We start from the raw sequence: 60948 nt of genomic DNA on the forward strand, positions 1-60948 counted from the left end.
AGACCTCCAAATGTCAGAGAGGTATTAAAGATACCCCAGAAGTAAACTGGAACTCTCTCCTTGGTGTAAGCTAGACTGTAAGAAGATATAGTGAAAGTAATGTGGTCATTCAGAAATATGATATCATGTAGTGCTCTATCACCAAAAATCATTGTCATGCTGCTATAGTTAATAAGTAATAATGCAGGGAGTAAACATCTACAGCAAACCTTGTGAGGAAGTTACTCGAATGGTTGACACTTGGAAGATGCAGTATTAACCTAACACCTCAACATTGAGATAAGCTACAGACAGTCCACATTTTTAGGGCCTGCTATACAACAGTACAATGCTAAACAGAGAGGGATGTGAATAAAAGATAAAACTTAAAGCGATCATGTCCTAGAAATGCTTATATTCTAGTAGAGAAGACAGGTGTGTAAATAAATAGTTATAACACATTAACCATGGTAAACGTAACTGGATTCGATTTAAACTCGAAAGCCCATGGACTCAAACTCCAAATCCCTGACATTTTATGTAAGAGCTTGAGGGTAGATGGCTATTTCCAGGCCCATAACTTTCATCAGCTTCTCAAAGGAGTCCAGTGGGACACATTCTATCATTTAGGACACACTGGATTAGATAATGGTTCGATTGTTGCTACCTCAAGACTTTTCCAGATTGCCTGGACACTTATTTTTAGTCGGTAATTCTGAAATCCAAACTCTTACCTTCTCTTTCCTCCTCGTGGTTTTATACCTTTCTCACATAGGTATACAAAAGCTCTCTTAAATTCTCTGATCACCAGACTTCCCTCAAGATCTCTACTACAATGTAAGTTCTTTGAAGCTAGAGATATGTCATATAACTTCCTGCCTTCCATTATCAATAAACATCTGTTAAATGAAGAACACACCTCCTAGAACTCCTGCAGGGAGTTTCTCCTGCTGTCTAGGACTGATTTTGAAACGTGTTTTCTATTGCTCAGACGCTGAATACTGAATGGGTATTTAATCTGAAACGTGTGCCAAATAAAATATTGGGGGGAAGAAAAGCACCAAGTTCTTCCTGCCATGTGTTCTATGCGTATATTCATCAATGTCTGCAGGGACGGGCATTTTCTGTCTGTGCCTGCTTCGGTCAATGTTGAATATTTTAAATGGTTTGGGGACCGAGTTTACTGACATTCTGCATAAAGCAGCATTGCGATGTGCTTCACACACGGGGCCTCGGGGCCTCTCCCAGGCATGAGAGTGCTGCTGTTAATACGTATGCTTTCCTCACTGTTTCTTCTTTTATCCCATTCCTCCAACATAGCGATTTTGTTTCTCTCTGGAACTTAAATTCAGTGAAAAATAGAGACCTCTAAAATATTAGTACTTTCATCAGAATTTAAAAAAAAATTTTCTTTAGCCATATTGTGAAGCGAGGGAGCTGAAGTCTCCTCTGTTCAAAGCTCTTAAAGGTTTGACCTTTAAATTTCTTCTAAAATAGTTTTTGCATGAAAACCCAAGAAAGGGAGGATTGTGGTTTGTACCTTGGCATGGAATTTTATACGAGCGGGACGGAAACAGAGAGGTGGTGTTGAAGCCGTCTGCAGGGTTGCTGGCACTGATTGGGGCAGGAGTGGCCCAGTGTCCAAACAAGCACATAATTCATATGACTAATTCTAGCTTTTGCCCAATCCTCTGCCCCACCCCCATAAAACGATCAACATATACGGAAATCTTAGCAAAGCCATCATTTCATTCCCTCGAAATGACGGATTCTCCTCATACCCATGCCTGAACTTTTCCACAAAAGAAGGGGACCTTCGGGGCAAGAGGTTGCAAAGGGCAACAAATCAAAGTGAGCACCCCTGCAAAACCTTCTGTGAAGGGACAGAACTAAACATCTTTCTTTCCAAGACATTTTCTGGGGGTGTGCTTCTGAGCCATAGAAGCACTGGTGTATGGCTCTGAAAATATTTTATTTATGTATATAATTATATAGGCATATGCATATATACACAGATACACAAAAACTCTAAACTTTACCTTTTTTTCTAAATACTTTTTAACCTAAACTTTAATTTTTAAGGACTAAGTATTGTCTAAATACACTCCTTAGTTCCATGTGTCCTATTCCAGTACTTGAAACTCCCTTTTCATTCCTCTGTAGCTCTGAACCTTTTTAATTACACCTCATTATAATTAGGAGTTTGAACAGACTAGCCGTGACATGACACAATCACTTGCAGAGATGAACACATGTGTGTATTAATATGTGTAATAGAAAACACCTGCCGCTTGTAATGTACAGTTCACCTGATACAAAATAGCAGATTTTGGGGAGAATGCAGCATCAATAGAGTAAGCGCCAGAGGCAAGGCGGGACCCACACAATGATTGCAACGACAGCCCTTGGAAGAGAAGGAGAGTTGTTTTCTTTCTTTCTTTCTTTCTTTCTTTCTTTCTTTTTTTAGGAGAGTTGTTTTCACGCTCAATCCTCACACCTTTTCTCTTAGAGCTTCTTCCAGAAGGGAACAAAACAGACGTGTGTGCGTGTGTGTGTGTTCCTGAGTTGAGGTAGAAAGTTCTAGAAGTAGATGTTAGGTGTCTGAGATGCCAACGAAGCAGCTGAATAAAGCAGGGTCCATAAGGACAGGGTTAAACCAGAAGTCCTGGAATGTTTCGCTCCAAGTTCAAAAGTCTACTCTTCTCTGATTAGGGGCAATTGAACGAGCATAAAAACCTGCTTCTCCCCAGATCTAAAGAGCTAAAGGAAAAAGTGGAGTGTTTACTGAAAGGTGGTGGGAGGATGAACAGGCAGGGAGGCGCCATCCAAGCGCAGTGCCTCAGAAGCTGTGGACGGAGGGGGAGGCTCCGGGGTGCTTTGAGCCTCTCCACTCAGTGGATGGGACAGCGAGGCCATCCGTCCCCTGAGCACACCTGGAGCTCCCCTCCACCTGGTGAAGACACCCCGTGCGCCTGGATGGACTGTGCACTCACACAAACACCCCTGGGGTGGGCTGCGGTGCAGACAAGAGCAGGAGAAAGACATGGAATCTGAGTCTTTGAAGTAAAATCTCCTTTCCCTGACTCCTCCATCCACGCGGATAATGGTGTGGAAGAACCGAGAAACAGTCAGAATGTCTGGGTCTGTTCTCTGCTCTACCGTTTACTTGCATATGACCTTATGTAAGTGACTAAACTGGTCCCAGCCCAAGTCTTTTTTTTTTAATTCTTTTCCATTTTGGTTTATTACAGGATATTGAATAGTTTCCTGTGCTGTACAGTAGGACCTTGTTGTTTATCCATTCTATATATAATAGTTTGCATCTGCTAATCCCAAACTCCCAATTCAACCCTCCCTCACCCTTACTTCCCCTTGGCAACCACGTCTCCTCTCTATGTCTGTAAGTCTGTTTCTGTTTCATAGATACGTTCATTTGTGTCATATTTTAGATTCCACATATAAGTGATATCATAGGGTATTTGTCTTTTCTCTTTCCTCAGAAAGAAGATGCGGTACATATATACAATGGAATATGGCAACACTTCGTTTAGTATATAATCTCCAGGTCCGTCCATGTTGCTGCAAGTGGCATTATTTTATTGTTTTTTACGGCCGAGTAAAATTCCATTGTATATATGTGCCACATCTTCTTTACGCATTCATCTGTTGATGGGCACTTGGGTTGCTTCCATGTCTTGGCTATTGTAACTTGTGCTGCTAGGAACATTGGGGTGCATGAATCTTTTCAAATTATAGTTTTGTCTGGATATATGCCCAGGAGTGGGACTGCTGGATCCTATGTGAGCCCAAGTCTTTTTAAACTGCAAAATGGACATAAGTGTAGTGTTTACCAAAACAAAGTGGTGAGGGAACAGCTCCTGTACTTGTGTGCCTGTGAGGGAGGGGCAAAGGGGTGGCCTTTCACGGACTGCACTAGTGCACAGGGGACAGAGAACAGCAAATAGTACCTCAGTCTGTCAAATATCTCATCTGCCGGCCAGAGTCCAGCTGAGCCACACTGAGTGGACATCTGGGCCTCCGCCCGCACAGGGCCCTCTGTCCCACAGCCCTGCCTCCCTCCTGCAGCTAGGACTGACCGCTTCCTGCCTCTGCCGCTTGTGCACTGGAGCCCAGCCCCTCTCACCTCCTCCAAGACAGTGCTCCGAACAGTCCGCTGGCTCTTGCTTCACTGAGCTGTTATTCTCTACTGGATCATTCCCAGCACACAACCGTGCTGCCGTAATTTCTCCCACTTAAAAACATTTTAAAACTTTCCTGGTCCGACATCGTCCTCCAGCTACCACCCTATTTCTCTTCCTTTTGAGAGGAAAACTCCTCTAAAGAGAACCCTAGAGCCTGCCTCCTGTCCACCTCCTCCCATTCCTTCTGGAATCCATTCCAAACAGCTCTCAGCCTCATTACTTCATCAAAATAGTTCCTGTCGAAGTCACCAATGACTTCCACGTTGCTGTCCCCAAGGTCAGCTCCCAGCCCTCCTCTAGCCCACTCTGTCAGCCATACCTGACACGCTGGATTCCTCCCTCTTTCTGAAAACCCTTGATTCACTCAGTTTCTGGGACTTCATTCTGCCCAGAATCCTAGAACAGTATTCCAACCCACTTGGAATAAAAGCCAGAAGCCTTAGAATGGCTTTAAAGGCCGTTTTTGAGTCCTGGAAATGTTTTTCTTCTAGATAACCACAGAACTTCTTCCCTCAATTCCATCAGTTCAAACGTTAGCTTATCAGCCTGGGGGTCTCTCCCTGGCACCCTAGGTAAAATAACGGCCTCCCTAATGCCCTCATTCCCTTGCCAGAAGATTAATATTACAATTGCCCTTGTAAGATATATTGTATAAATTATACAATTACAGGTTTACTTATTTTATATAAACTGGTTTTGCCCACTGCCCTATCCCCAGCACCTACAACACTGTCTGCCCATAGTAGGGATCTGGGTATTTATAAAATGATTGAGTGAAGGAATTCTAAGCCCTGGAAACTAGACAGAGGCTGTGCACACAGGCAGCCTTCAGTATTTAGTGAGAGAGGGAAAGTTGTCAGAATAGAAGTGGACAGAACTAGGGATGTTCTGTCCACCCTACTTATATTGGGCTGGATGGAGCTCTCCCTGTCCAAGGGTGAGACAGGACAAAAGCAACCTGATGCCTTTGAAAAGATTCTCCCGTACCAGGGAAAATCTTGATGTCCTGGTTGGTGTCCTAAATAGAGGTGTATGAAAACACGATCTCCATGAAATCAGAGGACGGACGTTCAAGAATGAATAGGCTATGATGAAAGGAGAAAAGAGAATGAAGCCACTGGAATATGAAGAAAACATGCAAGGAAATTCAAAATGCCGTATCAGAATGAAAGTCTTCCTTTGAATCAATAATGATTCTAATTGGTCCTGCAGAAAATCACCTGTAGTGAGGATGGATAGCTTGAGTAGCTCTTCTGAAATGCAGCACATAGGTGGGGAAAAAATGCATAAACAAGAATAAAAGACATTTTCCAATATATTAACAATGTTAGGATCGTCAATGATTTTTTTCTCACTTCTATATACTTTTTCCTATTCCTAAATTTTCCATAACTTATGTGTAGAATTATAATAATATCCAAAAAAGGGAAAGGGAAAAAATAAATACATATATCTTAAATTATTTTTTCACAGTCTTTGGGTTTTTTGAGAGAGCAGGAAATTATTCCCTAGCTGACTGTGCCCATGCAGCCTAGTAATGCAATTCTTTCCCCCTGGCACTCAACTACCTAATTCAGAAGAGACCATGAAATTCATTCTAGTAGTAATTACTGTAGGATTTGGCTTTTTTAATATGACTAATCTCAGGAAAGTTCCAATACTTTGGGTAAGATTAGGAGCACTGAGAAATCATGAAACTGGGAACACTTTATTTCATAATCCTCTGCCTGTCACGGGGATGGGTACACAACCATTTTGTTTAAATGCCTGTTAGGATGGAGAGTGCCAATTCCACTTAAACGTACACATTCTGAGTAAGGGGTGAAAAAATGTTCTGGGGCTGCTGGGCCTAAGTGAATGTTAGAGCTTTGATGGAAACTCTGCCTTGCTGTCCTACAGCCCTAATGTGGTGGTCTTGGTTGCTTCGGGCATAATTCCAAGACTGCAGTTAGGCCTTTAAAACGTCCATTGGTTCTGCCACTATGTAGTGCTATTTCTTTCCCTCCTCCCCCAAACTTGCAAGCTCATTTCTTCTTAAATGCGCCATGAGATGATGCATGAACACATTTTATTTCCTCAATGGAAATGAGGATGCTGTACAGCTGTTAGACTTGAAATCACCAGGTGGTGCTTGGAAGCAGGAAGTAAGATGCTGTTGCCAGGGTAACCACACATTCTTCCAGTGATGGCAAGAGCTGCCATGTTTTCTGTGCTCTTAGGAATATATGTTATAAAAGGATTGGCTTAGTGCATAGGAATATTTACTATTTTAAAAGAACACGCATTTCTTCATAAACCAGCAGAATATTTTTTCATATGCCTGAAAAAAAGATTTTATCTTTGCAGGGCATTAGGTCTCATCTTTCTTTGCCAATAGAATTGTAAGGATCCAGTAATAACTCGTATTTTATGTTACCCATAACGTACTTGTGCATCTCATTTTACACATTAGATGGATTCATTTTAAGTATGAAATTAGAGTTTAGTATTCATACCACTGTGAATTCTATAAGAAAATATATTTACAGAATGTATTCAATTCATCAGTTATGAAAATCATTATTTCCATTCACAGTAGAATCTCAGAGATATAGAGGCTAATCCTCTGAGCTCCTCAAACTTGCACTGGAGTTGACAGACCTGTAGGGCAGTTTGGGACCACCCTGGCAAGGAAGAAGCAGTCCCATAACACACAGAACAAACGAAAAAGAAGCCAATAACACAAATTTCCCTCCTTCCTTCCTTCCTCCCTCCCTCCCTTCCTTCCCTCCTTTGAGTTCTGTGTACTGAGCTCCTACTTCATACTAGGACTGTGGCAGGTGCTGTGAGACTTTCTCTAGGGATTAAACCCAGCAATGGAGGTACAGGTAGTATGTTAGGTTCATCTTCAACTGTACTAGATTTTGTCAAATTGTTTTCTAAAGTAAACAGTGAAATTCTCCCACGAGCAATGCATAGGAATTCTCTTTGTTCTATGTCCTCACAAACACTTGGTCTCTGGTGGATGTGAAATCCTACCTTCTGACAGTTTTCATATTGCATTTTGCCCTGATCACTATGCTCTCGTGATTACTGGCTGTGTGAGATTTCTTTTCTGTGCACTGCCTGGTCGTATCATTTCCCGATTTTTCTATTGGGTTGTCTTCTTATCGATCTATAGAGATTATTTATATATTCTGGGCATTAATTTTTTTTTTTTTTTTTTTGGGGTACGCGGGCCTCTCACTGTTGTGGCCTCTCCCGTTGTGGAGCACAGGCTCCGGACGCGCAGGCTCAGCGGCCATGGCTCACGGGCCCAGCCGCTCCGCGGCATGTGGGATCTTCCCGGACCAGGGCACGAACCCGTGTCCCCTGCATCGGCAGGCGGACTCTCAACCACTGCGCCACCAGGGAAGCCCATGATTGTTTTTATATGTTTAAATCTCTTTCGTACTTGCACACTTGTCTTTCACTTGTTTGTGTCTTTTCATCACAGAAGTATCTAATTTTAACATCGTCAAGTTTATTTATCCATATTTTTCTTTGTATATTGTTTAAGAAATCCCTACCTATCCCAAGTTCATAAAATATTTTCTTTTACATGTTTAAATATATGATTCTCATATTTAAGCCTTTAATCTCTAATTGATTTTCGTGTATAGTATGATATAGGAATCTAATGTTACTTTTTTTCCTGTTATAATAAAATCCATTACTAAGCCATCAAACTTTTCCCCAGAATGACCTCTCATATATACCAAGTTTTCATATATGTGTAGATCAGGTTCTAAACTTTCCATTCTGTGTCATCAGCATGTATATCTAAGCCTTTGCTATTACTATTCCGCCTTGATTACTACAGCTTCATGATAAGTTTTCATATCTATTAAAGTAAAATTCTGCACTTCTTTGAAAGTAAAATTCTATTCTTCTTCAAAATTATCTGAACTATTTTCTGGCTCTTTGCTCTCGTATGTATAATTTAGAATAATTTGTTGAACTGCTACTGTCGTCATGAGTATTTTATGCTATGGATTGCACAGCTGATTTTTACATACAAAGGTTAAATAGATATATACAATCTGATGAGTGGGAGCTCCACTACCAAGTAAGTTATATATACAAATTAGAAAAGTGCCATATCCCCAAATCATATCAAAAAATGATTACTGTGTAACTTTGGTTGATTATGGATATTGACAGACATTGGGTCTTTCGTCGGTAAGAGCCTTGGCCATCTCACTCCGCTTTGTATGATGCTACCATCAGCAATCAGTGGCCAATAATTCTTTCTCCTCCTGATTAGTGTCAGTAGCTGGTAGAAGTTTCTACAGTTCATGATGACACAGGAGGAGGTCCCAGCACTGGCTCACTGGCCGGTGTGCGAGGTGAGACTGGAATATGTCCCACCTCATCCACGCTGCTCCCTGGCACCTCCAAGCTGCTTGCCCCTCAGAGTCCTCAACATTAATCACACTTCTGGGATAGGATTTAAATTAGTCTGTACATCTTTGGAAACTTCAGGCTTGTCACTGGCTCCATAGCAAATGTAGGAATCTTGCACAGCTAGGAGAATGTTATGTGTATCTTCACATTCCTATCACATGTTGAATGCCTAGTGGCACTCAGAAATACCTTTATTAAATTGCAATAACCTAGAGCCACAATAGCTCTGTCTTCATCAAGTGCTGGCCATGAACTCTGAGCACATTTTATGCATCAAGCGTAGTGCTAGATACTTTGTACATATTGTTTCAGATTATCCTTACAGCAATCTTGCAAAGTAGGTAATATAATCCCAAATTTGCAGGTAAGGAGGCTGACGATCAGAGAAGTTATTGCCTAAGGAAAGTGTAATAACTAGCAGTGAAGATTCAAACTCAGATCTTTTCAGATTCCAAAGTCCTTGCTCCTTCCTACACCACTTCAGATCATGTCAAAACCATCAAGTTTAAAACAATAAACATAATGTGACTATTTACATTTAAGGATCCTTATTTACAAATTGTCATTTGCCCATATGATAAACAATTCAATCACTTACTTAAAATGCATTAAATGCCTATAACATGCTAGGCACTGGCAGTCCTTAAAAGCAGCTGAGAATTAACCTGAGTGTCAACACACCCTGAAAATAGTTAGAAAAAGTGAAAATGTCAAATTAGCTGGGGCATATAATATGCAAAACAAAACAGAAATTCAAGGTTCTCTGACTGATTACTTGGAAAGGCTACAGATATACTAACTACTATAAATTTTGCCCCAGAGTTGTTTATTGTCCTTTTGTCTAGTCTGAGTTGAAAACCCCAAGAATTTTAAATCATTCCAAAAGATTCTCGAAATAAATTGGGACAAATTCACAGGCCAGATACCAAGGTAGCTATTTCCCACCACATGAACTATGCAACACATAATTAAGCAAGCAAAAGATGTTTTTAAATTGTAGTACTGGTTAATGGAAAATATGGGGACAACTCTCTTTTTTTAATCAATAAAAGGTAAAGAGCCTGGTTCTCTCCCTATATCCTTTGGGTAGCATAGTACCGTTTGTAAAAATGGAGGAAATCATAATAGCCATCTCGAAAGCTCAGGTTGATTAAATGTGGTAATGCACTGAAAAGTACTTTTGAAACTCTACTGTGTTGAGTACATGTTACTTATTATTAGATAGAAGTTTGATAATAGAAACAATTGCCTCTAGAGTTATGTTTATACTACAAGTGAGAGAAAAAGCAGAGTTCTACCTCATTTCAGAATGGAAAAAAACATAGGGCAAGAGACGGGAATGGAAATGAAACGTTTCTAAATGAAAAAGGGATAAGAATAGAACCAATAGAAGTTATTTCAAGTTTGCCTAAGAATGAGAGTAAACATATTTGGAACAATGGAACTGTGAACTGCCTTTTTACAGGTGGCACTCTCTTTGACAGGAGAGTAAAGATATTACCTGATTCCAAAGTTCAGAACCACTGAAACTCTCAATAGAAGAATCTGTGGAGGTAACGTCAAAGAGTCAAGACTTTCCGCTATGTTTGGTTGAAGTCCAAACTTTAATGTGATTTTAATCTCTTGTATGTCCAATGAGGAATTTAACTGAGGATAATACTGAAAAGAAATACTGGCTGAGAAACAAGAGAGGCCAAAACCCACAAATCCTGTGAGGCCACTCCTGACATGATTTTATGTCAATAGACTGACTGGTTTTTAGCCAGGGCCTTTTCCAAGTACTCAGTCTTTCAGCTTGTAAATCATTGGAAATAGAATAAAATGCATCATCTTAAACTATAAGTGCATGTAGATAAAAAAAGACCAATGACATTGCAGAAATGATTTCTGGCTAAAAGGGTCTAATATTCTGGTGCCTTTCTCCTCATTTTTAGATGTGTATAAGGCTTGGCAGGACCTTAACCCTAAGTTAAGTGCCCTAATAAAACCTCTGATAGAAAACAGTCTTGGACTGACTGTCAGCAAGATGCTTGTGGATTATCTTAAGTAGTAATTAGCAGCTGCCCAATGGATTCAATGACAAAAACCACTCAACCATCTCTTCCCCAACTCCGACTATTTAAGTAGACTAAGACTGAACAAAATGAACAGCACTTCTCCTGAGCTGAAGCATAGGAGGCGATACCCAAACACCTGCTTTCAAGGCTACCACATTCAGTGTGCAGTTTGGGTTCCACACCGAATCCTGGGTGGAGGAAGGGCGGGGGCTGAAATCCAGCCTGTATTACACTTTTCAAGCCCTGCACCCTGGAATGGGACTGCATCAGCCAGGAAGAAGATGAGCCTTCTTCAAATCAAAAGCCCGTGAGTCTGAAGGGCTGCAAGGCTAGCTGTCACAAAACTGTCATAAAGACTAGTGGACCCTACCTGGCTGACTCAGTATTGAGTCCCTAAATGACTTCGGGAAAACCATGACTTTTCCATTTCCTTCAGAGTAAGCCTTTCACATTATCAAACTACAACTGCTTGACAATCCACACACTGACTACAGCCCATCTCCCACTGAAGGGTACCACCGAGGGTCTTTATCTCCAATGGGAAAAATATAAACAAATCAGTATGTAGCAAGGCCCCCGCCTGGGGCTTTAAGCAATGACATTCATACTCTCCTATACTTTCCTCACCATCTTGTTCTCCAACTTTAGCCCCAGTTGGATAGAAGCACCTAGAAGCTGTTTCACAAGAGGGGATAAATCCCAAGGATCATTTTTCTTTTAACTTGAACTAGTGATATATTGCTTAAACTGCCATTTGATATTAGCATCTCTGACACGGCAAAGACAAAATTCAAGATTTTTTATTTGTTTAAACTAACACTACCATAATGCTTCATAGGCACTAGGCATGGTTCTAAGTGCTTTCTTTATGAGTACAAACTCATTAAATCCTCACCAGTTATTATTCACACTTTACATTTGTGAAAACTGAAGTTCACAGCTGGTAAAAAGCAGAACCAGAAATCAAGGTAGGCCATCTGGGCCCAGAGTCCATGCTCCCTAGATTGCCTTACTGTAGTTGCCACTGTATTTGCAACAAAACAGTCACCTCTGAAGAATATATTTTCCAATCCTTCCACGCTGTGAATAATGCCCTAGGTTAAAGTCTTTGGCAAATAAATGCTGTGGTCCTTGAAGCCAGATATAATACCTAAATTTTTAAAAAATATTTAAAATATCTTATCAAAAGAGTATATTAGGATGCAATGTTCTCAACTTAAGTAAGCAAAGACCAGCTAAGAAGATTTGCTTCATATTCAACAGAAAACATAATTTCTGCAGAACATCTGAAATATTTTAAAGCAAGATGAAATGCTTGCCCTCAGATCCCCTCTTTCCAGGACCAAGGGATGCAAAAATCCCATATTCTTAATAATCATCTGACTTGTCACAGAAGGCATTCAGCACCTTTGCTCTTCAATTCTTTGTAAATTTAGGTTACAAAGTTTATGAAGAGAAAAATTTCAAATTGTGTTAAAAAACATAAGGGGCTGGGGAAGGGGTGTCTCTAACCAGGACTTCTCATGAAATTTCAGAATCATAAGCAGCTTGAAGAAGGAAACTAGAATACTACTTCTCAGATACATGTTCTCTTAACTTTTCTAAATGAAATTTCCAGGACAAAGGAACTTAGTAATCATAAACCAGTACTCAAAATGAACTTTGGGCTTCCCTGGTGGTCCAGTGGTTAAGACTCTGTGCTTCCACTGCAGGGGATGTGGGTCCCATCCCTGGTCAGGGAACTAAGATCCTGAATGCCGCACGGCATAGCCAAAAAAAAAAAAAAATGAACTTCTAATTGTGATCAAAGATATATGTATGCATGAATACATGCATGTATATGTAAATAGATATGTTTTATCCCGTTATAATCAGCTAACTTGAAGCATAATGCAAATTAAATCCAATTTAGAATCAACTTTACAAAGTAACTAGAAATTACTAATTAATTAACTAACTTCTGGTTTTCCAAAATTGAGAAAGTGGATTTTAGCCTGATGGGTTAAAAACGTAAGTGCTAGGTACTTGCTGAGAGCACATCTGGAATCACTTTATCTGGAACTGTTGTATAATGAGGTGATAACATAGCCAACTATGGCTCGCCCCCCACCGAGACAAGTGTGTGTGTCCTGGACTTAACCCCTTTTCAGTAGCGAGTTCAAATTCCAGAACAGCTTGTCCAGGGATCATGTTGGCAGGAATGTGCTTGTCTTGGAAACCTATGGACCAAAATATGCTCATCCTCAAGAAAAGCAGGTCCTGCAGATAACAGGGGCTGGTCAGTCAGTGTTCTCAGATGTCTCAGAACTTCTGGTTCTCACAGATTCTTACCCTCTTCCCAATACCAAGCCCATGTTCTCTTCAGCACTACTTGTAAAACAAAAGGCAATAAGCAAGAAGTGATAAAGAGTCCTAACAAAATATCAACCAGACCAAGATATTTGGGGAGAGGCAATTTTGGGAGGAGAAGGGCAATTTTTCACAATGGCAATGCTGAAGGCTGTGAATGGACCATAGATCTAGATCTACGTACCATAGAATGTACCATAGGTTGTCAATTCACAAGTTTTCTGGTAGAAAGAGATTTATCTAACGGCTGAATAATACGATTTATTAATTCCCATGACATGACACTCTGAAGTGCATGAGGTCACGGGAGACCTGGGTTCTGCCACCAGTCTTGCTGCTAACCAGCAGTTCAACCAGCGGTAAGTCATCTTCCTGCCTGGCCTCAGCTGTTTCCCTCCATAAAATAAGACTAGGCAGATAATCTCTAAAATCCCTCCCAATTTAGAAGCTCTCCTAGATTCAAAGTTTTTTAATGAACCTCAAATACATTTGTGCATGTCTGTGTGTGTAAATATATGTGTATATAAATGTGTGTGTGTGTATGTATACGTATGTGTGTACACACACACACACACGGGGAGAGAGAGAGAAAGAACCCAAACAACCTATTGAGAATTCGAGTAGGCATGAAAATCCAAAGGATCCTCTATACAGTCCAGGAACACTTGTTTGATTGTCATCTCCTCCTCGTGCAGGCCATATGGGTGTTCACCCAGACAGGCCTTGAGTTCTCACCATTTATACCTTTCAGCCTCTCTCATTTCCTTCTCTCTTCTTAACTACCCTGACTCCAGAAGATGTATAGTATAGGGCAGAAATTTGCAAAACTGTGAAACGATGCCATGCTTCTCCCTAAATTTTTTTATTCTAAGAAATATAGCTATTTTCACTTTAAAAAATTTATGTTAGCATTTTATGGGTTCATTTTTTTAATGAATTAAATGTTTTAATTTCTAATATGGTAAATATCAACAGAATAAGCCACCTGAAGAAAACTCTTCGTGGTCCTCAATAATTTTTGAAAGTGTGTGCATTTGGGCAGGGGGGAGCAGTTCTAAGACCAGAAAGTTTGAGAACGCCTTGTGTAGTGGTTAAGATCACAAACTCCAGAGCCAGGCTGTCTGAGGTCAAGTCCCACTTCTACCACTTAGGATTTGTGTGACATTGAGAACAGTTGCTCAACATCTCTGTGCCTCAATTTCCTCATCTATCAAATGGGGGTAATAATAATAGTGCTTACCTTATTACCTTGTCATGAGGCTTAAATGAGTTGATACGTGCTGTACGTTATCCATCATTCTCTTCGGTGTCTTTCCCTTCCTCTTCTCCACTCCGCAGTTCATTCTCTTTTATTCTCATTCTCATTCATTCTCTCTCTCTCTCTCTCTCTCTCTCTCTCTCTCTCTCTCTCGCTCTCGCTCTCGCTCTCGCTCTCGCTCTCTCGCTCTCTCGCTCTCTCGCTCTCCGGCCCTCGCTCTCCCCCCACCACCATTTTTACTTGTTTGGTTTTGCTTGGTTTGGTTTGATTTGCTCTGCTCTAACTACTGCTGCTTCTGCCCTAGGCCAGCAAGTAGCTGTGACTGGCGCTGCTTCTCCAAGAGTTAAAGGCTTAGCTGCCGAGACCTTCCCCAAGGACCACAACGACCGCTTTCCTACCCCTGTGCTGTGGCAGCCAGTTATACTTTGAATTTGCCCTTCACAGACGCTCCATCAGCAAAAGACAACTGGAAAATCAAAGTAAGCAACGCTAAGTTTTTAAAAACACGCTATGTCAGATGAAGTAGAATGTAAAGTAGAAACTTTAGCCTCAGGAATAATCAATGAAACAGAAGGAAGTAGAGAGAAAATGCAGGCAATTACATTCATTCCTTAAAGGAAAAGGTGATATTTATGCAAACTCTTGCCAAATTCGAACTGATTTCTTTCACAGCCTTCCGTCTCCTTTCTTAAATCTTTCTTCCACTTCCCAAAACGCCACCCCCCAACTCCTAGAACCTTCAAGCCATCAACTGGCCTCAACATTCTGATGAACTGATCAGATTCCGATCAGAGGCCGATCATGAGCACGTTCTGAGGGCCCTTTAACCTTGGGGTGGGGGTCAGGGTTGAGTTTTATTAAGTATACAATCACAGTCCCTTGTTTCTGTATTAATATTCTAATCTATAAAGTATTTTCACATAAATATTCCTTTAATTCTTGACAATCAGCATGGGATTATTCCTATTTTATAGTTCTGGAAACTGAGGCTCAGAAAAGTGAGGCCACAAAACTTTGAACTCACAGAACCGAAACTGGATTACAAATGAAATTGGAGAACTGTGAAAGACTCGGGGAGGGGGAGAGAGACTTGGCCAGGAGGGGCGGGGCCTGATGGAGAAAGGTGGAGCTAGGCTATTTTTGTTAGGGGGTTACCACTTAAGCAAATCTGCTTTACTGTGGAATTAACCTCTATTAATTCCCCAGGGTTTTTCACAGCGTCTTTATTGCCTCCACAACTCAAGCTATCCATTCTCTAAAAATTCCAAGATTTATTTATTTATTTGTTTGTTTATTTATTTATTTGACAAATTTTTTGTACAATGGCTACCTTGGCGATACTGTTCTAAGGAGGAGTTTAAGGAAGGTACACCCGTATGTTTTATATTTGTGCTGCTTCAGAATAGAGTGTTTGTAAATTGAGAACTGTCCGTATGGCATGTGTGATGTCATTAAATATATATTCGGTCAGTCCAAAAGTATCTGGCATTTGTCCTTTACCAACATTACTGAGTATTTTAGTTTCTCAGTCATGCGAGCTTAAACTGCACAGCCGAATCTAATGAATGTCAAACTTGTGCAGTGACTCAAGTCGATTAAAGTATTTTTAAGCAGAAAAAAATTAAGAGTCACAAAGGATCAATTGGGGTGAATAGTCATGTTAGGGGAATACAAAGAGGAATCCTTTTGAACCATCCGTTCTTCTGAATATGTTTAAATGTGCGTTAAATACAACTGTTAAGAAAAAAATGTTTATGTGAAATAACACACATCTGAAATGGGAATGTGTTGTTCTTTGTATGTAAAAGAACTGCTATGCAATCTGAAATATTTTTTAGTAATAGAAATATATGTAAGTTAATAAAACTATGCCCTTTTACCTATTTTTGGTAACTATCAGCTCTGTCCAATAGTACTTTCTGCAGTAATGAAAATCTCTGCCCAATAGAGGAGCCACTCGTCACATGTGGCTGTTGAGCCCCTGAAATGTACCTAATGCTACTGAGTAACTAAATTTTTAATTTAATTTTAATCAATTTAAATTTAAATAGCCTCTTGTGGCTACTGGCTGTCTTAGAGAGTTATCAGGTTCCCCTCAGCTGTAAAAAAAAATCCTATGATTCTATCATTCTAAAGACCCCAAATTGTGAGGTCAGGATTAAGACTGGGGTTATTTATTAATTGGGTGCAGAAATAAAGTAAGCTAACCTGACAAAATTTTTCAGAGGTTGTTTTTGCTCTTATTTAATAAACATCAAAAAGTATTATGTGCAAAATAACAAGTTGGACAATGGGATATATACCCATGCTCAAAATATATATCCCTGACCGGGTAGTTTATATCTAGTGGTAAAGAAAGAAAGAAAGAAAGAAAGATAGATAGATAGATAGATAGATAGATAGATAGGAAGAAAGAGAAAGAAAACAAGGAAATATAAGAAAGGAGGAAAGTGGGAGGAGTTTGGACAGAGACTATGTCCCAGTGGGTACACTGGTCTCACAGTTTCTGTTAAATCCCAACTCAGTACATCTAACAAGACAAGGCTGACCAGTAAACTCATCCTTTTAACTAGTATTGCTTACTAAGCTCCTATTTTAGGACAAACAACTGTGCTGAGCTCTGGTGACACACTGCTGAGAAAGACAGGATGCCCTTCCGGAAACTTAAGAATCTTCTAGGAAGTAGAGTCAGGTGAGCAAGCAATGAGAATACAATGTACCACTGCAGGCATAGATTCTAGGTGCCCCAGGAGCACAGAGAAGAGGCTTCTAACCCAGTCTTGGAGGCTCAGGGAAGGCTTCAAGAGCAGAAAAGAAAGTTCCAGGAAGAAAAAAAAGAAAAAACCTGGAGTATCTTCCCTATTGAATCCACCTAATATTTATATTTCTTTGTGGAAATTTCCTTTTCATTGGGCATTATGTCATCGACCATTTCAAGGGTGTTCACTTCTTGAGTACATTTCAATCGATATATATTATTCAAACTGATGATTGAACAGCTTCATCATTTTCCTGGAGGGCTTACCATGTCCTAGGCGCTAAAGGTATATGTGGAGACATTTCTCCTAAGGAAAATAAGTTCCCAGGTCAAATATTTCAATAATCTTCCATGCAAGAAAAATGTAATACTGCCCTGGGATGCATGGTTTCTTCTTAAGAGTTTCTTTTTTAAATTATGTGATTTTCTATCCAAACTAAATTTAGACATTTCTCCGAAATAAACTTTAGGAAGGCTAAATAAGTAAAAGGAAAAAAATCCCCAACGAAATGTAAATTTAATATTTCAATGCAATTATGCTTGTTAGTAGGGAATTTCTATAGCATTGTGACCACAACGTGGGATTTACCTCGGACAGTTTGGGTTCAAATTACAGTTCTTCCACTTACAAGCTGGAGGGGACTTGTTATCTAACTCGACTGTGCCTCAACTTCTTATCTCTAAGGAATGAAGTTAAGCTGGTTAATGGGACAATAACAGCTCCTACTTCACACAGTGGATGAATTAAATAATCGCATATTTATAAACAACTGAAAATAGTGCCCGCCCCAAGTACTACAAGGACATCAGCTATTCTTATTAATTACAATAATTCTAATTGCAGAAACCTACGAGAAAACAATACACACAGTTCTGGTGGGAAAGTTAAAACTGGTGTGGAAAAAAAGGGACATCCGGCAAGTCCCCAGTCTGTACTTTTGCCTCAAGGTGGGAGTGAGAGAAAAAAGCCCCCAGAACAGACTGTGAGGAAACCTGAAAAGAGCAAATCCATAACGCTGTCTTCCCAGGCAAAGCAGTCGGTAAACAAAGATCTTAACTTCCTAATTCGGGCTAGTATATATATTTTTTTAATTTGCTTCCAAGACTTTGATGGAGCGACTTGAGGAAAAGGAAACGGTCACAATTACTAGAAAGAACTTTAAAAAACACTGGAGATGAAGCAGTTGGAATACTTCTGGAACAAATGTTTCCTTGTAAGAGCAGAGATAGGGGCGGGGTGTCTGTGTAATGTCTACTCAACGCAATAGAAGGATCAGAGGAAATCTTCGCCGATTTCGATTTCCAAAAGTCTTAACGGGGAACCATCTGGAACCTGCTGCACAACAAATCCCACGTTCACCGAATCCTCGAGGATTTCCTCGTGGGTCCGGGAGTTTCATCTGACAAATACCAGTGTCTCTGGGACTCCCCGGGTACAAGGGATGGGTCAAGGCCTCTCACCCTTTCGTCCCTCCCTCCGGTGCACGCTTTCACAGCCACAGTACCCCACGGCAAGAGCCACGTACACAGGCACCGACAGCTGCCAACAGGGCGTGATCGCTTCCCAGACTGCAATCTCCCCAGCAGGGCATTCCCACGCGGCCAGGGGAGTCCGTGAAAACTCCGCAGGGCCTCGAGGCCCCCTGCGGCTTTCCTCAAAGGACCCCGAGAAGAGCCCTGATGTTTAGAGCAGTGTAGGTTTTGCAGGTCGCAGGCGCGGGCTGGGCGCGCCCGGTGCAAGCCCGGCTGGCGTGCACTTGGCAGCCTCCCAGCTGACGGAGCTGGACCAAGGGGGCATTGCGGGGGCCGAGATAAAGGCTCGCGTCTCCGCACCACTAGTCTCCTCTCTCCTGGACTCCCCGGCCTCCCCCATCACTTCACTCTTCTCCTCACCCCCGCCTTCCCCTCCCCGGTTCCCCTCCTCTCCCCTCCGCTACCCTACCCGGGGTCCGGGAGGCGGCGCCTGCTGAGTCACCGTCACGTGGCCCCGGGTGCGCAGGGGCGGGCTGCGCCTCGGCGGCACTGGCGCTCGGAGCCCTAGTGGAAAATTTTCGGAAACCTACTGGGGCTGCGCGCCCGAGGCCCCGCCTCTCTCCCCTCTGCCCCACCCCCACCCCCACCCCCTTCCCGGTCCCCGGCCTTCCGGCCGCAGCCCGGCGCGCCGCTGTGGAGGTTCCTTTCTCCCCGGGAGCGGCGCTGCGCACGCCCCGCCCGCCGCCGCCCCCTAGGCTGGCGCCGCCCGCGCCGCTGGCCCTCCGGCCGGCAGCCCTCACTTCCTTAGCGACCCTTCTTGGAGCTCCGAGCCGCCGTGCGGTCTTGCCCACGACCTTGTGTGTACCCGGCTGGCATCCTGAGAGGCGAGGAGCGGCGTCCTGGCGCCTTCGCCTTCGCCTCTGGGGCGCCGCAGCCCCCTCGGCCCCGCCACCTCCGATCCGCGTGACACGGGTCCCCCCCATACCTCTTGGGGGGGGGGTGGAAGACAAAGGAAGGAGATGGTTCCAGTGGGCGTCTTGCCTTCTACTCATTTAACGCCCTGCATTGCCTCGTCGTTCGAACACATCGTGTACTCGGCCCTATTGTAAATAGTTTACTTACCCCCGCTTACCACCAGGAAAATAAACAAGTTGTTTTCCCTACCCCATAACATTCCCCACTTCGTTTTTCCAGCCACGAATAAAATGTATTCCTGAGACAGCAACTTTGGGGAGTTCGTTGGCCTCACCCACCCAGGGGTGACAAATGGTTACACAATGACGATATTTCACTCAAAAGGGGTGTGTTAATGTGCGTGGATCACTTCAAGAAAGCAAACATTTCACAGTTTCCTCGACTGGTGGACTCTTGGACTGTCCTTTCGGATGGGTGTCGCTGAATGGGGAGGGGGGTTGAGAAGTGGCGTCGGCACCAGGTGTCTCACGATGAGGTTAGTTAGAGGTGGACGCAGGCGTCTTAATCGGACACCAGGTACCAAAGATTTCGTCCAAAACAGTGGGAGTTTTACCTGAATAAAGATCCCGGAACCAAGCCCAGATATTAAAATGCTTTCCAGCTAAGAACCAGAATTGCAGGTATGTTAATTTTAATAAATCCTTATTTCAGTATCTTAGCTCTGGGCAAAGAAAGATACGGAAACTGACTGAAGGCCAGGAATATAAGTCCATGGTGGCTTAAGAATGTTTTGAGTAGAACACATCATTCAGTCGCTGTCATTTTTCTCTGGACAAGAAAACAGACTGTTAACAATTAAGCATAAAAATAAAAGTATTTTTAAATCGCTCTATTTTGGAAAATTATGAGTCTGAAATTTTAAAGTCGCTTACTGCTCATTAGCAGGTGTCAGTTTACCCAGTGAAGGAACCATGGTCAATTTAAAACAATCCATCATCTTTCTGACACTGTTTTCATTCATATTCATTAGTATATACCACACCTACCAAAATGGACCATTCCAAGGTCATAGGAAAATGCCATTGGGTAAAAACCAGAAAAAGGTCTTTAATCAAGTCATTTCTTCCCCCTTTATTTGGTGAGGAGATGAGATAAACAGAGTACTGATACTCTAGGAAGTTCTACAGTCCTGACATAAATATGTTTATACTAAAATGTCTGTAAAGCTATCTAAATATTGCTAAATTTTTTTAAGGTTGAGTTTCTGTGCACACCATAATTTTCTTTTTCAATGAGTGGTGAGGTATGCACTCACAAAACGTTAATGCTTGTGAACGTATGGATTCGTAATAAAAAGTGGTTTTTTTGCGTGACTGTGTTACCATGCCAGTAGGATCAGAGACATCCACAGCAGTACTTCCCGGAAATATCATCTCTCTTAATAAAATTGACTCACAGAATTGGTACTTCTTTCTTTTTCAGTGGATGTGGCCCTGTCTGCACATGAGCCCTGAAACCACTGCAGCCAACGCGTGACCATGACAGGCAATAGCTCCAGCATGCTGAAGATGGCAGAATGAAAAGACGGTGAGCTCTTAATCTTTGAGGAGATTAAAAGGCCTAGGACTAGAGGCCTAAAAGAATTAACCTTAGGACTGCCCTATCTGTAGACTTCCGATTATACGAGATAGTAAGTGTCATTATTTAAGCCACTTATAATTGCATATTGTGTTTCTTGCAATAAAAACTCTTCTGCTACTGACAACCTCTCTGTGGTAGCTAGCCTCCAGAAGGCCCCAACGATCCTCACCTTCTGGTAGTCACATCTTTGTATAATCCCCTTGTACATTGGATCGGGGCTTGCTTTTGTGACTAGTAGAATATGGCGGAAATATAAAATGTGATTTCCAAGTCTAGTTTATAAAGGCATTGCCTTGATCTCTCTTGGATCACTTGCTTTGGAATCAGCCACGTACCATGTCATGAGGATGCTCAGTCAGGCTTGTGGAGAAACCTTCTTGGAGAAAAATCAACTGGCCAGTACCAACTTGCCAGCATGTGAGTAAGTGACCTTAGAAACAGATCATCCAACCTTAGGCCATCAGATAACTACAGAAATAGTTATCATATGGCTACAACCTCATAAAAGACTCCAAGCTAAAACACACAATTGAATTGCTCTCGAATTTCTGATTCATACAAACTTTGAGAGTTTCAGCCACTGAGTTTTGGAATAATTTTTACACAGCAACTGCTACCTAGTAGAGTATCCTTCAATACCAGAAAAACACGCCAAAGTCACCTGGGTGCTCAGACTTACTACTATTGCTTGGGGCTTAGGAGCTGTCTTAACAAAGATAAAATATAGCCCTTCATTTGTTGGGCCCCTACTAAGCATAATCTCAAGAATAAAATATAAAATATGACAAGAAAAAAAAGAAAGGAATTTATTGAGGAACCTGGGAGAGATTAATGCTAAGAAAATATGGAAGTCATTGGAATAAAGGGAGGCATCTGAGCTGAAGGGAAATGGGGGGCGGGGGTGGGAGTTCACTATTCCTCCATAATGCCAGTGTCCATACTTGAATTTTCAATAACACTGTCTGGACAAGAATGTCAAAATGTGTACATTGCAAAAAGTCATATTAATTAGGTAAAATGAAGCCATTAGAAAGCAATTCTTGAAATCAGTTCTCATGCTTGTGGCTTACAGAAGACTGGCCTCAAGGAAAAATCTGTCCTTTTCCACCATCAAGTCATTGCAACAGACGTTTATTATGTGCTAGGCACTGACGGATAAAGTTAAATGTGCTAATTCAATCAACACTGTTGAACTCCTTCAGTGTATGAGGCACTGTTCTAGGCACTGATGATTCAACGATGAGCAAACCAAAAGACTTATCCTTACTTATCCTTGTCTCCAGAAAGGAGTTTGAGAGGGAAAATGCAGGAAGGGGGAAGAAATCATAGGCAAATAAACAAATAATGAAATAATCTGTTCTTATACCATGAAAAAATACAAAAACTAAAATACGACAATGAGGAAATGGAGATTGCATGCAAGGGGCAACTTTTGCTAGGATGGCCAAGGAAGACTTTTTTTTATAAGTTAGAATAATCTCTTTTTATTTTTAATTTTTAAATAAATGTATTTATTTATTTTTGGCTGCGTTGGGTCTTGGTTGCTCCGTGTGGGCTTTCTCTAGTCGCGGCGAGCGGGGGCTACTCTTCATTGCAGTGCGCGGGCTTCTCATTCCGGTGGCTTCTCTTGTTGTGGAGCATGGGCTCTAGGCACACGGGCTTCAGTAGTTGTGGCTCGCAGGCTTCAGTAGTTGTGGCTTGCGGGCTCTAGAGCGCAGGCTCAGTAGTTGTGGCACATGGGCTTAGTTGCTCCACGGATGTGGAGCCCTTCCCGAACCAGGGCTCGAACCCGTGTCCCCGCCGTTGGCAGGCTGATTCTTAGCCACTGCGCCACCAGGCAAGTCCAGAAGACTTTTTTTTTTTTCAGGAGTGATATTTAAACAGACCTAAGTGATGCTACCCAAACATAGAGACAAGGAGATTTCCAGGTGGAAGAAACAGCAAGTACAGTGCCCTGAAAAGGGAATAACTTAAGAGTATTTCAGGGACAAAAAGAAAATCATTGTGGCTAATACATAGTGAAAAGGAACAGTATAAATCAACTGTACTCCAATAAAAAATAATTTTAAAAGAAGATAGAATGATGCAACAAAACGAAAAGAAAAGAAAAGGAAAAGAGTGGCAGGAGACAAGGCTGAGGAGGTAGGCAAGGGCACAACCAGGTAAGGCCATGGTGAGTGAGGAATATGGACTTCATTCTGGTTGCAATTAGAAACCACTGAGGGCTTTCACAATTTATTCTTTTAAGCAAGGGATTTCATTTACGTTCTGAGAAGATCTTACTTTCTGCCAGGTGGAGAGCAGACAATGAACACCAAGAACGGAAGCCCAGAGATGAGTTAGGCTGTGGCGTTTGCAGTGATCCAGGAGAGAGGCGATGGCCGCTTGGACTAGGATCCGAGTAGTGGAGATGGCAAGATTCTGAATATATTTGGAGGCAGAACCCTCAAGACTTGCTGATGGATTGGGTATTTGAGGAAAAGGAGGGCTCCCTCATGAATGGTAGCATTATACTTCTAAATTGTAAAGAATTAGGAGAGGAACAGTTTTGCTAGGGAAGTCAAGAGTTCTGCTTTGGGCTTCCCTTTGGGCGCAGTGGTTGAGAGTCTGCCTGCCGATGCAGGGGACACGGGTTCGTGCCCCGGTCCAGGAAGGTCCCACATGCCGTGGAGCGGCTGGGCCCGTGAGCCATGGCCGCTGAGCCTGCGCGTCCGGAGCCTGTGCTCCGCAACGGGAGAGGCCACAGCAGTGAGAGGCCCGCGTACCGCAAAAAAAAAAAAAAAGAGTTCTGCTTTGACCAGTAAGGAATGAGATAGATGCTGTTTAGACATATTAGATAATATGCTTTCTACTGTGTACTCCTACATTTATTCATTCAACAAAAATGTATTACCAGGTACTGTTCTAGGTACTGGAGCTAACAGTGATCAAAGCAGGTTAAACCTCTGCCTTCATGGAACTTATATTCTAGTGAGGGAGACCAACAGTAAACAGATAAATAAATATAATTCGGGTAGTGGTAGGTACTTAAATAGGTACTTCAGTGTATTTCATTCATCCAAATACTCAAAAAGTACCTTCTTTTTACAAGTGACTAGGTCAGTTGTGATCAGCCAGATTCTACCCTAAAAGATATTAACAGAAAATGTCGTACATAGACAACACGAAAAGAAGTGGCACAAAAAGATACTTACAAAGCACTACGTTCAAAGTATTGAATAGAATGAGATCAGTTGCAAATGGGAGCATCAAATAAAGAGAAATTAATGAAAGGTCTGGCATTTAAGGTGGGCCTCAAAGGAAAGATAAGAGTTTAGATACATGGTGATAGCAGGGAAGAGGAGGTATGAAGAATATTCCAAGCGGTGGGTAAAGTTTGAATGGGATATGGGAAATGGTTCGAGAACAGTGGCAAACGCACAGCGTAGAAGAAGGGGAATGTATTAGTTATCAATGGCCGAGTAATAAACTACTGCAAAACTTAGTGGCATAAAACAACAAACATTTATTATCACTTATTTCTGTGGGTCAGGAATCCAGGCTGGGCTTAGCTGGGTCCTCTCACTAACGTATTAGCTGGGACTGCAGTCATCTCAAGGTTCAGCTGGCCATGACCAGCTTCAATGCTTACTCTTGTGACTCTTGGCAGGCCTCCCTGGGCTGTTGCCAGAGACGTTAGTTCCTTGCCCTGTGGGCATCTCTGTAGGACAGTTCACAAGATGGCAGCTGGTTTCCCTCAAAGCAAATGAGGGAGAGAGCAAGAGAGAACAAGACGGAAGCCAGAGACTTTTTGTAACCTAATCTTAGAAGTAACATACCATCACTTTTGCTGAATAGAAGCACATCAGTAGGTCCAACCCATATTCAAGGAAAGGGGATTACAAATGAGTATGAATATCAGGTGAGGTGCACTGAGCTTCATCTCAGAAGCTGCCTACCACAAGGAACAGTGGGGGATTAGGATGGAAATATAGGCTAGTGCCACTTCAAGGGAAGCCACGAAAGCCAACCTGAGAATGAAACTACTCGGCTGGACATGAAGGGTAGAGACAAGCAAAGATAATGTGGGAGCCCACTTCGGGCAAACTGAAATGCTGGATAAATAGAATTTTGAGGACCATCCTGAAGACGATCTTGTTCAACCACAGGTTGGGAAACAGCTAGAGCCCCCAGAAACAGACCCACTCTATTTTATTAGGTGATAATGGTCAAATAATTCTACAGAAGAGAGCTATCTACCCTCCCTAAAAACTTCTACCGACCTATCTTGACAATGCAGTGCATTCCTGAAAATCCAGAGTTGGCAACTAGTATTTGTGATTATTTTCCTGTCTTAGGATAGGTTTACTCTTAGTAGCTTTGAAAATTCTTTGATCCCAGCCCACAGTAAGAAATAGATTTTACTTCATAACTCAGAATATATACATATTTGTACATAATCCAAATTAGTTTTATAGAATAGTACTAGCATTACTATATATGGCATACTGATATTTTAAATTCTATTTTGTTCTATTGAATTAAAGAAAAAAAAAAGCGTGTAGTAATCCACTGAATTCATCACTGTCCTTTCCTGGGTCCCATTCTGCAGGTCTGAAAGACACTGTTCTGCTAAAACATTTGCTTAGGAATAGAGCAAAGTCATAGCACTTCTGACCAACAAGAATTTGGCGGTATAATTTCCTAGAAATTGGGTCAGGGTACTGTGTCCCATGCACTCTAGCCCAGGGCATAAGGGCAAAAACTCAAGCACATCAGGCCTCACTTGGAAGCCACTTGAGTAACCAGATATGCCTCAAGTGGCCTCTGAAAACATGAATCAAATTTGCAAACGAAAAATCAATGTTTCAATACCTCCCCCTCTTTTTTGTCATTTACTGTTCAGGTTCTTGTCATAGAGAAGTCAGAACAGGATTACAGGCCTCCCCCCAACACACACGCACACACCCCCTCAATTTTACAGGTTTCCTTAAGCCTGCACTGCAATCCAAACCACCAAAACATCCAATGGACAAGAGAACTAGTCTGAGAGTAGGATTTGCCAACCATAACCACCTCTGACTATGCAGGGGACTAACCTGGATGAAGAACTGATTTAAGATCTTTTGATTTTCATCAGTTGAAACCTGATAGAAAGGAACTTCCAGCGAGTCCTCTCTAACCCACTACTAAGATTGCTTTCCAGACAAGAGTTGATCGGTGTTATTAGGGAATGTGCGTGGAAGCAAGGTAAGTTTTTTCAGCCCCAAATGTGTATCAAGTGCCAAACTTGCCCTGGGGAGCTCACAGTCTCCCTGGTAAGACTACAAACTTGAACAATTTTGAGTACACGACAGCATAGGTTTTAAAAAGTCCTCGCCACATGGGTTAGAAAACAGTCCCTGCAATAAGAGGGGTGACGAGGGAGCCTTTCCTGAGGCTCAGTGACTAAGCCTTGAGTGATGGTGAGAAGCTGGGCACTAAAGCAAGCAAGAGTATTGTTTAGGTGAGACTGGTCTGACCAGTCGAAGGGGTGGGGGAAGAAAGCAGTATAAAGGGGAAATCGGGTCCCCCCACGTCAATCATGAACACTGGTGCAGGCCGAGGGCACCCGCAGCCTCACGTGCCACGGAAATAGACAGTTGTACAGATTTCCTCAGGAAAACATTGAAAGCAAAAATTGTGATCACACCCAACCCTGCCCAATCTCTCCCACATCCTCAAAAGGAAGAGAGCAGTAAGTCAGATCGTTTGTTTATTCATTCATTCAACCAACAATTCTCTCTCCTAAGAGGCCTTTGTTTCCAGCCTTTCCGGCAGCACCGAGTATTCCACAGCGAAGGGGCCCCCTAGTTGCCTGGCTCAGCAAGACCACATCAACACTGGAAGGGGAGGACCAGCATTCCAACCGAGGCAGCGCCTATGTAAATACAAGGAGAGAGAGGCGAGGAGAGCTCTCCAGTTGGGGTGGGGTGGTGGGATGACTGCAATGTGTTTGCGAAGGGAAAGTGGGACTCCTACACTTCATCGGAAGAGCGAAGCCCCCAACCAAGGACCCCTTTCAAGGAGTCTGGCTTATTGGGCAGGAGGTAGCTTTACCCTTAATAGGGTTTTCCGTGTCCGTATAGAAAGGATCTCCCGAAATGGAGCTGCCAACCGACCTAATCAGGCTAGTTTTGAAGAGTGAAAGCAGGTCTAGGAGGAGAAGAAAGAACGAGAACAGAAACCTACCATGGAGACAACGTTGCTGCGTTGGCCCAACTTTGCTAGAGAAAACCCCCCATGTAAATCACAAAAATAACCGGCAGGAAAGGATTGGGTGGGTGAGATGTGTCCCCAAAAAGCCTCAAGGAGAAAGCAAAGCCTGCTGGAAACTCGGACAAAAGGGTATTTGAAGGAGAAGGTTCCTGAAAGACAACCGCATGTCTTGGGCACCAGTCCGGGCTGAAAGGGACAGACCGGGGGAAGCACGGGGGCCGTCTTTCCAAGGCTGACCAGGAGACAGCAGAGCGGGGTTGGCCCGGGAGGAGGGGGGCGCCAGCGGGCGGGGCTCGGCGGCCCGAGTCAGCCGCCGGGGACGGACGCGGGTGGGGCGGGGTGGGGCCTTGCGGGCCCGGGCGGGCGGGGGGCGGAGCCCAGGTGGTGTTGATACACAAAGAGCAGGCACCCGGCGGCTGGGGCCCCGCCCACTGACGCGTCCTCCAAGGCGGCCGCTATAACCCGCTGCTCGCGCCGCTGGCTCCAAAGCCGCGCGAGGCTGCCGAGCTGGAGCGCTTTTCCTGCAGAACCGCCAGCTGCCCGACCACGCGTTCCCGCACACTCGCTCCTTTCCCTTCAGACGGCGGACGCCGGACGATTGGAGCGGCAACTTGCCATTTCCTTGTTTAGTTAAAATTGCTTTCCTGCCTCTAGTTGGATTTTCCGTTTTGTTTTTCTTTTTTTTACAATTTTTGTTTGAGAAAAACTCACCGAAGGCGTTTGCGTGTTGTTTCCGGGATACAGGAGTCGAGCCTACCGAGGTAATGCGCGCGGGGGCGTCTGCAAAGGGCTCGGGGCCCGGGCGGGAGTGGGGGAGGGGCGTCCGGGAGGGGCCGCGGCGGGAAGGCAGCTGCCGCGGTCGTTTACTCCTGGGGAGGGCTTTTTCGGTGTGCTAGCCAGCCTTCGATCCCGGTCCGCACCGAGGTCGCGGCCCTCCTCCGGGCGAGGGAGGGGCGCGGGGGCCGCGTGCCCGCCCGGAGCGGAGCCGCATCCTCCTGTTAGGGGGAGGGGAGCCAGCCGGGCCCCGAGGCTCCGTTGCGACAAGTCTTGTGACTGAATTGAATTAATAAAAATAATTACATAAACGGGTCTTGGAATTTGGGGGCGACGGGAGTGGGTTCGGGCTTTTAGTGTAGCGGAGGCCAGGATTGGGGAAGACAAGCGGGAACGTTTGACAATCGGCGATCGATATTGCATCAGTTTCCTTTTCGGGCAGAGGAGGGGCCGGCGGGGCGAAGCGCTCGCTAGCCAAATGCCTGTGGACTGGTGTGCTCGAGGGCACGGGCGTGCGCGTGTAAACAAACCCTTGACGCCTCTGCGCGCCCTCTGCTCCCTTTCTCGGGAGAGGACTCATGTTCGCCCTTTCCGCCCCCTTCGAGTCTGTCTGCTGCTGAGGCATTTCGCCATCTGGGGGCTCCAGGTGTGAAAGGACGAATTACGCGGCATTGCTATTGTAAATGTTAGAAAGGGGGAGCTGTGCGCCTGGGCTACATGCAGTGCACACCTAGCCAATGCCTGGGTGGGATGTTTGCCCTGCGTGCCTGTGCACGACCTAGGAGGCTGCGGGAAAAGCAAAACAGAGCCCCCGCACCCCTCCCGTGAAACTTGAGAGAATGGAGAGGGAGAAACACTAAATTCCGTTGGAGAGGGTCATCGGGGTCCGGGGGGGCGTGGGCCTCTGCAGGCGCAGCGCTGCAGGGGGACCATCTTTGTTCTCCGCGGCTCCGCGGTCTGTACTTTTCCGCCCCTCGGCGCGCGCCCCCGCCCTTCGCGCTCGGCTGGTACTTTTCCACTCGCCTGGCCGGGGATGAATCAGCCTAGCAGCGCCGCCCGGCGGCGTCACGTGACCAGGGCGGGCTCTGCAGCCCTGACGCGCCGCCTCTACCTTCACAGGCAGCCGCGCGGGCCAGTGCATCTCCAAGGACAAAAGGAGCCGAGCGTTACTCGCTGCGCCTGATTCCTCCTGCCGACCAGCATGAAGAAAGCCGAAATGGGAAGGTTCAGTATTTCCCCAGATGAGGACAGCAGCAGCTACAGTTCCAACAGTGACTTCAACTACTCCTACCCCACCAAACAAGCTGCTCTGAAAAGGTGGGAGAAGTTGTGTGCTTTTTAAAAAAACAGCCTGTGTGCATCGGAGGTTCTTTACCTGGAACTCTTCTTCTGTTGCTTTAAATTACTGTAGCGTTTGGAGAGAGCGTGTAATCTCTGGAAGATTATCCGGTGGTTGCCATGACATGGTTTCGTGTGAAAGTCGACTACTACTTAATACGCATTTAAGTAAAGATGTGTGACAGCTAAATGCGGGGACCGTTTTCTGTTGAAGCATTCCTTTGTATATTTCAATCCAATTTAGGATTTTTTTTTTTCTTTTTTTGTAGCCATTATGCAGATGTAGATCCTGAAAACCAGAACTTTTTACTTGAGTCGAATTTGGGGAAGAAGAAGTATGAAACAGACTTTGTAAGTTAAAAATAATTTATGTTTCTGTGGCTTTATGGAGTAAAAGAATAGTTTTACTTTTAGATTTCAAATCTAACTTGCCCAAAGCTGGTTTTCTCCATTTAATTATTGTTATATGTTTGGTTATCGTTTTCCCTCTATGTAGCATCCAGGTACTACTTCCTTTGGAATGTCAGTATTTAATCTGAGCAATGCGATTGTGGGCAGTGGAATCCTTGGGCTTTCTTATGCCATGGCTAATACTGGAATTGCTCTTTTTATGTAAGTATGTGTAAGTAGTGAGTCTGCCGTGCAGGGCAGTAAATATGATGATACAACATATATTTTGGCTCCAGAGACTGAATTTACAGTTGAAGTAGTTGGCTTAAAAATCATTTGCTTAAAAGTTAAAATATGAGAAATCTGAAAATCTCTTTATTCTGCTACGTAACTGCATGATATCAAAAAAGCCAATTAGGTAGGAAAAATTAGGACAACTCTTAAAACCGATAATTAAACCAAAAAGTCTTTAAAGTCAAAGGGGATAGTTACAGTTGAATAGGGCTTGAATATTTAAAAAGAACTGTTGATAAATCCAGGGTAGAATTTTTATTCTGGCAAACTCTGAAGCAAGAAATATTAAAAGCATGGTATCCTTCAAGTCAGTTTGGTAAATTGACAGTCTCCCCAAGGACCTGTGGCTCCTTTTGTACATAAAGAAAACAACTTTTTTTTTTTTTTTTAATGTATAGGGTGTGGTGGTATTTGTCTAACCTAGAACATGTTTTTAAGAAAAGTGAGTCAATTTTCTGGACCCTGAAAAGCAACCCATATGTGATTTTTTAATTTATTTTTTGTTTTCTTTTTAATATTTATCTCTTCCAGGTCTATGTGATTGCCACAGCAAAAGATGAATATTTTAATAAGTACCTGCTTTGAATTCCCTTTTTTTTCCCCCTAGTTGTCCAGTTAGAATTAGTTACTCCTGTGCTTTCCAGCGTAAATACCTAGAATAGAATTTTGGAGCTGTAGAAGACTTTAGAACAGCAGTTTTTAACCATTTGGGGGGGGGGGGGTCACTGACCTTTGGAGAATGTAAAAGCATGGACCTTATTCCCAGGAAAAAACAAGCGTAAAAGAAAAATACATGTGAAGTTTAGTATGCGTTTTCAGTGATGTTTGTATCATAGCAACTAAGATTGGGCTTCTGTGGGCTCCTGGCTAAGGAACTTTCAGTGGAAGATAGTGTGATTTACTATCAGGCAAAGAAACCACATATGCACGTAGCATGGAATTGTCTCTTTGCTACAGATATGTTTTAGTTAACTGACTGGTGCCTTCTACTCAAGTTATTTTTTTCTAGCAGAGTAGAGTGTTCATGAAAAGAAAAGCAGACCTTCGCAAAGCTCTGCTTCGTGGTGAAATTCCACGCTGAAGTTAAGCATGGCTTTGAGCTTTGGAAGCTAGGATTCACTCAGCTTGCTTCATGAGCATGAGACTTTTTGACATCTAAGACCAAGAGCCAGGAATTTTTGTAGAAAGGACCCTAGAGTTTCAAAGTTTTTAGTGGGGTACTTGAATGGCATCATTGTTAAATATTTGAAACCCTTCCTAACTCTTAATATAAAAACTGGAGGCAGTTTTTAAATGCTCCCAGTGTGGTTATGGTGCAGAATTTACATGAGATGACATGGCACCTTTGTTTCGTGAGAGAAAGCAAAATTCTGATCTGTTACCCTTGCACTTTTGAAATTATTTATACTCTAATAGGGTCTGTATAAATTTGATGGTTAACCATTTAATAAATGGTTAAATAATATTAAGAGTGCTAAAGTGAGTTTTTAAATCCATCAGTATTTTACAACGTATATTTGGAGGTACAGACGTAAATGGTTCAAAAGCCACATGGCTGCTATCATCTGGTTAAACAACTCTTGTAGCTTACCCTATAACGTAGACTCAACTTGAGGTTGAAAGTGACCTCAAGGGTTATGAAGTCTGTTCATTCCTCATTGTCCTTTCTGTGTAAAAGAAAGGACTGAATTTGTCAGCACACTTTGAACATTGTCTTTGATTAAGCCATGCTTTGTCCAGTTAGAGATGAGGCTGATTGTGTCATTTCCACTGCAGATTAGACCCCATGAAACTTGGGGCATTAGAATGGCAGCTTAATGCTACCACCTATGTTTAACTAAGAGACATCAGTTTCTTTGCCAGTACCATATAAGGTACTGTATTCAGTTTGCCAGTAAAGAATTTGGAAAATGTGACTGTCTTCTTGTTTGCAGAGTTTTCTATGAGTTTCCCTGATTTTGATTTGTTGTTGTTCCTTTTAATAAAAAGAAATTTATATTCTTCTTGGCTTGCGTGGGGGGAAGAAAGTAAAGCTGGAATGAGAGAGGACGTGTGCCCTAAAGGAAAGCGTAGTGGCTTAGTAGAGAACTTTTGGTTCCTCTCTATTCCTTTTTTTTTTTTTCTCCTGTTCCATCCAAGCGAAAGTACTGAGGGAGGAGACAGCCCAGTCGGACTGATAGCCTGCTTGTTCTAGCGCAGGCATTGTTTAACTGACAATGCTGGGCCTGTCTTCCATACCATGGTGTGCAATGTAGTATATGGTTCCAGTAGTTACTTCTCTGATTTGTGCCCATTTGTTTGTAAAGCTGTGCCTGACACTTAACATGTCGGTATCTTTCCCTCCACTTCCTTTATAGTCCCATTCCTTTGCTTATCTACGTGGTCCAAGTAGTCTCAAGACCTTTCCTGAATCTGTCTCATTTGTATTTCACAAGTAACTGGCAGGTGTTAAAACCATTTTATAGATAAAAGGAACTATACAATGCAGAGAAGTGGCAAGTACACAGCTAATTATCATGGTGCCAGGATCAAAATATAAGTCTTGTAACTCTACCACTGAAAAGTTAGGTTTTCCAGTGTCTCCCAGCACCTTTGGTTCAGTGGGTGAACGCTGTTCTTAACCAGTACTGTAGAGTTATTACCTGAGACATGATGCAGTCATGTTTAGTGCCAGGTAAGAGAACTTGTTGACACTCTAGTCAGGAGAGTGAACACCTGTCCTTGGGGGCATTCTGTCTAGTACACAAAATATTAGGACAAGTTCCATATTTAATCTTTAAATAAAGCCAAAAAGAATTGTTTTTAAATATAGACGTGCTTATTTATAACCCTGTGCCTTTTCCTTCTCTCATCAGAATCCTGTTGACATTTGTGTCAATCTTTTCCCTGTATTCTGTTCATCTCCTTTTGAAGACTGCCAATGAAGGAGGTATGGTAGCATTTTTGATATTTCTAAAACAGGTATGCCTGTCATGATTTTCTTCCTCTTATAAAATACTTGCTTCATGCTTCTGTGTTCCTTAAATTACAGGGTCTTTATTATATGAACAACTGGGACATAAGGCATTTGGAATGGTTGGAAAGCTTGCAGCTTCTGGATCCATTACAATGCAGAACATCGGAGGTAAGAATTTTTAAAGGACGATTTGGGTAGACTTTTTTGCTCTTTATGTAGCGGAGAGTGGTGACACATTACTTTTGGTGTCACATGCCACATTTTGCACTTGTAATGGTATAATTTTGTTTTCCTCCAGCTATGTCAAGCTACCTCTTCATAGTGAAATATGAGTTACCTTTGGTGATCCAGGCATTAATGAACATTGAAGATACAACTGGGTAGGTGCTAAGTAAGGTTACTCCTAAGAAACAATTACAGTCTAAAATGGTTAGATACATTTTTATCAAAGTTGGATACAAAATGATTATCAGTAAATTATTTTTTGCAAATGCTCCTGTTGAAACTGACCAAGAAGTCCTGCCGGAAACTGATTTGAAACTTTGAGAAGGAAAGGCCAAAGACAGTAGTTATAGGACAAGTTATACTAGTTCTATAACTCTGAATAACAAATTTCTAACCTGCGTGTGAAAACAGGTTTTCTGGAACTACTTCCCTTTTCTCTTTATTTTTACTGTCCCAAGATATTATAGTTGAATAACTCATACCCCAACCTAAGTTAGGATTAACATTTTGAATTACATTAAAAATCAATTCCTGTCTGATTTTTGTGAATTTGAAATTTCATATATTTAAAGTGCAGAATACCAGAAAATGTATGGCTATGCTGTACAAACCTTGTCCTTCTAGCGAAGTTATTCATCCGAGTGGACTAACAGGTTTTTATCTAAAGTACACATGAGGAGGGATAATGTACTTCACAGCTTACATGCAGCTCATTATCTCAAAATAGAGAGGTTTGGTTATCTCTGTGGCATTTGAAATTTAGTTTAGTAAGCTGATCTTTAAATATTAGTTTTCTGTGTGTGGGGGATCTTTATTGCTGAAGTGAGCAGAGTACAATTGACAGGGCAATTAGAATTTGAAAATAAGTGATTTTAAATGGTGTAGTTGATTACCTAAAAAGGAAAAGGCATTGCTAGAATTCTTAGGAGAGATGCATAACATTTTCTCTTGAGTTCAGAAGGGATCTTTTTACTGTTGGAGTCAAGGTGGGTCAAGGTGTCACAACATACTCTTGGCAACCTGGAATAAGTTCTTGTTTTAGGGGACTGGGTTTTGTTGTTTTGTTTTTGCCTATGTATTTTATCGAAGCGTGAGAAATTCCTTGTTGAAATGTTTAGTAAGTACATTTGCTAACAAATGTCTGAAAGAAACTTGTTATAAAATTTCCTTGTTTCCAGCATCAAAAAAAGTGAGCTAAAGCTATGATGAAGTTGGCACACAGTTTTCTAAAAATGCTTAAAGATAAGATTACTGGCTTAACAATGCCACTTTGTTCCCTACATTAGTATCAAGCCTTTAAGAAGCATTTTATGTTATGAATCAGCTGGCAGCCTTCCCAGAGCAAACAGTGGGACAAAAGTTACCCTGTTTGAGATCCCATCTCTAACCTGAGTGAATATTCATTGAGCGCTCAAAGTTAGAAATCTATTCTGTCTATGTGGGCTTTTTGAATAAGCGATACTCTTTCCAAACCTGTCTTTTTTTAAAGTATAAAACGAGTCTTGTGAAAAGAAATGTATGTTATTCTGAGTATTTTTGTGGCTGGTTGTGACCTTGTTTTTCTTTTCTTTAATTCAGATTGTGGTATCTGAACGGTGACTATTTGGTTCTGTTGGTCTCACTGGTGCTCATTCTTCCCTTGTCCCTGCTGAGGAATTTAGGTGAGCACACCCATCTCTAAAGAAAATTGAAATGAGCCTCACCAGCTGGTTGGCTTCCTTTTCATAGAAATTAATAAGAGCTAAAGAGCCCCGAAAACATACCTTTGTGAATTTCAGCATTCAGAACTTGTAGGTCTTTGAAAAATTCTAGCAGGATGGTTACCAAAGGGCCCAAATATTCTGTTGACATTTACAACATCTTGTGCTTTATAAAAATAAAAAAGGATAGTTGTTATTGATTTAGTTATTAACAAGTATTTTTAAGTTATTCTACATCTTACTGTATAAGCATTAGAAATTTGATGTGTCCACACTGAAGTCTTGCAAGCAGAATTGAGTTATATTTGCCCTAAACCTGTTTTAGTAAACGAATACCAATTTTTTTTTTCTCCTTATAGGATATTTGGGGTACACCAGTGGCCTTTCCTTGTTGTGTATGATGTTCTTTCTGATTGTGGTAGGTATAATTTTTCTTTAAAGCTAGAGATTCTTTTTCTAAGCCCTGTCACATTATTCAGTCTAACAAATGCAAAATAATGTATTTTCAGGTGGTTTGCAAGAAATTTCAGATTTCTTGTCCTGCAGAAGTTGCTTTTCTTATTAATGAAACCGTAAACAGCACCTTAGCACAGCCAACAGCTTTTGTACCTGATGTGGCTTTTAATATGACTGAAGGTGATTCTTGCCAACCACGTTATTTTATCTTCAACTCACAGGTAACTATAATCTTTGTGTCCTCAGAGGAAGATTTTAGGGAAGAAAACAGGGAAAATACCCACTAGAAATTTTAAAACACTCCCAAGGTAAAGGAAGATCAGGTAATAGCTGCCCTTTAGGAAACATGATTAGCTCATTATTGAGGACTGAGAAGAAAGTGTTGGCTTGTAGCTTAAAATAGATTGAGAGATGAAATGATCATCTGATGTTCATAACTGATACATTGGGAAATGGAGGATATCGATCACAGTGAAAAAATTAGAAGAGTGGGAGCTAATTGTGCCAGAAAACATCATTTTAGGCTTTGATTCTAAGATTAATAAATATAAATACAAGCTGCAGAACTGTGATAACATGAGTTTGTTATATCAGGATATTAAGAAAGTGTTTACGTTTTTTGCAGACTGTCTATGCTGTGCCAATTCTGACCTTTTCATTTGTCTGTCATCCTGCTGTTCTTCCCATTTATGAAGAGCTTAAAGGGTGAGTGCTTTTTACCTACTTTTATATACATTTATTGGAAAAACTAGAAAAATTTTCAATTACTGCTATAACTGCTGCTAAAGTATGCATCTGTATTTTCCTTTGAATTTGTATAGCCGCAGCCGTAGAAGAATGATGAACGTGTCCAAGATTTCATTTTTTGCTATGTTTCTCATGTACCTGCTTGCTGCCCTCTTTGGATACCTGACGTTTTATGGTAAATAATGTCTAGTTTACAAAAAGGATAGTTAACGAAATGGAATTGATACTTTTATATGTATACTTCTGTCACTTTAAAAACTCGGTCTGTTTTGGTATATTTCATATTTGTGATGAACGATTGAATTTAGAGCTTAGAATTTCCTGTAGCGTATATTGAGTCAGTGACTTCTAGAATCCACGTTCCCAAATCTGCCATTAGCCATTCGAGGGCATTTTTTACGTGATGTGCTTGCATTTAGGTTCTCCCACCCCCTTCAGATTAATACAGCACACACACACACACACTGTAAGCCAGACCATGGGATTTAGCTATTTAGCTCCTGTTGTTTTTAATGGGGGTCATGTGGCTAAATCTCTCCTTGGTATTTCGAAACTTTTTTTCAATGTTATTTTAATTGCATTAACCCTAATTCCAAATTAATCTTATTAACCTCTTAGTTTGTGGTCGTTTTGTGAGTAGCTAATAACTTTGGTGCAGATTTTCCCGTTAAGTTAGATTTTCTAACTAATCTCCAAAGAGGACAGCACACTTGAAGCTTTTTCTTTTCTTGGCCTTTCTCTGTAGAACACGTTGAGTCAGAATTGCTTCATACCTACTCTTCCATCATGGAAGCTGATGTTCTGCTTCTCGTCGTCCGTTTGGCTGTGTTGGTGGCTGTCACCCTGACAGTACCTGTAGTTATTTTCCCAGTAAGTAACCTTTCAGTAGGAGTGAATTGTGAAACATGAAGATTTGTGTGATTTCTGTGTTTTGGGAGAAGGGAAGCACTGCTACAGCAGTATCGAGTTGATGCGGGTTTTTGAAGGTTTTTTTTTTTTAAATGTTTCATACATCTTTAAAACATATCCTGGGACACTTTTTTCCATAATTGAAGACACAGTGATCTTTCTAGTGTTCAGATATTTAGAAAACAGCAATTGAGGAGGGGTACAATTTTAGTATTTAAATAGCTGCTAGTTGATATATATATCCTGTTGTTTGGGGTTTGTTTTTTTCATTAATTAAATCTGCAGTTTTTATTTATCCACTTATTTTTGCAGATCCGGAGTTCCATAACTCACTTGCTGTGTGCAACCAAAGATTTCAGTTGGTGGCGTCATAGTATCATTACAATGTCTATCTTGGCATTTACCAATTTACTTGTCATCTTTGTACCAACTATTAGGGATATCTTTGGTTTCATTGGTAAGTTTTAGGAAGTATCAAAGTTGCTTGAAATATCAGGGATTTTAATGTTTATAAAATGAATAACAAGTGATTCTTAAGAACTGGTAAATGTTCTTTTACAGGTGCATCTGCAGCTGCTATGTTAATTTTTATTCTTCCATCTGCCTTTTATATCAAGTTAGTGAAGAAAGAACCTATGAAGTCTGTACAAAAGATTGGGGTGAGTGAGAGATTATGACTGGAGAAATAATAATAATCTAATGCCAGAAGTTCCTCAACTGATTTTAATTTTAGTCTCCTAAATGTCATTTATTGTAGTTTCATTTTAAGTTTCTAGTAAACAAATATATCTGTAACTGTGTACTTCACAGATGGAAGATTGGGAGAGGAGGTGAGAGATGGTTTGCCATCTAATATGTATGCTTAAGTTAACTGCAAGAAAGTTATTAGATATTTTAGGAATAGAGATAGAGTGTAAAGTAAAAATAATACAGACTCAACTTTCAACGTTGTTTAACCAGTATTTGTTGGACTGCCTACTACTGTATGACCAGCACTTAAATGGGCCTGGAGTATATAAAAGAGAAATAATGGGGTATTTAGTCAAATGAGACTAACCATTTTCAAAGCAAAGCTTGGGGGTTAGGGAGGGGGCTACTATTAGACTTTAAAGTATAATAACGACTGATTTTACAAAGAATATATGGTATGTTAACCACAAATGATCCTGGTGGGGATATTTAGGAGAAAGACTGCATTTCAGTCCTTATTCGCCACTACTATTGTAGTCTGAGTAAACTACTAGAATTGTTTGTGAACCAACAACTGTCATCTTATTTCACCTAAAATATGTAGTGCAGTAACTGAAGGGGGTAGGATTAGGAGTAGACCTCCTCATGTCTCTTAGAAAAACCTCCAGCTTCGACTCAGGCTGCATTTTTAAGATGACTTGGATTTGATTTTGTAAGTTAAATTTTTTTCCTTCTAAAAAATGTAAAAATCCCAGTCCAGTTCTATTATATGAAATAATTTATTTAGCAAAGAAAATTGTTTACCATTTCATACAAAGGAATGAAAAGGGAAAGTTTGAGAAGGTTTCAAAGATACAGTTACTTAGTACTCTATAGATAACCCCTTGATCACTCACTTAAGACAGTTTAACTATCTTTAGCAAGGTAAAACTGTAGCTCTGTGAAGTATTATGGACATGCTTTTAGTAATTATAAGCCCATTTTTAAAAGTAGAAAGAGGGGGCTTCCCTGGTGGCGCAATGGTTGAGAGTCTGCCTGCCGATGCAGGGGACGCGGGTTCGTGCCTCGGTCCGGGAGGATCCCACATGCCACGGAGCAGCTGGGCCCGTGAGCCATGGCCGCTGAGCCTGCGCGTCCGGAGCCTGTGCTCTGCAACGGGAGAGGCCACAACACCCGTGTACCGCAAAAAAAAAAAAAAAAAAAAAAAAAAGGAATATTTAGCATATGTTTTGTTGCTTGCTGATCCGTTTTCTCTGTGTGCTCATTGCAGGCTCTGTTCTTCCTGTTAAGTGGCGTAGTGGTGATGACCGGAAGCATGACCTTGATTGTGTTGGATTGGGTCCACAATGCCTCCGGAGGTGGCCATTAACCAGCAGCACCACTAAAACTCGATAGTTCATTTGATGCCAGTGTTGAGTCAACTCTCAGCTACTATGAAATTTCACCTAATTTTTCAGTTTCACTTCCTTTTGAAGTGCAGATTCCTCGCTGGTTCTTCTGAGTGCAGAATAAGTGAACTCTTTGTTTGTTTTGTTTTGTTTTTAAAGAAACTATTCTGTATGATAGAAATGGATATTAACAACAAAACCACGAGTCTCGGGTTAAGGGAAGTGACAATTTTATTCCATTCCAGAGAATGGACGAACTCTTAACTTTAATCAAGCCACATGTTTGGCTGTGTCATTGTTTAACTTGGATATTTTATGATTTTACTTGAATGTGCCTAATGGAACCATTCGATGTGAGAAACAATTCTTCTTAATTTACAGCAAAGTATTGAAATAACCATTGGGAAAAATACTATTATTTTTTTGTACCAAAAATATTTAAAGACCTCAGAAGCACTATTCTTTAAAAATTGCTTTTTTTGAACTTTATCCAAAAGCAGTTGTCAGTGAATTCTGTTAAAAAATAATTCATTGTTATTTAAAAACAAATACTAGTATTATGAAATGATTTGCCTTTTTGTAGGCATACTAAGCCAAATACTTTTTTTACCCAAAATAATTTTTAGAGAAAATGATGTAATGAAACATTGTACCATGAATAGGAGCATAGTTTTTATTTCCATTCAGACTTCACCATGAAAGGATAATTGGTTGATTGTGGCTATACCAAATCAGATGAACTCTCATCATCACCTTTCTTCTCTGTCCCCAAATAATTTGGTTCATTTAGACTCTGAAGTATTTATGGCTTCAATCTATTAGAATGGAAGATAATGCAGATATTTCTTTGGGAAATAAAATAACTAATTTTGAGGTACCAAATAGTGCAATTGGGTAAAACAGGGTTTATTCAGTTGCATCTGCCTCCAGAGTTGTGTTAACAGCTCTGGGTTTTTTTTTGGGCCAGCCCTTTTTTGGCATTGCTTCCAGCAGTGGAAAATGGGCATTTGATGGCTGTAGGCCAAAACTATTCTACCCAGAGAGTACAACTTTTCAAAATGCTCATCTGCTCCTGGAAGTGTGAATTACTTGACAATGTATGGTTTAGTTGTGTTCATGTTTTGTCTACAGTAGAGGTCTAATCCATAGGTTACACCAATATTTGGTACAATATAAGTTCTCTTCGTATAGGCCACTGGGTTTCTCATGCAGTAAGCTTTTTAAAAAACTCATGTGCACTGGCTTGTCATCTCATTCTCGTACAACATAGAATTACTTGTTTACATCCAACAAATGGTTAGCTAGGGAAAACAGTGCAACCTGAGTGTAACTATTGGTCCGACTGCATGACCACCCTTCCTATTTTAATCCCAGTTAGAAGTGAAAAAATTATTTGGCTTTAAGAGCACATTTATTGTACGTCATGGTGTATGGTGAATATATTATTAAATAATGTGGTACTTTGCTCATCAGGCATAATGTCTAAAATCTAATATACATAATTCCATTAGTGGTTGGGGGAAGCAAATAATGGAATCATTCATTGGTCACCTGGCTATAAGGTTGTTCTCTTGAACTAAACATTGCTAGTTTTAGGCAAGGGCCAGAAATGTGGCAGACATGATTTTTGTTATGCATTCTTGTATTATATGTGACTAAATTACAGACAAGATGCGTCTGTAATCAAAGACCCTTGTGGAACTGGAAGACGTCTTGTAGTGCTACATTGGGTGAAACCAATGGTCCGTTTTTGTTTGTTTCTACGAAAATTAAAGTGGGGACCATCTCGAAAGGCAGTGAGAAGACAGATTCTACAGCACTGCTTTCATTCAGTTGGGCTCTTGGCACTCCATTCGACTCCAGAACCTCACCTCTAGCTCAGACCAAGAATTGGCACTTCTGGTTGGATTCCTGGAAAGAATTGCTCGTTGTGTATCTTAAGACTTGACCAGGGAATACCAAGTAAAGAGTTGTTCTCTACAGTTTACATCCTTTCTTATGGGAGAAAATACCATGGCAACCAGGAAGAAATGAAAAAACAAAATTCTTCTCACGGCAAATCGATGTGGGAGGCTCCTCCAATCTCCTGGCTGTTTGAGGTTCAGAATCAACTGCCACGGGTAAATTCCATTGCATGATTTTCTTGGAGCTATCTCGTCTACCTGGAGGTTCCTAAACAGTGAATTCCCAGTAATGAGCAGTCTTCAGTATTAAAACCACTGTCGTGTCACCTCATTTTGCATTACTGTCTTCCGTGGATGTTTCAGTTATAACTGTAATGTTATTTATAGAACAGCATTAATCCATTAAAGCTAACCTATTTTTCAATATTTATGATAATCTTATGTACATACATTGTCCATATGTATTTGTAAATAGGTTGTATATAATGTCAGGTTTGGGTCTTGGGTTCAAATGTATATATTCCTATAAGTTTCTTAACTGCATTTTGATGAATTCACATTATGTATCTATAAGAATGGTCCCAAAAGTACCTGTACAGAGATTTCAATAAACAAATTGTGTAAACACTAAAAATTTAAAATACTGTGTAAATTGTATTTGCAATAAACAGACTGGCTGAACATCACATTTTTTTCATGAAAACTTGGTGCAAGTTCAGATCTCTTACTTAAATTTTAAATAAGGTCTAAATTTTCAAAATGCAGTAGTTAACAAAATGATCTAGTGTAATAAAATCAAATATGATCTAGTGTGATTTAAGACCTTTGAGAGCCTGGGTGTGTTAAGCTTTCTGTATATAATGTAAATATCCCCACTGTACTGTTAGAGGCCAACAATTCCAGTATGACTTGTTGGCAAAGAGTGCTACACCGTTTCAATGAAACATCCTATGTTTGTTTTAACTGAACTAAAATAAATACATGCTTAATCCTGAGTAGCGGTGTTTTATTTAAAGTAATGATAAGTCGTGTCTGGTGCATTTTGTAAGCACAGCAACCTAGCACTTAGTAGGGTTCCATATAATGTTAGTGATTATAATGAAGAGAATGGTCAGGAAGTTTAAGTTGCTTTTAAGTTCCTAATGATGATAACCAAGTGTGAGGAGGAATGAAAAAAATGCTTAGCATCTGGAAGACCCAGGCTTGGGCCTGCTCTAAGCAGTGCGTCAAAATCACATCTGGGGAGCTTTTTTAAAATGCAGCTTGCTGGGGACTTCCCTGGCGGTCCAGTGGTTAAGACTCTATGCTTCCACTGCAGGGAACACGAGTTTGATCCTCGGTTGTGGAAATAAGATCCCGCGTGCTGCTGGGCTCGGCCAAAGAAAAAAAAAAGGCAGTTTTCGGGAGCACGTGTGTATGTAGTCTGATTCCATAGGTTTGGAGAGCACCTTTTCTCCCAGAAAGCTACTCAAGTGATTTCTGATGCACAAATAAAGTAAGAAACAGGCCTGGGAAGAAGTCGGGTGAGTTCAGCCTTTGTGGAGTAGTCCCAGCAAAGGAGAGGAAGTGCTATGGCTGGAGAGGAATCAGACCAGCTGAGGGTTACCTGAGAGATGGACACTTGGGAGGAAGGTTACTAAGATACACAGGGTAGCTCAGGTATGGCCTGCTGGTAGTCTTAAAAACTTAGGGCTTAAAAAGTGAAATAATCCAAAGCTGAAACAGAGAGGAAGTTAGAACAGGTGTGCTGGGGAGTGGTTCCAAAGGCAAGGGAACCTTAATGCAAGAAATTTATATCCATTTACTAACAATGTTCGAAAGGGAAAGAATTATTTGTGACTAGAAAGTACAGCAGTTTGCAACAAATCTCAAGAACCAAAGACGAGTAGAGTTTTTAGTCATTCATCTGAGAATCTTTGATTGAACACCTGTGTGCAACTAACAGTGCCCATGGGAAAGAGGCTGGGGTAATGTGTCAGACTCGGGTTTTCACAGAATCCATACAGTTCTCAGTTAAGCCATTTTTTAAAAAATACTGAAGTGAACCCAGGATGCCAAGTTATTGATCTGAAATTTAAAATACACATTTGGCGGATGGGTCCCTTGGGATAAAAATTCAGTCCTACAGCCAGAGAGCCAGGTATTTCCAGTAAGCCTGAGGAATAGCCGAGGAACATCTCGGAAGAACCAGGGCTGATTCTCAACTTGGAAGTGCTCTTACCTAGAGAATTGGCTTAGTTAAGTTTCTGGTAACAAAGTAAAGAAGATGCACTTAAATTAGCTTCAGCAAAAATGGTGGCTGAGGGAGAGAGCTTAGGAGGAGATTGGGGTACCTCAGAAAATTAGAAGTTAGATAAACAGGCTAGATTTATTCTAGAGACCTCAGTGACAGGTGTGGAGACTTCACTGTGGGGCTCTACAGTTAGATTCCGAGCACTTTCTTCAGCCAGCCTCTCGAGATAAACATTGGCTAATGATGGGTCCTGCTCTCTAGTCAGGTGGGCAGGTGATACAGCACAGCACGGCTGTGAGACCCACCCCTAAGGTTGGGAAAATAGTTCTCACAGGAAGAGTCCTGTATCCCGGGAAACACCTCAGTTCAGGCAAACTGGGATGGTTGGTCTAATAAAACAGCCCAGAGATACTGATAAACTGTTTCTTTGGATTTCCTTTTTCCAATATAACTGTCGAATGAATAAATATGCCCTTCACAGCAGAGTTTTGGTGAGGCTCAAAATTTCAGCAAAAATGTACTAAATGCTTGCAAAATAAATACAGCTAGTACCATGAAATCAAACACTCAGACTTCAAAGGTAAAGTTCAGTCGTCTTTAACGAGAGGGCTCCAACCGGAAGGCTTTCTTGCCTAGCCTATGATCTACCTCCAGGTACCGGAAGCCATCTTTAACCTCTACCACATATAAGTGAGTCTGTGGCTGTGACATCCTTTTCCAAATCCCAGCCTAATTTGGTAGTCCCCCCACGCAGGGTGAGGGAAACAGTAACACAGCAAGCCTGATTGCTCACTACTTATGTCTTCGAGGGAATCATGAGTGACCGCTGGCCAGCTCCTGGGAATGCTGCCCTCAGAATGTTCGTTATGTGAGTGACTGACGATTTTGTTATATACACTTGAAGCAACGTATCATCCTCTACTGGCTTTTCAGGTTGCTTTACCAACACCAAGATTGCTGATGTGCACCTGATTTCATCGTTGGGGTTCTAAGTCTTGTTTGCCAAGTCTGGTTGCAGAGCAGAATAGGCCTATGGGACCAGGAGTACCGCCCCCCTCCGCCTCCTGCCCCCTGGCCTATAAAAGCCATGGACCTTGAGGCACATTAGGGCTTCCCCAGGCAAGGACATTCCGCACACGTCCCTATAGTTCAGTGCTGGGAAAAGAGCATTCTTGTGTGGCCTCGGACAAGGAAGGTCTTGGAAGCCTGTGACAAACCTCTCTGGACCCCCCCTGTTGCATATTTTTTCCTGTTGCTTTTGTTCTGTATCCTTTGTTGTAATAAACCTTAGCATTGACTATTAACTGCTATCGAGCCCTTCTGGTGAATCACCAAATGAAACACTTACGGCGTCTTTTCTCTCTACATCATCAGTTGTCAAACCTCATCAGCATCTCTTGCCTTCTCCAGGAAGAACCTATTCACAATGAAAGCCCCAAAGCAAGTTTTACTAAATATTACCTGGGGTGTGGGGTGTTGGAGGGTTAGATAGTAAAGGGACTTTTGACACTGCACATGCCACCGTGTGCAACTTCAGAAAATCCCATTTGACATATTTTTCCCCCAAGTCGGCCTGGCTGTGCTGTGAACTAGAGATTTTCTCTGTCCGCCCTTCCTCCCACACCAATACTCAGCCTGTCCTCTATTCTCATGAGTAGTTCAGCTCTGTCCTCATATCTGCCAGTTCATCTCAGAGGAACAAAAGTTTGGAGTCATCAGGACCCACCCTCCTGAGATAGCAGTTTACTGGTCATATCTTTTTATTTCCAGTCTGCTTTTGAAGATCTCACTTCTGCTCCCTCCCTTCCTAAATGACTTACCTTAGTATTCTTTCTAACCACGTATATTATTTTCCCTGAATGGAGTTCTGGTAAGTTTAACTCTTTCATCTGATTATTTTTTAAAACTACGTGACATAGAGCCCAACCTGTAAAGTAGATAAGAGCAAAGCTGGGCTGGTTGAAACAGTCAGAGGTGAGGTCTGGAGCCTAAGTGCTCTGCCTCCCAACCTCTTTGCACCTGCTTCATCCCTCCATAATGATCCACAAGACGAAGCCTTAACCTAGGGCTTTATGCAACGGGGTTCGAAAAACGTGACTCTAAATTCTTTCAGGAGTATGAGACCTCAAGATAATAGGAATCCTGCCAGCCTGAAGCTCAGCTGCTGAGTCCCCTCTTTCTCTCCTTATTGCCAGGATGGTGGCCTTGGCTTCCTGTCTACAACTCAATCGTCTTTGTCTCAGTACAATCCAAGAGCCTCAAGATGGACACGAAGTTCACACAGAGTTCCAGTCTCCTTGACTGTGAATGTGTTGCTGAGGAGATCCTCAAGTCCTTCCAGGTGTATCTAAGGTGGAGCAGGTGAAGAAATCAAAGTGGAAAAGAGACACAATGTCAACTAATCCATTTCCTGTCCCCTACTCAAGAATGATGCCATTGCCAAGAATTGCTTTCAGGTTGCCGAAATTGTAGTCTTTCTAAATAGGTAGGGTAAGAAACCTTAAAAAAAACGTTGACCTTTGGTTACATCTAGTTCTGGAGGTCTTTAATTTTAAAAGGACAAGATATCATAAACCAATCTTCTGAACCCTCTGTTTCTCAGAGATTTGGGGAATTATTCCTAGGTCCTAAGTGTATAACTTTAAGCTTCCAAAGTTATATACATGCTTACTGAAAATGTGGCAAAATCACACATCGACATAGTTTTTAAGAGTGAGGTATCTGGTCTAAATAAGCAATAAAATACCCAAATATATTGAAGATGCCACTTTAAGGATACAATTCTAGCAAGCAGCCGTTTAGTTTTCTTCAGGGGAAGGGCACACCTTAAGTTTTGGTAAATGATGTATTTTCTTCCAGTGTCTCCAATCTACTGTAACCTATCATGGAATCGTGGTGTGTTCCAAGCCGAAACCAAGCTATATTTCTTTTTAATTTCCTTTCATTTTCTTTGTATTTTGCCTTGAAAGTGACTCAAAGTCTCAAGAGATGTGGAACTCATGGTTCACAACACTTCTGCTCCAGATAGAGGGATTGTATTTTTAAACTGATCCCTAAATAGAAAGATCCAAAGAAGGAAATATGTGAAATATGAAAATCTCTTCTCAAAATGCATGAGAGCCTCATAAATTTGAAAATGTTCTTCCCTCATAAACTGTTCCAAAAAGAAATATTTAGTACTTACCACCTGCATTGGAGGCAATGAAGCAAGCAAGAGACCGCTCTTTCTTGCTCGAGGGGGAGAAGCTAGTGAAACAAGACTCTTTCTTCACACACACACACACACACACACACACACACACACACACTACACACAAGCAATAATACTTACAAGGCCAGCAGAGATTTCACTGCGGTACTTATTGAAGAAGAGTTCATAATCAACGATGCCAGGAGTTGCTCCACACTGGTTGTCACTATGCCACAGTTCATGGAAAGCTCTCCTGGTCTAGGTGGAAAAGCATGACCTTGTAGCTGTGCAAAGTTGGGTTCAGGATCTGATTTGCCATTACCAGCTGTGTGATCTCCAACAAGTTCCTTAACCTGCCCATGCCTCATCTGGCTAACCTTTTAATAGAATTTAGCATAACTCCCATCAGGTAGTGCTTAGCACACACCAGGTACTGTGCTGAGCGTAGTCACTAGAGGCGGTCCTGAGGGAGATGAGCCAGAAGCCTCATCCACAGCAGCAACCTTCAAGTCCAGGACTTCTGGGCAATGTACAGTGGTCTCTTCATTGGGGCTGATGCCCTGTTATGTCTACATTAGGTCTGGATGTGATTCTTCTTGCTCCAAGTCTTATGAACCAAAAAGATAAGTTATCAGCCCTCAATATACTATACACTGAGAGTCAGAGGCAGGATAAATGAGCTAAATACTCCTGGAAGTCCAGGTCTGTAGCAATTCTAAAATACTGCTGGGCCGGGCTTCCCTGGTGGCGCAGTGGTTGAGAGTCCGCCTGCCGATGCAGGGGACGTGAGTTCGTGCCCCGGTCCGGGAAGATTCCACATGCCGCGGAGCGGCTGGGCCCGTGAGCCATGGCCGCTGAGCCTGCGCGTCCGGAGCCTGTGCTCCGCGACGGGAGAGGCCACAGCAGTGAGAGGCCCGTGTACCGCAAAAAAAATAAAATAAAATAAAATACTGTTGGGCCAACCTGAGGAGGGCTTCCTACCCTGGGATAGGATAAGTTATTTAATTAAGTTCCAGTTCTGCCCTTAAGAACTGGATTCTTCCTTTTATGATATCCTGTTTAGCCTTATCAGAAGTGGGAATGAGTGAATAGCTCTTCCTTAGGTGTGAGGCAGTTTTTCCAGCCCATTTTCTACTCAGAGAAGGTTAGGCCCAAGGGTTGTTTTAAATCCTGAGCAGTCAATTTCTCTTCTCCAGGCTAGTGGTCCCTTTAGCATTTGAACTCACTCGAAAAATTTAGTCCTATTCTTGTCTGATTCCAGTGAATTTCATATGCCAATAGCCATACCCACAGTTCTTTGTGAGATATACTTCCTTTTTAAATTCGAGCTTATTTTGAGATAAAATTAATATATCATACAATTCACCCATTTAAAGTATAAGATTCAATGGTTTTTCGTATCTTCACAGAGTTATGCAAACTTTGCCAGTACTTACAAAACGTTTTCATCATCTCAGAAAGAAACCCCACACCCGTTAGCAGTCACTCCCGATTTCCCCAACCTTCTCCCACCCCAGCTCACTCTACTCCCAGCAAGAGGCAAAAATATACTTTCTGTCTCTATGAATTTGCCCATTCTGGACATTTCGTATAAATCGGATCATATAATATACGGTCCTTTGTGCCTGGCTTCTTTTACTTAGCATAATATTTCCAAGGTTCATCCACATTGTAGCACGTATCTGCACTTAATTTCCTTTTATTGATGAATAGTATTTCACTGTATGGATATACAGTATTTTATTTATCCATCAAGCAATAGACATTTGAATTGTTTCCACGTTCTTTCTATTATGTATAATGCTGCCACAAACATTTATGTACAAGTTTTTGAAAGGACATAAGTTTTCATTTCTCTTTACTCATACATCTTGAATTTTCTACATGTCTTTGCTTTATTGCCTCTCTCTCTATCTCTGTCTCTTTCTGTCTCAATTGCAATTACCATGGGCCTATCTTTGGTGAGAAAGACACACCTTAATTCATTCACCCTATTTGGTTGGGAAAGACACACCTTAATTCACTCACCCTATCTTGTCCAACTGAAAAGATATAGCAGGTGTCACCTTAACCCATACAGATTTTAACAATATACCTTATGGTTGTATCTTGCTTTGATCCTCGCTCCAGGGCTATTTTAATCAGACTTTGTTATCAGAGCATTGCTCAATGCTACTTTTTACTGTTTGTGGATCAGAAATGGTTGCATTTTGCAACCTTATTAATTCCCAAATTTGTAGACACTCTCTATTCCCTTTCCTGCTTGCAAACTGGCCAATTGTTTTCTGAGCTCATCTATTTCTTATAATACCTTGCCAAACATAGTCATTAACAACCAACACAGGCTATAAACATTCTATTTTCCAACCTCTTCTTCTAAGGCTACAAATTCTTGAGGACTTGATGTGCCCACCAAATTACCTCAGATGACAATTTTATCAAATGTTTTGCCACTGCATAATGTGGATATACATCCATTCATCCTCCAATAATAGTTTTCTGCCACCTGCTACCAGCCCCTAAGCCAGTACCTCATTGTATGGGAATTTAATTAAAATAGAACTCTCTATGACATCCAGGCTAGACTAGGTGATGCTCTGGTAAAAAAAAAAAAAAACCAAACCAAACCCCCAGCATCTCAGCAGCTTAATTTACAAAATTTAGTTCTTGCTTATGCTACGTGCTCAGTGCAGCTCACCAAGGCAATGAGAAAGTAAAAATAGCTTGGACAGTAAAAATCTGTCCTACCATTCATCAGATTGGAATAAAAGACACAGATAAAGCCAGCCGCATAAGTTAACAGGAAACAATATTTCCCCCAAGGACACACAGCAGCTGGAAAGTGTCATAACAATCCCCTTCGTTAAGTGACTACCACTTTCTTCCTCGCTGAGAAACTGTTCTCTAAAATCGGAGACTATCAGAAATGTAAGTAATTTGATTTAAATTGTTGTTTGAAAAGATATCAGTAAGAGAGGAACAACCTACTCTTGCTGGGCCGGGTTGGGGGGGTGTCTAAGTTACTCTGATGCAGAGAGCCATCTGGATTTGCAGCCCAGATGCAGAGTTTCAGATAAGGGGTTTCTGCACACAGTGTCCCACATCTATCTTAGCTTTCTTTTTTCCAGGGAAACAAGACCCTGGGTCTACTTTGCAGTCTGAGTGTGATGTTGACCACTTTACACTGCCTTACTTTGCTTGGAGCCTATCAAAACACTGATTTATTTAAATTTAACTCAGACTCTACCCTGGCCCAGAATTCTCTCTATCCTAGTTCCATCTTTCACTTTGGTTGGTGAGATGCACCACAGTTTCTCTGCTTTATGATCTCCTTCATAGCAATGGGCCGATAAATTTGATTTTGCCTAACAAAGGGTTTGTTTTTGGTGGTTTGGGGTTGACTGGGCTAAGACAAGGGATTCAACTCATTGTAAACTTTTGACAATGGAAGATTTGTATTTTGTATAATGAAATAAATATAGTTCTTGTCAGGCTCTGCCTTGGCCCTAAACTGTCTTAGTTTTCTGAAGATGAGTTACTCCTTTCCTGGAAAAATGAAGCCAATTGGTCTATATGACACAAGCCCTCACTCACAAAAGCTATTAGGTTTAGAAATAACAATAGCTAAAGTCCTAAAACTTCAGGGCAATTTGAGTACCAGGCCATCTCTTAAAATTCCATTGGAGCACAGCCAGGCTGCCACTGAGCCCATTTCTATCTCTGTCTCTCTAAGACACTAATTTCCTAGATAGAGGGAAGCCCCGCACTGTGTCCTGGGTAGTTGACATCTCTCAGTAATACGTGTAGAATAAAAGAGAAGGGAAGAGTTGTAAATATGCAATCTTTTCTCCACTCTCTATCCATCAGTGCGGTTCTCCCTAAAGAATAAGGAAGTCGATATTGGGAACTGCACCAAGAAGCCTCAGAGTTAGAAATCAGGGACATACACAGAGAAAGGGGTAGGACACCAGCCATTGTCCCAACAAGAAACAGATGTGGACAGGATAAAAAGAATTAATAAGGGAAGATGAAGAATCTGGGACAAGCAATAGCAGGGAACCTTTATCACCACTTGTCTGAAAAGGCAACAGGAGGGAAACGTAGAGCCTATTAAGAGCCAACAAACTGCAAATCCATCATCAGTCACTTCTCATTCCTTCCTCCCCTACAGCCCCAGCCCTGAGCAACCACTAACATAGCTTCTGTCTCTACGAATTTGCCTATTCTAGACATTTCATATAAATGGAATCCTACAATACATGGTCTTTTGTGACTGGTTTCTTTCACTTGGCATAATGTTTCAAAGTCCATCCATCTTGTAGTTTACCTTGGTACTTCATTCCTTTTCATGACTGAATAATATTCCATTGTATGGATTATACTACATTTTGTTCGTCCATTCACCAGCTGACGGGCATTTGGGTTGTTCCCACTTTTTGGCTATTGTGAATAATGCTGCCGTAAACATTTGTATACAAGTGTTTCTGTGGCCCTATGTTTTCAGTCCTTTGTAGTGTATACCTAGGAGTGAAATTGTCAGGTTACACATAATTCTATTTTTTACCTTTTGAGGAACTGCTAAACTGTTTTCCAAAGTGGCTATACCATTTTGCATTTCCACTAGCACAGTTCTAATTTCTCCATATCCTCAAAAATGTTTTTTTGTCCGTGTTTTTGATTATTGCCATTCTTCTAATATCCATTTGATACCAGATTATTGAGTCAGCCTCTGGGATACGATAGGAATAGAGGTCTTGGTGGGGTAAATGCATCAGAGAGGGGTTAGAGTCAGGGTCTTTACACAGAGAATTGTGTAGTTGGCTTAGGAAGGTGATGAAGTTGATGACTTCTATGCTTTGGTCTTCCAATTCGGGATACATGCAGGGGATATATGTGTTGGGAGCAGAGCCTAATGGTGTCTCCCATTTTGATAGTCTCAGTCAGTTGTTTTTTTGCTTTCTGTTCTTTGGAACTACCCAGGTGCTGGAGAAATTGTGATGCTGAGAAGTTCAGAGAAATCATGGCGGACAAACAGATAATTGATGTGGAAGTGGATGTATCGTGGGAGAAGTGGTATCCTGTTTGCCAACACCAGGTTATTTGGTTCTTAGGCTAGCCCAGCTGTCTGTAGAATGTCTGGCAACAGATTGACCTACTCTGCTAGGCCCAGGTTAATATGCTCCCTCGGTCTGTGGGTGGCAGGGGGTTACTGGAGTGATTTGAAATTCTTTTTCCCAAAATTGGCATGCGAAAGGAGTAATGGAGAGACTGAGTCTATGGAGAGAAAAAGTATGCCTTGACAAGCAGAGTAGAGCAAGTGAGAATAAAAGCAAATAGGGCTGCTATGTAGAAGAGTAGTGCATCACTTTGGTGAATCACAGGTGTTAGAATGGTTTGGAACAGGCACTGGTGAAAAATGAGGCCTAATGTAGTGAGTCCCAAGGTATCTGAAGTGAGTGCAATAGTCCCTACGGGGTCTACAATGACCAGATGTCGTGGGTACCTAGTCATTGGGTCATATCAAGAGTGGGGCCATCAGAAGTGGCTTCCGAAGTTTCCAAATACGTCAGAAAGGCTTGTTGGGGGACAGTTCTGGGTTCAGATATCTCTAATCAGGAAGGACAGGTAGCTGTCCCTGGAAATGAGGATCTTCTTTCCCTTCACTTCCACCATAGCCCTAAGGTTGTTTGGACCCAGGAAGGAATCATTTCATTTGACTTTAAAGAGATTGCAAAGGATTGACTCTGTCTCTATCTCTCTTTTAATTTATTTTTGTTTTACTCTGGAGCCTATGTTCTTAGAAGAGCCAGCAGTGAATTAGCTCACTGAATATTACAGGTAATTTCTGATAATAACTGATATTATAAGTTAATAATCAGTTATTAAGCCTGGTTGGCAGGCTAAGGAGATTTGTGCTGTTATTTCTAATCTGTTTTATGGATTAGAATTTGTTTTTCTCAATAAGTATAATTAAATGTATGATCCAAATAAGCTCTGAATCTAATCCCATGATTTTTTCTGTGTAGAAATTTTTCTATAATTAAGAATGATCGGCGCTCTCCGGAGCGCCATGCTGGGCGCGGCAGGCGCGGGGCTCGTGCGGCGCCTACGGGCAGGGACGCAGGTGTGGCTGTGGGGCTCGCGCGGCGCTCCCTCACCTTACCGCACGCTGCCAGTGGGCTCCACGCGGGAGACTGGCGGCCCTCAGCCGGGCGGGGGCCGCTCGGGCGGCGGCCGAGCCTGCCTGCGGCGGCGATCGTGAACTCGGCGCCCCGCCCTCTGCAGCCCTACCTGCGCCTCATGCGTTTGGACAAGCCCATAGGAACCTGGCTACTGTATCTGCCATGTACTTGGAGCATTGGTCTGGCAGCTGAAACAGGTTGTTTTCCAGATTGGTACATGTTATCCCTCTTTGGCACTGGAGCTGTTCTGATGCCTGGAGCAGGCTGTACTATTAATGACATGTGGGACCAGGACTACGATAAAAAAAAAAGTAGATTCGTCCCAGAAAGGAACAGAGAGGCTCCTCTCAATTCTGCAGAGTAAGATGGTGGCATCACTTTTGAATGCCACATAAAGCAACAGGATCATTTAGTGTCCTCACTGAAACCCAGCGTGAGAAGCGCCTGTATCAGTTGAATAGCTGGTGTTGCAAAGTGCAGTGTGCTTCCTTTCTCCACAGAGGAGCGGCCATGGGGGCAAGGTTACAAGAACAGCAAGTCGCCCAGTAGCTGCTGGAGACATTTCAACTTTTCAATCCTTTGTTTTTCTTGGGGGACAGCTGACCTTGGCACTGCGTGTTCTTCTGTGTCTGAATTACTACAGTATAGCTCTTGGACCAGCATCCCTACTTCTTGTCATCACCTACCCGCTAATGAAGAGAATTACATACTGGCCTCAATTAGCCTTGGGGTTGACTTTTAATTGGGGAGCATTACTTGGATGGTCTGCTGTCAAGGGCTCCTGTGATCCATCTGTTTGCCTTCCTCTTTATTTTTCTGGAATTATGTGGACTCTAATATACGATACTATCTATGCTCATCAGGACAAGAGAGATGATGCTCGGATCGGGTTTAAGTCCACGGCACTGCTGTTCCGTGAAGATACCAAGCAGTGGCTCAGTGGCTTCACTGTGGCGATGCTGGGGCCACTGAGCCTGCTGGGAGTGAACGTCGGTCAAACTGTGCCCTACTACACTGCTGTGGTTGTTGTAGGAGCCCATCTGGCTCACCAGATTTACACTCTGGACATCCACAGACCTGAGGATTGTTGGGATAAATTCACCTCCAACCGAACAATAGGACTAATAATTTTTTAAGGAATTGTCCTTGGGAATTTGTGGAAAGAAAAGGAGACAGATTAAACAAAGAAAAATATAGATAATAGAATAGAAAATTAGCAAATTAAGTTTAACTGGGGATTTTTAAAACAAACTTTTACAAAATGCTCTCAGGTCTTATTACCACATAACTAGATTTGAATAACAGTCTTACAATATGTTAATGAATTACAAACCAGTAGATGAAGTTGTAGAGTATTTTTGCCTGGATTTTAGTTCAACTATGTACTAGTCAAATTCTTCCCCGTCACAGAAACCAGGAACTCTTCAGGATTTGCGATCACCTGGAGTATTTAAGTTATAATTCTCATCTGCAGTTACAGGAATTATATGAGTTTTGGCACTTTAGAAAAAAACTTGATGTGTGTCTCATCTAAATGACTGTCTCTGTAGGAAAATGGTCTCTCTTTTTAGGGCAAAGTAAAGGCTGCTACAGGAAGTTGAGGCTTATTGTTCTTTGCATTGAACTTTACTTACTGCCAAAAGTTGTAATTCAGGAAACCGTTCTGTTTTTTATATTTTAGGAGAATTTAAATCAGTAAATAAAATTTTTTACCTGTTAAAAAAAAAAAGAATGATAATTAGCCCCACATATCAGTTGCCACACTTATAAGATTAAAAACATTGCATAACTTAAAACCTGTAATATTATTTCAATCTATCTTCTTCCTGTAGCATTTTTTTTTTTTCTTTTTTTGTGGTACGCGGGCCTCTCGCTGTTGTGGCCTCTCCTGTTGCAGAGCACAGGCTCCGGACGCGCAGGCTCAGCGGCCATGGCTCACGGGCCCAGCCGCTCCGCGACATGTGGAATCCTCCCAGACCAGAACACGAACCCGCGTCCCCTGCATTGGCAGGTGGACTCTCAACCACTGCGCCACCAGCACCAGGGAAGCCCCTTCCTGTAGCATATTGATGACACTGTTCATTTTAATCCTTAGAGAGGATCAAATGGAAATACAATCAAAAACTCAAATTAGTTTTTCGAGTGGACTTTGTCATTGCTTGCTAGTTTCTCAGTTTCTGGAAGAATTCATTGTTTAAATGAATTGGGCATGGAAAATGACTCATACCCTGGTAGAGAACAGAGGTAGAATTTGGAAGGAGCTTTGCTAGAACTTCATTAGTCATTCTCTTTAATTCTTCATGTCAAATGCATAATGCTGTTTTGGCATTACTCTTAAGAATTATTCAATCTCTCCAGGAAGCTTTAAGTGTTCTGAAAACAAACATTGCCTCAGAATTTTCAACTGGTGAGTGTGAATAGAGAATGCAAACATTTCCATAATCCTCCAAGAGGGTTTGAGCCAATTTGCTGTTAATGCTCCCTGCTTCTCCCGGGAAACTCCTATTTCTAAGGTGAAGATGTTTTCAGAAAAAGTTGGCTTTATGTAAATAACCTTCAGGTGCTTTATGAAAATACTATAACACTTCTATGGTGAAATTATTTATAGACGTGATAACAAAGAAAATTACAACAGTTCCGTTAGAACCTAGTCGGCTCTTCTTTTCCTTTTTTAAAAACAGCTTTATTGAAATATAGTTCACATACTATTAAATTCACACGATAAAATTTACCCTCTTAAAGGGTACAACTCAGTGGGTTTTAAGTATATTCACAGAGTTAAATATACTAACTACAAATTTGCATATTTTTATATATAAATATAAATAATTAATTACATAAAAATATAAATACATTCTATTGTATGGATATAACACATTTTGTTTATCTTTTCCTCAGGGGATGGACATTTAGGCTGGGGTCAATACGGGGCTATTATGAATAATGCTGTTATCAATGTTCATGTACAAGTCTTTGGACATATGTTTTCAATCCCAATCATATTTTAAATATGCATTTGTATCGGTTATTGACGTGCTTTCTTCTACTGTGTGCTTTCTTCTGAGACAAAGATACTATATACTCATTTACACTGTCTCTTTCTTTAAGACTAAGTGAGGAAGAGAGAAGCTGAGGGAGGTAAAAGGGAGGGTCACCCAGGGCCCCAAAACACTCTTTTCGTGATACGAAATGAAGGGGTAAATTCACCACGGCTATCTTCCAATTGCATGTTTCTTTTTTTTTTTTTTTTTTTAAATATGAGCTTTTTTTTTTTTTTTTTTTTTTGCGGTATGCGGGCCTCTCACTGTTGTGGCCTCTCCCGTGGTGAAGCACAGGCTCCGGACACGCAGGCTCAGAGGCCATGGCTCACGGGCCCAGCCGCTCCGCGGCATGTGGGATCTTCCCGGACCGGGGCACGAACCTGTGTCCCCTGCATCGGCAGGCAGACTCTCAACCACTGCGCCACCAGGGAAGCCCCTGTTTCTTTTTTTTTATGTGAAAAAAATGTAAGTAGGCAAACTAAGAATATACACACACACATATGCATAAACCTATGAATATGTGTTTGTGTGTGTGTGTGTGTGTGTGTGTGTGTGTGTGTGTGTGTGTGTGTGTGTGTGTGTGTAAAGGCTTCATCCAAAAGATAAATAAAAAGTAATTAAGAAAGATTAGTTTTGGGCTTCCCTGGTGGCGCAGTGGTTGAGAATCTGCCTTCTAATGCAGGGGACACGGGGTCGTGCCCCGGTCCGGGAAAATCCCACATGCCGCGGAGCGGCTGGGCCCGTGAGCCATGGCCGCTGAGCCTGCGCGTCCGGAGCCTGTGCTCCGCAACGGAAGAGGCCACAACAGTGAGAGGCCCGCGTACCGCAAAAAAAAAAAAAAAGAAAAAGAAAGAAAGATTAGTTTCAAATGTAAATATCAATGTTTTGGGTTTTTTAAAATAAATTTATTTTTATTTGTTTATTTTTGGCTGCACTGGGTCTCTGTTGCTGTGCGCAGGCTTTCTCCAGTTGCGGCGAGCAGGGGCTACTCTTCATTGAGGTGCACGGGCTTCTCATTGCGGTGTCTTCTCTTGTTGCGGAGCACGGGCTCTAGGCATGCGGGCTTCAGTAGTTGGGACACACAGGCTCAGTAGTTGTGGCTCGCGGGCTCTAGAGCACAGGCTCAGTAGTTGTGGCGCACAGACTTAGTTGCTCCGCGGCATGTGGTATCTTCCCGGACCAGGGCTCGAAACTGTGTCCCCTGCATTGGCAAGAGGATTCTTAACCACTGCGCCACAAGGGAAGCCCGGGAAGCCCCTCAATGTTGTTTTTAAGAGTATCTCTTTTGAATATCTGATCTCCAGTTCTTTTTGGGAAATCCAATTTTGCACAACTAGGTCTTGAATGACTTTATTTTACCCTTGTTCTAAGAAGCAATATGCTTACTCAGGCCCAGTTTGTGATTATAGGGTAAACTCAAGGGAAATAAGGTTTTTTCCCCTGCTTGCATCTTTTCTAAATTTAATTGAAAAATCATTCTTTCTTTTATAAAATCCATTACCAATCCTCATTTTATTGATATCATCTGATAATTAAGCAATGATCTGTGTGTAATTCCAATTGCAAAGTGAACTGGCTGTGTTATGCTGACATGGTCATCTCAATAGCAAGCAGAATGAGAGAGAGTGAATGCTCTCACCTCCTGCTGGGACTTCTCAGTATAATGATAACAAGCATCGGCTCTTATTGGTGCCAGGCACCATCATCATATCATTTCATATGCATTTTGTTTAGTTATCACAAAATACTCCAATGGTACCTTATTATCTCCATTTCACAGATGAGTAAACTGAGAGGTTGCAAAAGTCCCCAGAGTCACATAGGTAGTTACTTCTGGAGCTCAAATTCAAACCCAGGTCTTTCTGACTCCAGAGTCTACTTTTTTACTCACTCCTTTACAGTGCCTTTATATGTAATGAACCTGGATGAGGGCAAATAAACCTATAAAAACATTTACCAAATGACCTCACCTGTTTAGAACTCAGCTATTAGACAAACTCCTTTGAATAGAACAGAACTAAGGGTTGGGAAAGAAACTAAAAGGACCAATATGTGGTCAAAATAGAGTTTATAAACCCCATACACTAAAATATATACACATTGCTTATAGGATAATCCCTCAGGCTCTCTCTCAGAGCCTTTTTTCATTTTTCTAAAATATACATAACGAAATACATGAAATTTACCATCTTAACCATTTAAGTGTACAGTTTAGTGTTACTAAGTACCTTCATATTTCTGTACAACAATTACCACCATCCATCTCCAGAACTATTTTCATCTTAAATACTGACACTCTATACCTATTACACAATAACTCCCCACTCCCTCCATTCCCCAGCCTCAGGCAACCACCACTCTACTTTCTGTTTCTATGATTTGACAACTCTATGTGCCTCATATAAGTGGAGTCATACTTATGGAGTCATACAAAGTGGAGTATTTGTCTTTTTGTGACTGACTTATTTAACTTATCATAATGTCTTCAATGTTTATCTATGTTGTGACATATTGGAGAATTTCCTTCCTTTTTAAGACTGAATAATATTCCATTGTATGTATTATCATATTCTGTTTTTCCATTCATCTGTCAATGGACAGACACCTGTCTTGCTTCCATGTTGTAGCTATTGTGAATAACGCTGTTATGAACATGGGTGTAGAAATACCTCTCCAAGATCTTGCTTTCAATTTTGTGTATATACTCAGAAATGGTGTTTGCTGGATCATACTGAAATTCTATTTTTAATTTTTTGAGGAGCTGCCATACTATTTTCCACAGCAGCTGTACCATTTTGCGTTCTCACCAACAGTGCACAAAATTTCCAATTTTTCATATCCTTGCCAACACTTGTTATTTTCTGTTTTATTTTAATAGTAGCCATCCTAATGAGTGTGAGGTCTTATCTCATTGTGATTTTGATTTGCAGTTTCCTAGTGATTAGTGATGTTGAGCATCTTTTCATATGCTTATTGGTCATTTGTGTATCTTCTCTGGAGAAATGTCTATTCAAGTCCTTTGACCATTTTTGAATTGGGTTGTTCTTTCTTTTGTGGTTACCATGGGGATTACTTTCAACATCCTAAAGTTATAACACTCTAATTTGGATATATACCAGTTTAATAACATACAAAAACTCTGCCCCTCTTTTTCAGTTGTTATCATAAAATTACATCCTAATATATTGTATGTTCAAAAACATAAACTAGTCTCTTAAATTATATAGAAAACAAAATGTGGAGTTATAAACCAAAGCTGCAAATAATATCAATACTAGCTTTTAGACAAATAATTCTTTAAAAAATTTTATGTCTCTTAAATCATGTACAAATCAAAAAGTGGAGTTACAAACCACTTTTACAGTAACACTAGATTTTATAATTGCCCATGTATTCATCTTTATGGAGCTCTTTATTTATTCACATGGCTTTCAGTTACTGTTTATTGTCCTTTCATTTCAACTTGTGAACTAACTTATTCATTTCTTGCAGGACAGGTCTAATAATAACAAACTCCCTCTGATTTTGCTTATCTGGGAATGATTTAATTTCCCCCTCACTTTTGACAAAGTTTTGCTGGATATAAGATATTGGTTAACAGTTTTGTTTTGTTTATTCCTTTTAGCACTTTGAATACATCAGCCCTCTGCCTTCTGGCCTCCAAAGTTTCTGATGAGAAACTTGGTGATTATTTTATTAAATCCCTTGTATGTGAAAAGTCACTTCTCTCTAGCTGCTTTCAGGATTCCCTTTGTCTTTTGATAGTTTGATTATAATGTGTCTTGGTGTGAGTCTCTTTGAGTTTATTCTACTTGGAGCCATTGAGCTTCTATGTTTATACTCATGTCTTCATTAAATATGGGAAGTTTTGGGCTTTTATGTCTTCACATATTCTCTCTGCCTCTCTCCTCCTCCTCCCTCTGGGACTCCCACAATATGTATGTTGGTCTGCTTGACAGTGTCTTACAAGTTCTTTAGGCTCTCTCTGTTGACTTTTCTTCAATCTTTTTTCTTTCTGTTCCTCAGACTTGAAAATTTCCATTTTCCTATCTTCAAGTTCAGTGATTCTTTCTTCTGTCTGCTCAAATCTACCTTTGAATCCTTCTGGTGAATTTTAAATTTCTGTTATTGTACTTTCCAGCTTCAGAATTTTTTTTAGGATTTCTATCTCTTTATTAATATTATCATTTTTTCATATCTGTTTTCTTGACTTTCTCCACATTTCTGGACTTTAGTTCTTTCAGCATCTTGAAGACAGTTGTTTTTTCTTTTTTTTTAATTTATTTTTTTATACAGCAGGTTCTTCTTAGTTATCCATTTTATACATATTAGTGTATATATGTCAATCTCAATCTTCCAATTAACCACTGCACCACCACCACCACCGCCACCACCATTTTCCCCCCTTGGTGTCCATACGTTTGTTCTCCACATCTGTGTCTCAATTTCTGCCCTGCAAACTGGTTCATCTGTACCACTTTTCTAGGTTCCACATATATGTGTTAATATATGATATTTGTTTTTCTCTTTCTGACTTACTTCACTCTGTATGGCAGTCTCTATGTCCATCCACGTCTCTACAAATGACCCAATTTCTTTCCTTTTTATGGCCGAGTAATATTCCATTGTATATATGTACTACATCTTCTTTATCCATTCGTCTGTCAATGGGCATTTAGGTGGCTTCCATGCCCTGACTATTGTAAATAGTGCTGCAGTGAACACTGGGGTGCATGTCTCTTTTGGAATTATGGTTTTCTCTGGGTATATGCCAAGTAGTGGGATTGCTGGGTCATACGGTAATTCTATTTTTAGATTTTTAAGGAACCTCCTTACTGTTCTCCATAGTGGCTGTATCAATTTACATTCCCATCAACAGTGCAAGAGGGTTCCCTTTTCTCCACACCATCTCCAGCATTTGTTGTTTGTAGATTTTCTGATGATGCCCATTCTAACTGGTGTGAGGTGATGCCTCTTTGTAGTTTTGATTTGCATTTCTCTAATGATTAGTGATGTTGAGCAGCTTTTCATGTGCTTCTTGGCCATCTGTATGTCTTCTTTGGAGAAACGTCTATTTAGGTCTTCTGCTCATTTTTGGATTTGGTGGTTTGTTTTTTTAATATTGAGCTGCATGAGCTGTTTATATATTTTGGAGATTAATCCTTTGTCCGTTGCTTCATTTGCAAATATTTTCTCCCATTCTGAGGGTTGTCTTTTCATCTTGTTTGTAGTTTCCT

General features: G+C 41.3%; 1 protein-coding gene and 1 pseudogene across 3 annotated transcripts; both read left to right on the forward strand.

Annotated features, from left to right (window-relative positions):
- Window positions 1-27663: 27663 nt before the first annotated feature.
- Window positions 27664-42055, forward strand: SLC38A2 (solute carrier family 38 member 2). 2 transcript variants are annotated; one of them, XM_079937624.1, is made up of 16 exons: window positions 27664-28055; window positions 29188-29385; window positions 29676-29757; window positions 29903-30018; window positions 32946-33019; window positions 33122-33214; window positions 33345-33426; window positions 34850-34932; window positions 35331-35389; window positions 35481-35648; window positions 36053-36132; window positions 36249-36349; window positions 36920-37044; window positions 37396-37540; window positions 37645-37742; window positions 39044-42055. In XM_079937624.1, exons 2-16 carry the CDS (start codon window positions 29270-29272, stop codon window positions 39140-39142), a joined length of 1521 nt encoding a protein of 506 aa, XP_079793750.1. In that variant the 5' UTR covers window positions 27664-28055; window positions 29188-29269; the 3' UTR covers window positions 39143-42055. The 2 variants fall into 2 exon arrangements, with proteins under 2 accessions (XP_079793750.1, XP_079793751.1); XM_079937625.1 differs by lacking the exons at window positions 27664-28055; window positions 29903-30018 and having other exon boundaries at window positions 29246-29385.
- A 10494-nt stretch (window positions 42056-52549) lies between these two features.
- LOC307194587 (4-hydroxybenzoate polyprenyltransferase, mitochondrial-like) lies at window positions 52550-53887 on the forward strand (annotated as a pseudogene). Its single transcript has 2 exons — window positions 52550-52977; window positions 53192-53887. The product of its transcript is annotated as a 4-hydroxybenzoate polyprenyltransferase, mitochondrial-like (transcript).
- Window positions 53888-60948: the final 7061 nt, after the last annotated feature.

The sequence above is a fragment of the Stenella coeruleoalba genome (genome assembly GCF_951394435.1).
Source record: "Stenella coeruleoalba genome assembly, chromosome: 11".
NCBI classification, from domain to species: domain Eukaryota; kingdom Metazoa; phylum Chordata; class Mammalia; order Artiodactyla; family Delphinidae; genus Stenella; species Stenella coeruleoalba.

Bases quoted from the DNA above. Each gene is read 5' to 3' on its own strand.
- SLC38A2 (XM_079937624.1), top strand. From the start codon at position 29,270: ATGAAGAAAGCCGAAATGGGAAGGTTCAGTATTTCCCCAGATGAGGAC. The intron at 29,758-29,902 runs GTAAGTTAAAAA...CCCTCTATGTAG, and splicing joins AGAAGTATGAAACAGACTTT to CATCCAGGTACTACTTCCTT. The intron at 34,933-35,330 runs GTGAGCACACCC...TTCTCCTTATAG, and splicing joins GTCCCTGCTGAGGAATTTAG to GATATTTGGGGTACACCAGT.